The sequence below is a fragment of the Diaphorina citri genome, unplaced genomic scaffold, assembly GCF_000475195.1.
Source record: "Diaphorina citri unplaced genomic scaffold, Diaci psyllid genome assembly version 1.1 scaffold284, whole genome shotgun sequence".
In the NCBI taxonomy this organism is placed as follows: Eukaryota; Metazoa; Arthropoda; class Insecta; order Hemiptera; family Psyllidae; genus Diaphorina; species Diaphorina citri.
The window spans coordinates 192,358-247,255 of record NW_007377720.1 but is presented as its reverse complement, the minus strand read 5'-3'; the positions used below and the strand labels follow the sequence as shown (position 1 = coordinate 247,255).

At 36.2% G+C, this 54,898-nt stretch overlaps 3 protein-coding genes across 3 annotated transcripts; 1 reads left to right on the top strand and 2 right to left on the bottom strand.

Moving 5' to 3' along the window:
* Positions 1–8,095: 8,095 nt before the first annotated feature.
* Positions 8,096–9,687, bottom strand: LOC103507055. The gene is made up of 2 exons (XM_008471495.3): positions 9,501–9,687; positions 8,096–8,925 (listed from the first exon to the last, which is right to left on the bottom strand). Exon 2 carries the CDS (start codon positions 8,917–8,919, stop codon positions 8,149–8,151), a length of 771 nt encoding a protein of 256 aa, XP_008469717.1. The 5' UTR covers positions 8,920–8,925; positions 9,501–9,687; the 3' UTR covers positions 8,096–8,148.
* Positions 9,688–11,716: 2,029 nt separating this feature from the next.
* LOC103507065 lies at positions 11,717–49,783 on the top strand. Its single transcript, XM_008471505.3, has 4 exons — positions 11,717–11,729; positions 15,405–15,538; positions 22,950–23,184; positions 48,707–49,783. Exons 1-4 carry the CDS (start codon positions 11,717–11,719, stop codon positions 48,790–48,792), a joined length of 468 nt encoding a protein of 155 aa, XP_008469727.1. The 3' UTR covers positions 48,793–49,783.
* Positions 17,560–19,653, bottom strand: LOC108252119. The gene is made up of 2 exons (XM_017443159.2): positions 19,321–19,653; positions 17,560–19,140 (listed from the first exon to the last, which is right to left on the bottom strand). Exons 1-2 carry the CDS (start codon positions 19,631–19,633, stop codon positions 17,615–17,617), a joined length of 1,839 nt encoding a protein of 612 aa, XP_017298648.1. The 5' UTR covers positions 19,634–19,653; the 3' UTR covers positions 17,560–17,614.
* Positions 49,784–54,898: the final 5,115 nt, after the last annotated feature.

The following is a 54,898-nucleotide window of genomic DNA, read 5'->3' as shown; positions in this document are numbered from 1 at the left end:
TTTCATGAATACGAATGTCCATAATGTAAAGACAATCATTAGTCATGTAAAATACACATGACGAATTGATCTTTTTTTAAAAATCTTTTCTCAAAAGAATGAAAAACGCTTTTTTAATATTATTGGAGTCTTCTCATCAAAAACCCGGACATTTCCCAAATTTTCAAAAATCCCCCCGGACGCCGGACAAACATGTAAAAACCCGGACATGTCCGGGAAAACCCGGACGTCTGGAAACCCTATGTGGAGGTCTCTTTCTCGGAATGAGCCCACAGTCTTTTTGGTCTCCATTGATTCCTTGGAGGTCCTGTGGAGGTCTCTTTCTCGGAATGAGCCCACAGTCTTTTTGGTCTCCATTGATTCCTTGGAGGTCCTGTGGAGGTCTCTTTCTCGGAATGAGCCCACAGTCTTTTTGGTCTTCATTGATTCCTTGGAGGTCCTGTGGAGGTCTCTTTCTCGGAATGAGCCCACAGTCTTTTTGGTCTCCATTGATTCCTTGGAGGTCCTGTGGAGGTAGGGTTCCAGATCAAATTTTTAAAAAGTAGGACATTTGGTTCCAAAAACCCGGACATTCCATCGAAAACCCGGACATTTCCCAAATTTCAAAATGTATAGTTTGCACCAGTGCCCAGGGTGCAGAGAACACTGCATTTGCCTTACTTAAGTTACACACGATCGTTCTTCTTCACATTCCGATAAAAGCAAACATTTTTACTGGTTTTGTTGATCGCCGTTCCGAGAACGAACATTATCCCATCAGGATAAAATCCGCCCCGGGCGGGAATCGAACCCGCGACCTAGCGCTTACAAGGCAGAGGCACTACCAACTAAGCTAACTAGGCTGGCTTGGAGAAGGGTTTGGATAGGAGAGTATGGAGGAATAAGATACCAAATAAAATTGTTAAAAGGTGCAGGGTGCAGTAAAAGAAATTAATTTGACCATATTTGCCTTCTTTTACGTCTTCTTCTTTTTCGGGATTGTATACTAAAGTAGAATACATGCACTATAACGAAAAAAGAGGCTGTGTGCAGGCAAAAAAGACTGGATGCTTCATGCTTCATACGACTGCCTTTGAAACTTTTTGTAAAACCATATTTTGGATTTATCCGTCACTGATTGATAAGAAATGTAGGTTTATACATAATTATTATTATGTACTCATAGGTAGTACAGCATTTCCCTGTTGAATAATTTAAGCTGTTTTAACGAATATTGAGCACAAATATACAGACATCATGGAGAAGTAGTCAAAGAGAATCAACATGAAAATGTCGAACATGTGCAAGGCTCAAATAAACAGATACCTATATTTAACTACACAAAACTAAAATTTCTAGGTAGTTGTAGTTACTCTTGTTGATTTAATCCTTCAAAAGAATATATCTCTCTGTAGAATTGTATTTGATGCTTCTTGTGGTGCCATTTTCTAAATAAACTTCCTATACAGAATGCTCCAAGAACAGAAACAAAGAAACCTATTAATGACATTGACTAAGAATTCAAAACGTCAATTTGTATTCAAATTTCATAAATTCAATATCTTCGCAGGCACTCATTGTATTTCTTATCTAGTTGTGCGATATAACTTTTTATTGTATTTTCTTTGAATTCCGCACATTTTTCCCTCGTGCTGTGTCTTAGGAATGGAAACACGAACTTTTTCTTCCTCCAGAAGAACATTTTTAAGTGCTTTCTTTCACTCATCCAGTCTCATAATATTTTATGGCATTTAAATAATTTCCAAATAGTTTCTTTCTCTTTGAATATTATCTCCAACACCTTTCGTTTTATTACTTCCATTTAGAATGCCTGCCAGCACAGCGCCCTATCTCGCTCTGCTCCTCCATACTAAACAATACTTTCTGGAGTTCTTTATTTCTTTTCTCCCTCCTTTCTTATCTTTATACATTACCTATCTTTTCTTTTATTCCTGAAACATGGGCATTATATTTTTATCATACTGTATCTTATCTTCTCGTGGAGTTGCTTTCATACTTTTATGCCCTCACGATCAATCACGGAACTACCTTTTTTCAGCTTATTCTGAAATGCTTCTTCATGTGCGACGTGCGTATGGTTTTACTTCTAGTATTCTGGGTCTCCCAGTGTTAAATTTTGCTTACGTATTTCTTCTGGGCGGATTAAAAGTAAAGCGATACTTCTGGGCTTTCAACTTCAAGCAACGAGTGCCCATGATGAAGTAAGTCTAATTTGTTATATGTCTGTACGTACATACGAGTATGTATATGAAAAGCTCACCTTCTACAAAATCTTCAGTGGGGTTCAGCCACGTTACGCTGCACGCGTACCTAGGTTACCTAGAAATCCGCATGCTTGTAAAACCAGAGTACAAATAAGTACAATCTGCCATTTTACCGCGAGAACACCACAAAATTAGTAAAACATTCCTGACTGAAGAACGAAGTTCATTCTAACACGCTTCGTAACTTAAATAATACACGTCATCGGCAATATGCCATCCAATTTAGCAAGAAAACACAACAAGCTGGGAGCCGGGGTATCAGAAGATTACGCGTGTAAGGAAAACTTTCAAGAATGTGATAATAGTTTCTTTAGCAGCTTCAACATGAGTAGTTAAGTCCTCGGATCACGAGGCATACGTGTTTTAAATATTTAATAACTTTGTTCACAAGGGCATGGATAGGGGGTGGATTAAAGTAGGATGAGGCAGGCTCGTAGCCAGGATTTCAGCGAGGAAGGAGGGGCAAGAATTCAAACAATGGGTTATAGGGGAAAAGGAGTTAGAGAGGAGGCCCGGGCCACCTAGGCCCCCTAAATATCGCCCTGGGATGAGGGTAGAGGAGACGAATTGCGGTGTCTTCTTACCCTTGAATTTCCTCTCATCTTTACTTTGGTTTATTTTTAGCTCTTAGCCGATCTTAACTTGTCTAATATACCACATTGTTTGTCCTCACAAGGGAACTATTATTAAAACCCCTATGTTACTTGCACTTCTGCAATTGAAGTGACAATCAAAAGTTCAAGGTAAAGTTTTGGACGTTTAAACTTTACTTTAATGTAATGACACAGCGCGAACGACATGCCCATAAGCATTGTTAAAGCGCTTAAGAGAAAAAAAAGTAATAACAAATGTGACGAAAAAAACTCTGGTTTCAACAATAAATTATTATAGATCAACGATTGTTTCGATACACATATACAACAAAGTTCAAAGACCTATTTGACAAAGCACAAAGAATTATAAGGATAGTCGACTCAGTTACAATCTCGCTGTATCAATTTCCCAGAGGAGAATAACCTCAGAGAGCAAAATAAAATTGACTTCCAACGTCACACCAACTTAGAGGGTACGAGAAATGTTTGCAAAATCAGTAGGTAATTAATTTCGTGCCGAAGAACAAAGGGAAATAATAATAGAAAGCAAAAAGATAAGGGAGAGAAAGAAAATGAAAGAGAAAGTAAAACAAAGAAAGGGGGCGGAAAGTTAAAAGAGGATTAGAAGAAATTGTGAAGAAAAGTAACGAGGTTGGTGAGAGAAAGAGAAGAGAAGAAGGGAGAGCGAGGGAGAAAAAAGTTGAGAGAAGAATGAAAACAAGAATCTAAGTAGGTACTTACTTATTTTTGACCTTGCAGACCGAAGAACTAGAAGAAAAGAGGAGTCTAAAAATCAGGAGAGGAGCATACAACAGGGGAGGAAAATAAAGACTAGAAAAATTGCGGAAATAGAAGAGGAGGAAAATTGATTTTTTTTTTTTTTTTTTTTTTTTTTGAAATTACTAGCACGTAAAATATGATGGAGTTTTCACATTAGTTCACATGTCAATTTGAATAACATGATTTCATACTTACAGTAACAGTCGAGAGTTTACCTAGAGTAGAAGGCTAGGTGTAAAGAGGGGAATGCGTTGGGAGGTGTAAAGAGGGGAATGCGTTTTAATATCTGTCGCCGAAATGCCTGTCATGAGTATACCGGTTGATATCATAACGCTAAAGCATGATAATACTCGTATGTCATACATAGGTAGATACATAATAATATTTACATAAATACCTATGTTATCATACTTTTCAAAAGCTAGTTATTTTGCTAATAAATTAAAAGTGCCTATTATCTACATAATTATTATTTTAAGTGTCAAATAGGGAGAGCTACTTATAAGGGATTGGACATTGACTCTTGGTTTTCAATTTGAAGTTTTCCTAATGGAAGTGACTTATCCACTAAGAAATGACGCGACGCGACGTCTCCATTCAAACTTTTTTTAGTGGATATGGCACAACCTCTTAGTAGACACTTACCGATGTGTCTACCTATACCTTAACATATCCACTTTATCTATTTAGAACGCTATAATAAGGTGAACTCTCCATTTACCTCACTCGTTTTTCCCCATTTCCCTTCGTCTTTAAAGATAAAACCTTCTCAGGGCTGTATTTGGGTTTCGTTTATATCCACATGATTTTAAATAACTTTTTTTTTTAGATAACTTTTGCTGTATTTTTTTTTTCTTTCTCTTTTTTCTTCTTATTTTATTTTATTAATATTGTTTGTATTTTAATGTATGCTTGTTTGTATATGTACTTGACTTGTGCTTAACAGCCCTGTGTTGAAAAGCACCAAATAAATAAATCAATAAATAGCATGAAATTACTGGGTAAATAGAGACTTTGGGAGGGACTCCGAGAAAAAGAGAAAGGATTTCCCTCAATTCAGACAGAATGATGGATAGTTATTAATCTGGGTCATAGTCGACGCCGACAATCGACTCGATCGATGTCAACTGAAACCGTACACTGCCTCGACAACATAGATTCACCTCTTCACCTCGTCGATTGACGGCGTCAACTATGTGTGGACACACCTTCTATTACCAGACAGGAAGATCTTCAGTCCCTCTTGGAGGGATACTCAGAAAACAGGACACAGTTCCCCCACATAAATGGTACCCTGCTCAGTATCCATCTCATATTTATTTTGTTTCTATCCAACTATCTCGTCTATGTTTTTACCTCCCATCGCAATTTAAATGTATAATATCAAAATGGACCTCGGGGAGCTATTTGTATTTACAAGTGAAAAATAAAATATATTAGAAACAAGTAGAACCGTCCCGTCCCATACTTATATTTCCTTGAGTCCCATCCCTTGATCCCTTTCAATATTATTTGTCTAACATGGTGTATTATTGTTATTGAAGAAAGGTGTTCCTGTGTATTTCAGTGGCGTATGCGCGAAGTAGGTACATGGTTTCTCTTTGTCTAATATTATGTATTAGTATTTCATTTATTAATTTTCTGCGATTGTTAATTTGTAATAAATGAACAAAAAGTATTTAAAAAAAATAGCTAACTTTGGAAAAGGACCTGATCTTGATCTTCACAAGATGCCAACGCAGGAGGAGAAGTAACAAACACTTTACATTATACATATATATATAGTCTCATTGAATGGATTTGTTTATTGGAATATAAATTGTTTTTTAAAGTTTTCTTCGATTTGTCAAAGTTATTTGTGAATGGTTCATTCATTGAAGGATGTTGTTTTACTAAATTCCAACATTTTCAAAGTTCTTTTCAGTCGTGGAAGTTCGAAAACAAAAGTTCTGCAGTACTATAACTTGTACCTAATTAATATAAAGTTAGAGATCTTATTTCATGAAGCAGTATTTTTTTTTTCTCTCTCTCGTGGTGTAGGTGTAAGTACCCACTATATTGTACTTTATGTTACCATTGTGTTCTTTGCTCTATTTTTTTTATTTTCCTAGTATTTGCCTTGTATTTTCTCTTCCATTGTCTCAACGGAAAGCATTTTTTCCTTTCTCTCACAGTTTAGAGATTTACAATAGTGTTTTCAAACGTTGTGAAAAGTAATTTATTCTAATAATAAAATCTGAACCTGGGAAAACCAATAATGGAATAAGGAAGAGAAGAGAACTTCAATAAACAATAGGAGCGTAAGAAGAATCAAGTTGTGCTGTGGTAGACTGGCACATCAGGGTGAGGTCGGAAGGGGAAGAAAATAGCATTTTTCACAGATTAAGAAATAACGAAGTTTGAACAATTTTCTTCATTTTTCTCTTTTCCTTGGCGAAATGTAATGTTAATTATTCTGAATGCGTTTTTCTCCTCCTGTAATTGAATTTATGGCGTAGTAAGGTGTCAGGGTGGGGCTGTAAGGTAGACTCTCCTAAGCTAACAATAGGGGGTGTGAATGAGGGGTCCTGGGGGGCTACAACTGTACTGTAGGTCCCTGTGCACCGTTTAAAATATTGCTCTTTCCTACAGAGGAGAGTACGAAAAAAACTTTGAAATCTAATTTCGTTCCATGTAGGGTGCCGTGAGTTATGGGTCTGAGAACTTTCCCTCTGGTGAGGGTACCTGTTAACAGAAATAGAGCAGAAAAAATCTTAGTTCTTAGTAGTGAAATACATAAATATTGGAGTACACATTTAAAAGACAGTTGAGGATCCAGTTACTATGTGTATTGTTTAGTTCAGGTTTCATATAGGTAGCTATTTTTAACAATCGTAGCTATTTTAACAATTTAACACAGGATCGGGACATAAGTAGGTCGATATTTTTTAACTTTAAAAAAAATCTTGTTAATAAAGTTAAAAAAACTCTTGTATAACTTTTCCTTTATCTATCTAGGTTTCCACCGACTTTCCAAAGAGAAATGGGGGAAAATCGTTTGTTCACAAAAGCTCACAGGAATTAGTTCAATCAGATTGAAAATGAATAAAACTTGGTTTATATTAAATTTTCCAAACTACAGAGGTACTTTTTTTTCGACAATGCACGAATAAAATTCAAAGGAAAACGCCATTACGAAGCGAAAATTTTATCCAGGATATAGAAAAAGAGGTCACTAGGGGGGGGGGGATAATAATAAAATATACAGAATATGAGTATAGCTATAGAGAAATCAGAATCAGCTCGCGTTGCTATTTAACCCTTGCTGTCACAAGTCACAGTAGGTTTATACGAGTATATCTACACTGTCAATTGTCACTCTTTACCTGGGTAGAGTTAATTCAGTTAATTTTCTGATGAAACTTTAGCAATAGAGAAAAGAGGGAAGAAAATTGAAATACAAAGAAGAAAGAAGTGTTAGTAGTGACTACCAATTTTATAGAATGGTATAGCTCTCAGATAATATTTTGAACTTTGACATCAATACATTATGTATTGAGGTTTAGACAAGGGGTAACGTCTCCTTATTTCTATAATAATGTTTTCAAATTTTGTTATTTATCTATCTATATTATATTATGAAATAAAGAGATGTAAATGTTAAAAAAAAAATAATAATAATCTTTCTCTTATAAGGCTGTGCTAGTTATCCAAATCTATACATATTTATTTTTGATGTATACCATTAGAGTCTTAATGCCCTTAATCTATTCAATACCGATTATTATTAAGTTCACAAGTGTCACGAGACACTTTTTTCCGCACAACCAGCGGTGATAGGTTAAAACAATATCTCAGTGTTATACGTGTGGAGTTAGAAATAAGAAATCTGAACCGGAGTATTATTCTCAAACATAACCTAGACTTCTAGAAAATAACGAGCATACCTAAAACTTGCGAGTTTCCTCTTGGTGAAGTGAAACTAGAACTGGAGCAATTGAATATTTACAAAACAGTCATACATCTGCAGAATTTTATCAGGAAACAACAGTTGAACAGTCTTCTGCTTTGGTTGAGTTAACTTTAGCTGGTAAATCTCCAGCTCAGACAGTAAACTGTACCCTTTTCCCTCTCCTCCAAGGGAATATTGAACGAATGAAGAGGGGTTTTACAGGTAGGATGTGGGGTGTTATTTAGAGACAATAAGCTGGGCCCGTCCCTCCGGGAATTTTTTAGCCCGTAGTTTATTCGATTGTGGTTAAAGAAAATCAGTACCTATAACTTTCTCGCTTTGAGTTCATAGGTCGTCGCGACAAATTTCAAGATCAGAGCTCATTTGTTTTGTGTGAGAAAGTGTGAAAAAAAAATCCCCCAAAAACTATTTTTTTTTTAAATTTTATTTTATTAATATTATTATTATTATTATTATTATTATTTTTTTTTTTTTGCTTTTTGGTTTTCTGGACAAAATTTGCACTCCCACTTTCGTGTTCCTGGTAAAAAGACCTTTAATTTGATATTGTACAGGTCGATCAAACAAATCCCAAATTAGGAATTCCTGCATCATAGTCACTGTCACTATTCTGCACATCTTCCACATTCTCATTAAACAGGAACTGTAACATGTAAGATGCATTGATTTTGGCTGCGATGTTGGCGAAATAGAATAATTTATTCAACTGCATAGGTTCTATGTGTTCGTTGCTAGATCGAATTCTATTGGACAGTGGTATAGCCATGCTAATATCTACAAATTTGAGGAACTCCTTCTTTTGTAGAATATCTGTCAGCCGGACTGCATCCTTCTTAGATATGAACAGAATATCGAGGTGTAGATATTCAAGGTCAGGGTACATGTTAATGATCTCAATGATACTCCCCATTTCAAAATCGAAACAGATATTTGTTGGTACGTAAGAACAGGTTTTATTCGTAGCAACTGACACTTTCAAAGTATTTGTCTGGAGGAACATACAGGCATGAAATAGAGTGGGGAAGTAATGAAAGTTGCAGGGTGTCTGAAAATTGGCTGTCAGATAGATGTGCAGTGTCTTGCAATGTCTCAGGAGATCCAAGTCATCCCTATCAAGGACATTATTCACTATGAGGTTATTGTGGTTTTCTGGTTGATTACTGCTCTGAGCGTATGCTGAGATAATAGCTGTCACTTTATCCTGTCTCACAGAATCTTGGGCTATGATCCTTCGCCATCTCTCACACACATGTGATGCGGAATTGATGAGATCATTGATGTTGAGTTTATTGAATATAAGTAGCAGGATTTCTGTCGGTAGTTGCTCCATCAATTCCTACAAAAACAAACATGAGTGATGTTATACAGTTGCCAGGAAAGCAACATTGTAATCTTGGGAGCTTCTATTTTGTTGTGTTAAAATTAAAAGCTTTTTATAAAAAGTAATAAAATTGTTGTCATACAAGTTAACTTAGTAGCTGGGTAAACACTTAAAGGTTTTAATGTCATTCGTATATCATGAGCCCTTACACACCCTCTCTCTCCATACGTCTTGGAATACCTCCTTTACCCCTTGCGGCTGCTTTCTCTCTAATGTGAAATAAAATTGTTAATACTTAGGCAACAAGGGAAGGGCGGCCCGGGTACTTTAAGTTCAAAAGATTAAAATTGTTAACGGAATACACACCGCCACGCGCAGCTTTTGTTTGCAAACAACTCTTGTTTAATATAAAATATTTAACACTAAGTTTAAGGGCAGACAACTTGAAAAAAAAAGCTTTTCGTAACTCAACACATGACATTGTGTGCTTTTATTACAAGAGGAAATGTGTATTACAGAACATCTAAGAATTCTAGGAAGATAGGCTTTAATACAGACTCTGTCATGAAAAACATCTTTGTAACACTTACCAGAAGTACATTAGTGGAACACTTTGCAAAGGGAATCCTTCAGCAGTAAATCTTGAAATTTTTGACAATGTGTTTTGTTTCAATGAGATTTATCTCTAGTAACTAAATTTTCAGTTTAGCAAAATTGTTTTATTTACAATAAAATATTGTTTTACAAAATAAAATGTTTATTGTTGAAGTAGGTAGAATAATGAACAAACTTAGCAATGTTAAAAGTGAAATGTAATCAGACTACAATAATTTTAATACTGCAAATACGTAGGTGTAGCGTAGCTACTATGATATCATCTTGATTTCTCACCGTTACCATTGTTATGACGATTTCAGGTTTCTAGTAAAATAATAATAGGTAAAATTGCTTATATTTAGTAGGTATTTAGATCATTATACTGTGAACTATGGGAACAGTAGGTCGGTACCTACCTATATACTCGTACCTTGTATTCAAATCCACATTGTTGAGCTCATATCAAGTTCAAGAAAATAAAATACGGTCGTAAAATAACATAAACTACATATACCTAGCTACATACCTACCTAGGTAATATAACATAATGACTGCGATTATTTCAAGATATAGGGAATAATTATTGATTCATTTTTATCTCATCATTTTATGTACCTTAGCATCATCACACTCTTACTAATCCGATCTTTTCAACCGATCAGATAACAATGCCAGAGTTATTTCAGATTGACCTGGCAAAAAAATCCTCAACTTTTTGGTGTCACAATTCACTCTTTTAACTGACCAAAGGGGACATTCAGTGAACTAGTGTTCCACATTCTACAAGCTAAAAATAAAACACCAATATCGTGCTTGTGAACCAATATAAAATTGTCCACAATATAGTTGAGAATAACAGAGAGGGCAGCACCGCACTGACAGAACGGGGGGTCAGTTTTGGTGAATAGGTGGTTGTGAGTGATTCGGGTGTGTCCGATCCTCAACCGCGTCAGGATGACTTCTTGTAACCTTTTGTTCTGGTTGCTGGTGGCCCAGTGTTCGATCGTTGGTTTGATGGCCTTCAACTTGTTAGTGTTCGGGATGTGGTTCCACTGATTTTGCCACTCTGATTTAATTAGGAAGGAGATAAAAGGCTTCAGGTCCTCAGGAGTACACAGCTTGTAGGGATCAATGCTGGCAGCATTTCTTGCGGCCTCGTCGACTATCTCGTTTCCTCTTATGCCGCAGTGGGACGGGCACCACATGAAGGACACATTTTTGTTGTTCAGCTTGAGGAAGCTCCAGGTTGAATAAACTTTTGATATCAAGGGATTGGTGAATCTAATATTGAAGAGGGCTGTAAGGGAGCTTTTCGAGTCGGATACAATCAGGAAATGGTGATCAGGACTTTCCAGAATAGCCTCCAGGCACAAAAATATGGCCATCAACTCGGCAGAGAAGATGGAATTGACAGGATTGAGAAGAGTTGAATGAACCACATCACCTATACTGAAGGCGCAACTGGTAGAGTCCGGTGTTTTGGAGCCATCCGTAAAACAGATGGTATGGTTGGCATATTTGTTGTTGATGGTCTCACAGAACATCTTTTGATAGGCAACGGGAGCAGTATCAGACTTTTTGTTGTTGCTGAGACTTTGATCCTTTTTTTTTTTTTTTTTTTTTTTTTTTTTTTTTGCGAATTATAACCAGTAAATGAAGTCCAAAGAGATTACATACAAGTTGAATAATAATGCCGATTCCGTATGAAAAAACAGGAAAGTACTCGTGTTACAGGTTGTTGATTATGATATCGAGATTGCGAATATTGTAATTCTCTTTATCCTGTACTCTCACTCGCACATTCCATTTCTGCTTTAGTCATCCAGGAGGAATCTATGGAATAAGAGGAATGCATAATAATTAATAAATGTAATTTCTCTAATCTTCAAACTCCATGCGCTGACTATTGCTTGAATACAAATTGTTTAACCCCTTAGAGTACCATTTAATTTTCGCAAAGTGTCTCCCAAAAGTACCATTTTTTTTTTTCTTTGAATATGTTCTAAATTTCATGCTGATATCAAAACTAACAAAAAAAAATTGTTTCCGATTGCCGAAACCCCTTTTTTTGGCCATTTTCAAAAAAAAATTTGCCCTAATGTCCTATGTTAAAAAATCCTCTGTCTGATATATCAGACACCAATTTTAAAATACTCTCGACTGATATATCAGTCACCCCTTCTTTTTATCTTTCAAAATCACTAAAAACATGGAATTTCAAGGTAACAGGGTAATTAGGACATATATTATGTATTATTTAACTTTTAGTTCAACTATAAAAGCTTTTTACTCTCAAAAAGTAACTCTGATGGATCAAAAAATCACAGCCGGCTAGAAAAAATTCATTCTGAAAATCTGAACTGAGAAATCCTCTGTCTGATATATCAGTCGGTTACTAAAATACCGGTAGCAAAGAGACGGTAAAATAAAATGATAAAAAAATCACGCAGCGCTCTCTATTAGATTGTTGAGCAACTTTTAGAAAAGGTTGCATTATGATTCGACTGATATTTCAGACGGAATTGAACTTAGAATGAGAAAAAACGCCTGACTGATATATCAGTCAGGGGCAACTTTTATGACATTTCGTGGTGTCTGATATATCAGACGAAGTACTTTAAGGGGTTAATTAGTTTATCAATATTGTTAATACCCTTCTGATATTTCCCCTCACTGAGTTTAAAACGTTATATTTAATTTTAGCTTTGTCTGTGTTACTGTTATTAAAAAAGTATTAAAAAAAAAAAAAAAAAAAAAAAAAACTTTTTAAATCGACTTATTTTTGCTTTGTACTTTTTAGATAAAACTGGTGGGATTTTTTATTATTAGCTTTAAAAAAACCCTCCATATGAATATTATTCAATTTATTGTTTACTTTTCACCCGTATTGTGTAGGTTTTTAACCGCATTCATGTTCTAGCTGGGAATATTTTACAGATTACAATCGAATAAATTCTTACCACCCATTCATAGCTATAGCTACATTTTACAAGTTTACATTATTATTTAAAGGAAATGAAGACTTCCATTGTTGTGGATGATGTCAGATCCCATGGTGTAGTGGTCACTGCGCTCGCCTTGCACGCGGGAGACCCGGGTTCGATTCCCGGCGGGGTCAAGAAATTTGTATCATGCAAATGATTGATTTCGTCACTGGCTGTTTGCGGGGCCCACTCAGCCTCAAATGATTGATTCCGTGACTGGCTGTTGCGGGGCCTACTCAGCCTCGTGAGGAAAATGAGTAGCTATGACATATAAATGCGCATAGCGACCGGTGCCAGCATGGTAGGTAAACATTGGATTTTAGGATTATTGATATATTGGGAAAAATCCTACAATGCTGCAGTGAGCACCAAAGTTGTGACATAATAACACAAAGAAACTGCATTTACATTTATTGTGGATGATGATAAAATAAATAATAAGATGAAATGTGAACAAGTAATTTATTTTCTTCACATTATTTGGTAGCGTATTGCATACAGAGTACAATTATTGTACGGCGTCCATACAATGGTCTTGGAAATATTTATAAATTTTATTGTTATTTTATGAAGTAGCCTCCGTGGTCGAGTGAATATCACACTAGGCTTACACTCCGGAGGTCCTGCCTTTGATTTCCGGCGGGGCTGCTTTACCACAAAGATTCATGATTTGATTTTTCTATTTTAAGGTCCCACTCACTCATTCACACTCTGATAAAATCTCTAGAACCGCAACAACACCTAACACCTAGAAAGCTGAAATTTGGTAGGAATATTCCTTAGTTTGTTCTAGAAGTGAAATAATAGAGGATTTGGCCGAAACCTAACCCAATCCCTAGTTATGACCAATTTTCTATGGCAAAGCATGTGCTAGTATACTGATCCAGAGGCTTTTTTAACTAGTACCATTCCTATTCCTAATATTCCTCTCTATTTTATTCGCCACGCCTGAAAAACACAACTGAAAGATGTATCAGTTAAATATCAAAAGTTATTCATACATTACCTTGTAGGTAGCTTTGTTGTAACATGTGTACATAGATAAAAGACAGAACAGTCAGACCTTTGATGTTCAATTTTCTAAAAACCCCCGTGCAAACTTTTTTACATGTCGTTCTGTAACATGAATATTCCATAGAGAAATGCAATTGGCTCTTGTATTTCAATAGACAGGGTGTTTCACGAGGAAGTTCTGAAAATATCTGCAGCATAGCCTTGAGAAGTAAATAACAATATCAGCAATACAGGTGAAATCGTGACAATTAACGAGCAGGTCACATTTTTTCCGACGGTTGACTTATTTCTTCTTGTATATAATAAAACTTGCCAATTCCCATATTAATAACTAGGTAGGTACTCTAGGTTACATCGATCCTTATCGTTAAAAAATCTAAAAATATGAATAAATTAATTTTGGAATCCGTAGTAAATTCATTATCAGGAAAGCATGGAAAGCGCGTTGAAAATAAATTATTGATAGGGACAGATTAATAGAAAAGGAAAAATCGAGAGACAAATCTTCTAATCTCTTTACAGCCAGCAATGTCACACCTAATCCTTTTTCTCTCCTAGTCCTGTTGAAGTATCCTGACGTTTTGTTTCAGGCATGTATCTCCTGGTAGTCAAAAGGTCCTCACAACCAGGAGTTGTTGACATTCAATTTTGAGAAAAATTTCGTGTTTGCTCTCTCCCAACTCCTAATGCTAGAATGAAAGTTCACCTATTGCTCTTTGTTCTCCCTCCTTCTACTCTTTTTCTTCCTCCTCCTTCTCTTCCTCCTCTTCTTCCTTCTTATTTTTGTTCAAGTGTGGATGTGTCCCTGATTGAACTTTCTTGAGAAGTTTACCGTTCCTTCTCATTGGAGATGCCTTTCACTCTTTTGTACCTATCCACTGCCGACCATTAGGCTCAATATTGGGCACTTCCTTTTCCTGTCCGAGAAGGTTCAAATTTGATAATGTCTAATATTAGGTAAGTCATCTGATTTAGTGTAATCGCAGCCTCTCGTTGTTCAATACTGTCCTCAAAAATGTTTCAATAAATACAACATAAGCGGAAAAGTCGTACTTCACTTCAGAATGACTAGGGACCCTTTTTACACAAGAGTGTTGGGTTCAGGAATCGAACGCGGACCTCTTGTTTGCAGAGCCAGTAAAATAACCTCAAGTCTAAAGCTCTTTTTACTTTCTTTCTTTCCTCTGGTACTCTCTAGGAATCGAAAAGCACAATAAATCCTCGCTAAACAAAGTTCAAGTTTGTCGCTCTATTATTATCAAAATCTAAATATGTACGCTATATGCGTTCACTCACCCTATCACAATGGCAGGGAAGGGGTAGGATTTTCCCAAATATAAAATATGGGAACGATAATGATGTTTACCGAAGTTTATCTTCCATTTGAATACAGGAGACGTAAAAATCTTTCAGCTGGGTGCTCCGTAGTTCCTTACATTTGACCTTGTTTGAATGTCTAGCAAATCTTATAGCTGGGTGTTTAGATGTAGGCGCTTTAGGCAGGTATGAAATTAAAACTTGATTGCTCGCTTCTTCTCGATTTCCAATTTTCTATGAATGCCGTGTAACTCTTTGATAAAGCAATGTGCTAAGCTTCAAATATTCCTCTTGCATAACTATGAGGTAAACTGAGTGGAGCAGAGAGCAAAGAGCATACCTAGATCTTTTTGTTCTCGTTTGAATTCGTCACTTCCTTCTACCTGCTCTATACGCTATGCTTCTCCATTCTGCCGTGCTCACTATTATATCAATACCGACATTATACATATCATGTTTACCACAATCCACATACTTAAATCTTCCGATTTCTATGAATCCCGTGTAACTCTTTGAATATGCAATGTGTTAAGCTCCAAAGATTCCTCTTGCATAATTTATTGCTTCTTGTTTTTGTTTCAGTTAACCCGGAAGATAAACCCCAGTTAGTCATGGAGAAGGTTCGCTACTCAATGGGAGATATTTTACGCGGCAATTGTACTTCACCCCCCGCCAGTATTCCTACCAACATGACCTGGCTAGTCAATGGCAAAAGTGTAAGTTATGTTTTATTAATCTTATTATCTAGGCCGTGGGTTCGATTCCTTTCCCGGGGCGGATTTTATACTGGACGAATAATGTTCGTTCTCGGAACGGCTGGTTTTCTTCTATCCTATCTTCCTTCTCTCTTCGATTTCGGGACGACAAGAGCTTAGCAGTTACAGTTCCCTCTATCAAACCCTAAAAAAAAGTTATTATCACCAGTACCATTTCATCCTCTATTGTTGTCCAAGACGGTGAAACTAACCTATTTTGTTCATAGAGTGCTAATAAATAAATAGAATTAGGATTCAGATTCGAGATAAGTCCTTTATGGAAAGACCGATCAAGGTCCTGTTCTTCAAATAAAGAAGACTTTTTTCATTTCAACTGAAGAAATGTCTAAACTTTCATTCCTCTTAGCTCTCAGATGAAATGAATCTAAATTCTAAAATATCAACAGTGCAGAAAATATCTTTGATTCGTAGTACTCCTGAGTGCTTGGACCTGGGCGTGTGTCTTTCATAGAATCGTAAGTGCTCATATTTCTGTCATAATCATACGCTTCATTCCCATTACTTGTTTTTAAATTTTTTGTAGGATATCTTCCATTCTGATTGTCTGTTTGTCCATTGGATCCCGATGGTGGCATGTTATTTCTAGATGATGAAGGAGCATATCTTTGATGTTGTGCGACACAAGGATCATAGCAAGGTACAAAATCTCTCTCTCTCTCTCTCTCTCTCTCTCTCTCTCTCTCTCTCTCTCTCTCTCTCTCTCTTGTTTGTAACATTTTGGTGTGAAAATGCCTACCTCCTTTTTTCATTATCATTAAATTCAGTTTTTGCGCATAAATTACAATCCTGAATTTCCCAAGGTAAAAAAGGTAGATGTGAGTATATTTTACGTCCTTTTCTGTTGAAGCTGAATGCCCAATCCGAAGATAACCTCCCGATCCGAAGTCCACCGCGCTAACCACTACACAACTGAGGTTGGAAATTTTACTGTAATATACTCGTAGAATATACATACATAGGTATCCAATAAAAGGTATTAAATTTAAGGTAAGGTAACCCATTTTCAGTGGCATGTCACAAGGTTCTCAAATTTTAAGCGTCTTTTAATACCCCTGCCCTGGCCAAATCAAAGTACCACACCACATGGCGTGATGTAAGGGGAACTTGTACCGGAAACATAAATTTATTTACTAGACATCCAGATTTCGAGGACATAAAATTCTCCGTTTTTACGAGTGTCGTGGATTCTATAAAAATTAATTACCCAGGCTTTCGGAAAAGGCCATAAAATATCGAAAAAAAGGGAGGAGAGAAGAAGAAGAAGGAGGAGAAGAATAAGAATAAGGAGAGAAGGAGAAGGAGATCATGGAGGGAGTAAGTAGGGGAGTTGTGGAGATTGAAGGGATCAAAAGTCAAAAGGGAAGGAGAAGAATGAAAGAGGGGATAGAATTTCTTTTTGATTTACCTTCACTTTGAGCCGATTTTATTAACCCTTCTTGTCGTCTTTTCAGACGCTTACCTCTGACGAGCATTGAAGAAGATGCTTTCTTATTGTGACTAGGCTGTGATCTATTGTGACAAGTCTCTCTTATCAAGCGTACCGGTAGGCGCACGAACGTCAAGAGTTCGAAGAGCCGCGTGCCGTCCGTTTATCCATACTTACGTACATAAAAGTAATACTAGTCTAATAGATAGAGGATTTTAACAATGCATTACCTTACATTAATTAGAACAAGCGATTTTTTTTTTGATAGGATCGTTAGGTATGGTGGGGGAAGTGTCATACTAAAATGGAGACGTCGAGAGTTGAGGGGAGAACTTGTGGTGGCGGAAAAACCGCCAGAAAACGGCCGAAATTTCGCACTTTATTCAGTTTTTCGCTTATAATTCCTAAAAAGTGTGTTGATGGGAATCAAAATTAAAGTAACTCCCCCCTATATACGTTTTAACCTCATTTTCTAACAACCGACGAGGAACCTGCGTAGGTAAATAAAGCTCAATCTAGATCACCAATGTACACGTTTATAATTTATTATGGGGCTTGATACCTTTATAGCTTGATACCTTTATTATCTTTCAACATTTCTTTGTTTTTTTCTTTTCTTCTCGACATGGAGATGGAGTGGATTCTGAGCTTCGTTTCCTTTCACACATTTTCTTTGCACAGGAATACAAGCACGAGGATATTGCATCATCCTCACAATCACTCTTACTCTTCTTTCTTTTACTTTTCTCAGGACCTTTGAACCAGTCCTGGAGTACCCAAGGTCGACAACTTTTATCCTTGGGTTGTTTCTTAGGAGGCTTGTCATCACCGCTTAAGCTACTTGATATACAGGGCTCACAGGTCTGGGCCAGCTTGGGTTTCTTGGTGTAGTCTGGTTTGGTGCAGTATGGTTTTTCAGCCCGTAAATTCTCCACTGAAGCAGCAGCTCGACTTCCACTAGAACCAGACCGACCTCTCTTAGCAGCTCGACTTTCACTAGAACTAGACCGACCTCTCCTATTATCCATATAGACTTTAGCGTTCCTAATGAAGACGAAGGTGGGGTTGAGAGTTACATTGGTGGTTCTGGTCATATTGGACTTATTGGAGGTACAACTACGACGATCCCCAGATGAACTACTCCTATCACGTGGTTTTTTAGGTTGAATAATGGTAATGGAACGATGTGACATTGGACTTCTCGGAGATGGTGCGCTTGAGGAACTACCTGCCTGAGTGTCATTATCATCACATGGTAGTATAACGTTTAGGATGTTAGACCAAATGTCCGTCAGAAAGCTCAAGTGATTTGGACGTTTCTGTGGCTCTGTATAATCTACATGTCTTGGCTCAGGAGGTATTTTAGGTCTGGTGTGTTTAGACTGAGGTGGTGTTGGTGTATATCTGTTGGAATCACGGTTGCCCCTCATTCTCACATCATTGTCATGATAGTATTTAGATTTCTCAGGACCAGGGTCTTTCGGTTCTCGATCTCTTTTCTTTCTTTCAGTTTCGTAAAAATATTTTCCTCTCTCCTGTGACTTTTCTTTCTTAGGTTTGACAGTCTTTGATTCGTAGTACTCCTGAGTGCTTGGACCTGGGCGTGTGTCTTTCATAGAATCGTAAGTGCTCATATTTCTGTCATAATCATAAGCTTCATTCCTATTACTTGTTTTTAAATTTTTTGTAGGATATCTCCCATTCTGATTGTCTGTTTGTCCATTGGATCCCGATGGTGGCATGTTATTTCTAGATGATGAAGGAGCATATCTTTGATGTTGTGCGACACAAGGATCATAGCAAGGTACAAAATAAGTACCTCTGCGTTGGGAACAATTATTCCCATTGGATTCCGAAAGACAAGGTGACGTATCTCTAGTATCTTGCAACTTCTCTGTATTATTGGTGTTCATACCAATGTTAGCATCCCCTTGATTTCGTAAAGTACAGGGTTCATTGCAAGTACCTCTACGTTGGGAATATCTCCGAGGAGATTCTGGAATATTTGAAGTTTCTCTATTATCTTGGAGTTCTTTTGCATTATTAGCTGTCATACCATTGTTAGCATCTCCTTGAGGTGATGGTCGAGAACTGTAAGTAGAGTTGCTTGTAGTAGATTCAGACTGCCCAGTACAGTTGCTACAGTTACAATAACACCAATGATTTCCACAGCATGAACACCACGGCATTTTTTTGTTGTCTGATATATTTCCTTCACCGGATGGATTTGCTTCAATCCCACTAAACATGGTATTTGCAGAGTCTGAACCTGAAGAACTTCCTCTGCTTGTAGTAGATTCAGACTGCCCAGTACAGTTGCTACAGTTACAATAACACCAATGATTTCCACAGCATGAACACCTCGGCATTTTTTTGTTGTCTGATATATTTCCTTCACCGGATGGATTTGCTTCAATCCCACTAAACATTGTATTTGCAGAGTCTGAACCTGAAGAACTTCCTCCGCTTGTAGTAGATTCAGACTGCCCAGTACAGTTGCTACAGTTACAATAACACCAATGATTTCCACAGCATGAACACCACGGCATTTTTTTGTTGTCTGATATATTTCCTTCACCGGAAGGATTTGCTTCAATCCCACTAAACATGGTATTTGTAGAGTCTGAACCTGAAGAATGATTTTTCAGAACACAACTCTCTCATCAAAAAAAAATAGTTAACAAATGGTATACCCATCCGTAAAAGCCGAAGCTTGTGCCACGGAATAAGTTGTGCTTGTAATGTAGTATTGTACAGCTTTGATAACTGACAGGTAGGTGACTAGCGAAAGAGTGAGTTACTCTCTCCAGACTGTCAGTCAGTTCTGGAGATGTATTTTGTATGAGTTTCAATAGGCACTTTACACTTTACCATTCTATCATCATTTCTTGCACATTCCCCTTTATCTCACAGCGAAATCCACCTATATCTATTACCTTTCCGACCCTCCTGTATCTTCAAAACTTTCCATCATATTTCATTTTACGTTTTTTCTTCTCACCCAATTCAGTTAGTTTGCAGTTGTCCCCTCGAGGGAAATCATGCCTTTCTCAGTTTTAGCTTGAATTTCTGTCCACATACTTTCACTTAATCTTTTCCAACCAGTCTTGATCAAAGTTTGCGTGACAGAGGAAAAGGGAGGGAGGAAAGAAGAAGGGAGCTGAGATACGGGACAAGGCAACGACGAAAATGGGAGATGGAAAAGGGTTTAAGAGAGGAGAAAGGGAAAGAATGAGGGTGAAAAGGAGAAGTAAGAGGGGGAAAATGGTGTGAGAGACGAAAAGGAGGAAGAGAAAAAGTCAAATAGTTTTCTCAAATTGAAAGATGGTCATGAAATTAATCTATTTATTACACTAGGTAGAGGTAGAAAGCAAAGGGACTTTTTGTCTGGGGGGGTTGTTTTACCTCCAAAAGCCTGAAGTTTTTTTTTCACTCGAGGCCTCTGATTTTTTTTCCAACTTTAACAAGTTTCCATTATAATTGTTTGTACTAACCTCATTCGTCTTCATCTTTATTTCCCTTGAGCTTCATCTCTCTTCAGTTTCCTCTATCCATAATCCCACATCAAGAGATATCTCATAATCTCACGTTTCAATCCATGTGTAGCTTTGTACTGGATTTTAACATCTCCTTCATATTTTAATTTCTCTTGCTCTTACTTATACTTTTATTTTCTCATTCTCAATCTGTTTTCTCCTTCTCAACCTATTTATACGCTCATGAAGGCTGTGTTAAGTTACCACATCATTTTCCACACGCCAAGAAAGGACGGGAATGGCCTATCTCAACCCGGTACACAACCACACCCTGAAGCAAAACAAAGGGTTGATGAAGAGAAAAATAGTCAGCAAACTCATCATGCAAAACAAAACGACACACATGTATTCAAAAACAAACAACAAATATAAAAACAAAGTTATTTGAAGACAAAGACAAACGGAGAATAAACAAAAATAAAACAAACAGGAAAAAACTAGCCTTTTAGCAGAGGAGAACTCTTTTTTATCCCACCTACGTATGTACAGATTAGAATGCATGTACATTTCATTCTCAAAGTAGATTATTTCATTTAAAAAATGTCACTTAAATTACTTGAGATAAAAAATATAACTTGAAATTTTTTTCTCCTTTTGAAGACAAAAGTTAATTAGAAGCTTTTTCATTCACATATATTTTCGTCAGAGTTTGTATTCTACATCCTTCCAGCTTCTCTTACTGTTATCTTCAACACAGGCCTGGATTTACCTAATGTCTCTTGGGATAATTACGAAGGTACCCTAGGGTACTACTTAGCTAGCACGTTTCCGGGCCTTGCCAAAATAGAAAAGTGGCATCGCTCTCTCTCTCTTCCTTTCTTTTTCGGTCTGAATTTGAAGGGAAGAATGGAAAAATATATCTACCTAGGTTGAAAACCTCAACATATCAGCTCTATTTTGACAATATCAAAACAACGGCTGTACCTGTAGTTTACTACCTTATGTTGCCAAAAAGTAAGAAAATCTCATAATGGATAGTCTCTGACACCCAAAATGCCTCACTCTGTTTCCCTTGCCCTCATGATTCTATGACAACACACATCTATCTCTCTCTCTCTCTCGCTCTCTCTCTCGCTCTCTCTCTCACTCTCTCCAGATCCCCTCTCTCCCCCCCCCCTCTCCCCCTCTCTCTCTCTCACTCTCTTCCTCTCTCTCTCTCTCTTAAAAAACCCTCTCCTTCCATCTCCCTGCTAACACACTATCAATAAATGTGTGCCATGACGAAAAAGGGAAAAAAACTTCTAAGGACGTAAAACTTTTGAAACCCTATCTCTCCTCTCTGTGAACCTAGGCTTTATGCTGTCTGTTCAAATAAAGAGGCTAATGATGTCCCTAAGACAGCTTGACATTTCTCCGAGGTTCGTAACAATGTTACATACGTCCGTTTTGGAGAGGTGCCCAAAAAAGCAGGTAGAATATGGAGAAGGTTCATGATCCCCATTTCCCAATGATAGAGTCCTGGCTTTGGTTCTGGAATACGTTCAAAACAAGCAGTACAGGAGAGAGGGAAGAATTTGATCCATTTGCTAGACAGAGGGTCAATGGAATATTAGGGTCTCATGTTACCTGGCTTGGATTTGATGGATATCATCTGTACCTAGAACTGACGTTTCGAGTTGCACCGCAATGTCTTTTTTTCTGACAATACCTAAGTCTTAAAGCTTTTTTAATTATATGAGGTCCGACAGTAAGTTGCCGGAATACCCGCATAGCGCTGTACCTAATGCACATAGAACAACCAAATTTTCCAGGAATGAAAACCTTGATGCTTCTTCTTTTAAATGTATGCAATTTCATTCCTTTTTGATAACTATGTAGTTTTCACGTAGTCAGCTGTTATTGAACACCTCATTTTACTTAGGGACATACCTAGGTTTTAAATATGATTCGAGATAAATAAATTGAAGAAAAGCTAATTTGAACGAATTAACCTTAACTTGAGACAAATAATATGAAATAATAGTGCTAATAATAATAATAATAATAGTGCTTATTTATACTGCTCGCATAGGACTGAAAAGTCCCTTTACTCCAGCAGTAGGCTACAGACCTATGTAGGTACCTACATATGTAGGTACCTGCCTATGTAGGTACCTATCTACCTACCTATTGCTTATTTATACTGCTCGCATAGGACTGAAAAGTCCCTTTACTCCAGCAGTAGGCTACTACTATTATTATGGTCAAACTCTCAAATTATATGAGGATAAAATTCCATACCTCGGCTGGGATTGAACCCACGTCCTCCTGTTTACCAGGCGAGCGCCTTGACCACTACACCACCGAGGCAGGTAATATGAACCTATGAACACGGATTACCTAGCTTCTTTTAGACTTTTCTTTGAGAGAGCGAACTCTTTAATATCCGATGTATTTCTGTCCCCTACAGATGAACGCGTCTTACATCCGGTTAGAAAACGTGACCCACGCTCAAACATCGCCAAAGACGCCCATGTACCTGACGGTGGCGGGAATCGAACTGGAGATCACCAGCTTCCAGGTGGGCAAGCTGAAGATCCAATGCCAAGCCGAAGTCTTCCAATATAAATCGGTCAAGAAAATCGTTCTGGATGAGGAGAGGCCTCAGCTGGCTCAAGTCTTAGGCACTCGGACTTCTTCCTCAGGTAAGACGTAGCTTATTCTTGATTGATGTCCCAGTAACTTTGTGAAGGTCCATATTGGTAGAGAGAGGGAAATACATAAGTACCTGTGAATTGTATAAGTTATTTCCCTTTCTTTGCCTCGCTTATTTATAACGTACAAATCATTTTCCATACTTCGGTAGAAAATGGCATAGAGGGTTTTAAGCGCCTCTCAATCCTTTCTTCCTCAGGGAAGAGCCCGCTTATTTATAATGCACAAATAATTTTCAATTCTTTGGTAGAAAATGGCAAAGGGGGGTTTTATACCCCTGTCAATTCCTATCTGATGGACACGGGAAAGTTCCTATTAAGTATAATGTATGTACCTAAGTAAGTATAACTTTTTAGGCGCTTTGGCTCTAGCCGATGGTAGTCGCGCTGCGCGCTCCCGGGGGCTTCGCGGGGTTGTGCATGCGGTCGCGCTGCGCGCTCCCGGGGCTTCGCGGGGTTATGCATAGGGCCGCGCTTCGCGCTCCCTTGTTTACGGACATTCAGTACAAGTACACCTATCATTGAAACTATTTCGATGTTATGTCGATGGCTTCATTTCTAGGTATTGGGGGAAAAATGTTCAAATTTTCCTCTGTTAGTATTTTACTCTATAATAAAAGAATCATTTAACGGACTGTTTTTTTTTTTTTTTTAATTCACTTGTACCTAATATTCTGTCACTAGCATGCAGTGTTTGATTTTCTTATTCTTGTAGTCTGTTAAGCTCTGGTATTTTCAATTGAATGGTATCTACCTAGGTACACACAATTTTATTAATTTTGCCGTTCACTCATAGGTAGTTGATGTTTTGAAATATTTCTCTTTTCAAGAGAGGATAAAAATGTCTGTAGCAAGTGAAGACGAAGGGAATAAGAAAAATAAATAATAAATAAATGTAATAATTTCGAGAGGGAGAGAAAAAAGCTTGAAGATTAAACCCGGATAACAAAAGCTTTTATCGTAGATTAAAAAAAGAAATAATAACAAGAAAACTTGTTTAAAAAAATACATTTTCAGCCAAAAGTTTTAATTAAGAATAAGAAGCGTGGAAACGAGAATGATTTTTGATTTGTTTGAGTTGAAATTTTAAATGCTGGAAAAACAGTGGGGATTTCGGGTCCCGGTTGAAGGTTGGCGTTTCAAGGTTGAAAATACGTAAATATATTGAGAAGACGTAAATAATATATCTACAATGTAGGTCAGCTATTAAGACCTATAGTCGTGTATTACGCTTGTGATGGGCTTATTTAGACACTAATATTGCACAGTTTCATCTACATACATATACCAATACCTACCTAAGGTATATTAATGAATCCCCTACGTCCTACGTTAACAATGTTAACATATATAGGTGCCTACTTATCTTTCTTTTTCGATGCGACGAAATTGGTAAGAAGAAAAAAAAAACAAGGAGAAAAAAGTGTATCTATATCTACACTATCTACCAATAAAAACAATATAGAGAGCTTTATAATTCAGAAATCAAGACACAAAAGATCCAAGAAAGAAGCTCATCTAAGAAGTAAAAATTCATATTGCCACCATTGAGTTAGAAATAAGGAGGGAAAATTTACATTGCTCGGTTTTGTGGTGTTTTGCAGTGGTGCAAAAATGAGGATACCTCCCTTGTCCTCTAATGCAACGGGTTGATTACAAGACGTAACCTTCTTTCTAAGAGATTACTTGTGCTAAGTTGTGTTTTTTCATAAACTAAGTTATACCTCAAAGAAAACATCCTTGATGCAGAATTACCTGCCAAGTTTTTATGAATACGATTTGAGCAATTGGATTAGTAAATAGAGCTTTGTTGGAATCTGAGTAGCCACATTATTTAATTACAAAAAGGTATTATTATTATTATTATTTTTCTATCGCCCGTTGTCCCGTCCATAAGTAGACGTATGTCTGGTACTGGGCACTCATGGTCAAACCGTCTGACGGACAGTGTGAGTAGCGGGCATTGCAGTGTTGCGTGCTGCCAATTTGTTTCTCAATTTCATTTTAAACCTGGCGGTACGGAGAACTACCGAGCTCCTTACTGCAGTAGAAAATGATAAAGTAAAGTGTGAATAACAGGATCGGTTTTAGGATTGTCCTCAGGGCTATCTTGTTAGCCTTAGCCTCTTCGCGCTCAAGCTCAAAAATTGTTTTGTAGTACTAAGCGCCCAATGTCCATTTGAATGGACAATTTCTTTTGTAGCAAATTTCGGCTCAAGCCAAGGAGGTTTCTTAACGATGGAAAAATAAATAAATAAATAAAATAATAAGTGAAGCACTTTTTATTCATCTATAATCGCCATTTTTCTAGACAAGGTCAAATATCCATTCAAATAGACACTGAGCACTTAGTACTACAAAAAATATTTCTAGCCCGGGCACTTACTACTACAAAAATTTTGTCCATTCAAATGGACATTGAGTGCGAAGAGGTTAAGTCGTGGGTTCGATTTCCGCCTGGGGCGGATTTTATCCCAAACAAATAAGGTTCGTTCTCGCTGTCTTTCTCCTATCCGGTCTTTTTCTCTCTTCGATTTTGGGATGATGAGACCTTAGCAGTAACAGTTTCCTCTATCAAACATCTTTAAAGAGAATCAAAAAGAGGACGTAAAAAGAGGAGGAATTAAAAGAGGAGAAATGTTGCAAAGTTGTTTTCAGAAACGTAGAACGTAGACCGGCACAACTTATCAAATCCAGGCCTGATGGGGAGAGAAAGAAAATCAGTTAATATAATAGAACTTTTTATTTATTTCCTTCATTTCCGTACAAAACTTTTACTGGGAGCTTTTCTTCTCTCTGTGTTCTTCAGAACTTTCTTTTCTGCTCCTCATATATTATTTTTTTTTTATTTGCATTATTATTATCTTTATCAGCAAGTTATCTCTATGCTCTCAGCAAAAAGTACCGCCACACCGTTGCCAAGTATTGCTCACCGTATATGCAGGGTTATCACTTGTGAATTTTCCAAGTGAACTCGGAAAATTTTATTCTAGTCACTTTCTAACTTTCTTTCCACTTGTTCAAAGAAAGTGAGAGTACCTAAGTAACAGTTTTAATACACCTGCTGACACAAAGGTAATGATATACCTACCTATAGCCTATAAGTATATTTTGCAAAGGTACTCGTAGGTACACTAAGAAAAAAACTAGGGTGCTGGCAGCCTAATCTGGTGACTGGGTTCCGGTATTGAACTCTATATTGGGAAGCTCGACACTATAATCTATAATATAGCATTCCAACAGCATAAATCAGGGGAAGTAACTCAATAATAGGGTTCTTCCACCCTAAACTTGTGGCATCATTGGCATTTTTTTTTTCTCAGGGCAGGTAGGTTACTTACCTGTAATGAGATGTCTGAAAGGAACTTTTCAATCCTACACTGGCAAATTAAACTGTTATCATCAGTATTATCGAATTCCCTATCGTCTACAGGACTTTCAGTTACCAGAGTAGCTCCATACATAATACGTCTTTTAATGCCTATCATTTTCACTCACTCTCTTCTTCTCTCTCTTCCTCTGTTTTCCTTTTTCTCTCTCCCACTTAGGTACCTAGGTACTATCTTTTTTTTTTCTTCCTTCTTTTTTTTCTCTCTCTCTCTTCGTCTTTCTCATTTTCTGTCTTAGTATCAGTAATGGCAATAAAATTTCCTCTCCTTTGATGAAAAAAATATGTTCATGTAGAAAAATGCCTAGCTTCTTTACCTTCGCCTTAAAACTTACCTATTAAGAACTTCAAAAGGGAGCTCGACTGCAATTTATTCACTTGACAGAATTAATATTTTTTATGCATTTTTGTTTCTTTGTAGCATTGTAAATAGTTATTTTCACCCTAATTGCTTACAGAATCAAACACCCACAAGCATTTTTCAATTAGAAAAGAGATCTATTTTCCTCTCTTTGAGTTTCTGGTTCGGGAAATCATTGCTTCGCCAATCATTGCACATTTCTTTTTCACTTAGGTCCTCATGTTTCTTCAATTCAAAATTTCTACTTTTCACAATTTTATTTTCAAGTGTAAATATTTGAATTCTCATAATTTTCGAGGAAGAGGAGGGAAAAAATTATGTTCCTACGTTTTTATTTTTGTTTACACAAAAGAGGAAAAAATTAATTAAAATATTTCATACACTCAGTTCTTCTTAAACAATAATGCTTTTGAAAGGAAATGTTTTTGTCCAGTACTGGGTGGCCTGGAATCTAATTAGAAATCCCTTGGATAGGTACCTACATAAAATATTATGTAGATGAATGAGTTCTGTGGTAAAGAGGGATTTTCTCCAGAGGGATTTTCTCCAACACCCTCTGCCCTGGGGGAAACAGTTTTTCTACAAACCTTATAACCTCATGTTCTGTATTTTTCCCACACAGGAAGGTATTTTCCAAGAACTTTGAAATACCTTTTTTCCCCCTTTAATTAAATACTAATGTATACCTGTAAGCCTTTACACATCTTGGGTTTCTGGCAAAGATGACACTACTTTGCTAGGAAAAAGAGCAAAAATTGAAATATCAAGGGATAATATAATCTTCGAATCTCTCCTGGTAGGTAAATCTCAGTAAGGTTCTTAAAGGCCTCTTCTTTTATGGTTCCGAAAAGGCCTCTATAACATATTATTCCAATAAAATAAATTTAATATGACAAGTCCAAGCAGGCAGCTCCCATAAAAGTCAAAACAGTCTTTCAAAATTAGGTACATAGGTAGGCACTGAAAATATCAGAAGATAAAAAGCTCGTTACATTAAAAAAAGGTTCCTGTTTTTTGCGTCCCGTAAAAACATTTTTCGAGACCTGAAAACAATAAATAACACTGTTCCTGTTCATTAAACATCCCCACTCCCTGCAACCCTCGTATTAAATGAAGATAATATGAAACCCTGTTATGAGGTGCCCCCACCTTTATTAGGCCTGTACGCTGTATTTCCACGCCATAGGTGGTACAATAGGTGAAAGTATGTACATATACATACCTAGTTGGATACATAGATCTGTTTTGTAAGCAATAAATGAGAAAAATAAAAATAACCTTGACATCTGAGCAAGAAACTTGGAAAGCACTGAAATAGCTAGGTTTAATTAAGAATCAGAATAAAATTAAAAGAAAAAAATCATGAACTTCATGTTAACATTGGACTAATACATACGAGTATATAGGAATTTATACGTACAAATCTACAATACCTACATAAGTACATACATATATTATTGTACCTGACTGCTCGTACTCGTATGTAATTATAGTCCCGGGGTTTGTGTTTAACACCTATGTGTAAACTGATAAGAAGATGGGTAGGTACCTATTTTATTTCAGAGGTTTTTATTAACCTCATTTCGGTTAGGGTTCGTTGTGCTATAAAAAGCATGAAGCCTTCCAGTTTAGGCTTGATTTTGTTAGTCATAAAACCAAAGTATTTTATAGAATTTATACTCTCCAAGTCTCCATAAACACTGATTAGCTACTGATAAGTTAGTGCGTAGTATAAAATTCCAAGATACTCGTATTTTTATAGTGCTCCTCAGGTAGTAAAAATATCTACCACCTATCTATCCATCTACCTACTTACCTAACAACCCTACTTAACTTTACCAAACTAAATATAAATAGCTCTATACACTAACTTACCTCCCTACCTACCCACTTACCTAACCTACCGATCGATCTAATTATATCATTATATTTTGTTGGGTATAATGGAACAATACTGTGGGTATGGATATATACTGTGGGTATAATGGAACAACTTGTTCTAAGCTGACAGTCTAAACAAAGCACTACTTATATTTATATTTAACTATCCAACTTAGGTACCTATTTCTAATTAAATGTAGAGCAAATTCTCCTAAAAATTGTGTGCTGATTTTTCCTCCCAAAGGTTTTTTCCGTGCACTCCCCCCTCCACTCTTACTCTCATGTATGGGTATGTTTTCTTATTTACCTTGCACATAAAATAAACAAAAGCTACTTCTGCACTCCAATCTGCTCTCATTTTATAACTAGAGATGATTTGATTCCCCCTTTTTCTCTCAGTTCCCTCTTTTTTAAACCCTTTCTTGTTTTGATTTCTCCCTCTATCTTATTTTTCGCCCCTCTCTTGATCCATTTTCCCTTTCGATGTCTCCCCCTACCTTCTTTTCGTCCCTCTCGTTCTTTCCCCCTTTCGATTTCTCCCTCTTATGTTCTTTTAGTCCCTCTCTTGTCCCACTTTTCCTATCTGAAAATGTACTAAATAAAAATTGAAGGAAATAGTGCTCGTATTGAGCTCGAGATAAAAACTCGTGACATTCAATATACAGGATGACTACTTAGTCCTGTGACCTCCTTCATGATCCGCATACAGGGTGTCTACTTTGTCCTGTGGCCTGTTCCTTGAATGACCCACCGCTTTCTCCACTTGGTCACTCCACAAGCAAAACGAAGTATTGTTTGTCAATATTCTCTGAGCGAGGAGTGCAGAATTGTTTCGTAGAACAGGCCACTGAAATTCATTTTTACTTTCCTTATCCTGTAGGAAGGAAAGTAATGTAATCGGGTCAAATTTTTAGATCGTTCCTCTGCCCCTGCTATATTTCGATTATTCGGTATAGATCGGTGTAATTCGGTAAGATGGCCGATGGAGAAGAACTACCTAGAGAGGATTTTTTTTACCCAAATTTATTATTAATTATCAGTTTGAAATGTATTATGTTCCTTGGAATAAACAGCCGTTGTTGTGTTATTCGAAACACATTCAAAAGTATTTTGGTGGGTTATTGACCTTCTCCTCTCTCTCTCCCTCTCTCTCTCTTTCTCTCTCTCTCTCTCTCTTTCTCCCTCTCTCTTTCTCTCTCTCCCTCCCTCTCCCGCCCTCCCATCCTTTCCCTTTCTCCTTTGCACGTTCGTATGCTATTTATGATTTATTCTCAATAGTAGGTATACATATTATTATTTTTGCCCTGCTTTCCAGAATACAATCGAAAAAAACGGGACTTTTTTTCCTTATTGTCTTTCTTCTTCCTTCCCATCTTCCTTTTCCCTTTATTAATAGTATCTGGTAGGTATTATTAGGAGGTAGATACATCAGGTATTATTAGGAGGTACCTATGTAGGTACAGAGTCTGTACTACAGACCTACATCCATGCTACCCTGAACAACTCAATTAGGGCAATCCCACCATCTCAACGATAAAGCAGAGGAAGAGAGAGAGGGAGAAACTTAAGTACATATTCATATTTTCCTGTTTTTTTTTTAGAGGGGAAGAGGGAGGGGGAAAAATTAAATTAAATTTTTATTTTTTCCTTTTTTTTTTTTTTTTTTTTTTTTTTTTTTACATGTCACTTAGCTTCCATAATAACATCATCCTAAATTTGCCTTACCCCATCATGAACGTCCTGTGTTCTGCTCCCATCTAGGTACTAGCTAGAAGCATCATTATCCCTCTCCCTCCTTGAACTTCCCTACCTGGTATCAAATTTGATATTTTCCTCTCAAATATCGTCTTTCCAGACTGAGAAAAAAGTGGAGGGAGGAGAACTTCTCTTCTTGAGAATAAATATAACAGCTGAAAAAAAAAGAGTGAAAATTGAGGTAGGTATTTGAAGAGGACCTACTTAGGTATATTACCTATGATATTGATTTTAAGACTGCCTATAATACCTACCTATCTACTGTCTAGGACGTCTAGGTATTTCTGAATCTATGAAAAATTGAAAAATCTGTCATCAAATTTATGAGAGAGAATTTGTATGAACGCCGTGTAATCTCTTTTTAGTTATGCAATGTGCAATGACTTATTAGTGGAGATGTCTTGTGCACTGTGAAGAAAATCAAAGTCCAAACTACGTAGAGGAGGATTTGTGTGAACGCCGTATAACCTCTTGGTTATGCAATCTGCAATGATCTCATTAGTGGAGATGTCTATTGCACTTTGAAGAAACCTAAACTTGAACATTCTACATTTCTATCTATTAGGTATGTACTGAGGTGAAAGTAAATTTCTTGTTTTAGAGGAACAGGAAGAAGTTATATTTAGGAAATCAGATAAAGCTACGCTCAAATTTGAATGGTCATAAAGGCAGTTTGCCATGCTGCGCCCAGTTGTCAAATGTATGATGCTCAGTGTGATGTTTATTATCAAGGTATCAGAACTTCTGATTTAGAAGTCCCAAAAGTCAATTTAAAACAAGTTTTTCAGTACACCAGAAAAAGGGAGTAAGACAGAACAAGACTAGAAAATAAAATTCTGATATAGGTACCTAGCCTTGTTGTGCTTGAGAAGGCAGAAAATGTATTATTTTTCATCTAAGGCAGGTGGCGGCTTTGGCCCTAAAGAGAAAGAAAAGTTAGCTACTTACTTATGTACTTTACTTTTTTTTTTTAGATGAGTTGGGTGATTATGATAAATTTTGAAAGAAACTTTGGCATTGAAGGAGCCGAAGTTTTAATTTTCCAACGGCTTATTCCCGACATACCTACTCGTGTAAATACATAACCTCATGACTACATAATACAAACATAGAAATGAAGTGATGTAGCTGGATAATACTTTTTAAACTTCAGTACATAATGTAATTTTTTTTACAAAGTAATCATCAGTTTCAAATTTCAAGATGTACCACTTTCTTTGAACACGAGCCGGGCATTTTTTAAAAGACACTAAAGCTCATATCGTTGGAGTTTATGTTCTCTAATGTTGACATTTCGTTCTTTATTTTTATCATCTATTTATGACACGACATGCACACAACGATGTAATAGCTAGTCAGTAAACAGGAGAAAAAAAGTAGATTGAAAATTAAAGTTCCTTGCTCCGGGAATCTCGAGAAAACTCCAGGACAAAACTCGTGAATTCCAAAAAGAGCGACATTTCGTTCTTTATTTTTATCATCTATTTATGACACGACATGCACACAACGATGTAATAGCTAGTCAGTAAACAGGAGAAAAAAATTAGATTGAAAATTAAAGTTCCTTGCTCCGGGAATCTCGAGAAAACTCCAGGACAAAACTCGTGAATTCCAAAAAGAGTTGGTGCTGAACTTCTTTTTCCGCCAAACTTATGGAAAGTATTTTTGATGAAACGAGGGAAAAACCTCTAAAGAGACTAGAGAGAGTAATAAATAAAGGAGTTGCGGTAACAGAGCAAGCCGTACTATCACCTCTTCAGAAGATTCCCACATGGAAAGAAAATCCCTCACTACATGGGAATAAAATGTGACACCCTGCTTTATTTTGGGTGTGAAAAGACTCTTCTCACTTCAAATTCCTTCCCTTTATTCCCTCTCCTCCAGTCTAACAGGGTTTTCTATCATAATAATGTGAACACACTTAACACGCGGGTGAGTTTCTATGGCGCCAACCTTTTCCCTAAAAAAAGGAGAAAAACTTAAATTGAATTAAGAAAATAAGAGATAACCTTTTTTCTGAAGTTTTCCTATTTTTTTCCTCTCACCAAATTGTTGTTTTGACTCGACAGAGATAATCCCTGGCCATCAAGAAATCTCTTGTGTCATTCACCGCTTTGTGCTATGACAGGCTAATAACCCTTGCTGTTAGGGAATTAATCGGTTTCTCTGACTAGATATTCAGTCAGAACTATCTGATTGTAGCGAGATCGGCCATCCATTCATTTGTCCCTCATGCTGACCTATTCTTTTTATTGGAACGATTTTATAAGGGTACAAATTGTATGAATTATTCAAGGTGCTAGCCATAAAACACGTGCTTTCGTACAAACGATTTAAATTCTCTAAACTTCTCATCCATTTCCCTCATGTTTTTAGTCCCCAATGAACCAATTTCGAAGTTAATCAATTAGGACAGTAATCTATTTATTGATAGGAATAAAAGAATATCAAGGAAACCGCAGTCCTGAGGGGTTATCATCAAGTTAACCCTGGTTGTCTCTCGATGCAACCGCTTTGAGTAGGTATAATTATGATTATCTACTTTCTTCGTATAAAAAATCGATCAGTATTTTATGTTCAAATTAGGACAGAAAACATACCTACATATGAATAAAGTATAATACAGTTGGTAAAATTTCTTCGAGTATATTAGTACGGTATTTTTCAAGGAAATTTTACCAGACTAGAAGCTTTCAACTTTATGTGATGAGCCTCGCCTTGTGGTGTACCTCAGAAAGGTCTCGGAGAAATTTGGGCACAAATCTGTTCTTTTAAAATAAAATATTGAAATTGAATTAGGGCTAGTGAGTGAAAACACAGGAAGAGAAGGAGAGCAACAAGTAAATGGGAAGGAGGGCCATCCAAAGCATGAACCGCAGCTTGTAAAAGGGTTAAACATTGAAAATACAAATGAACTTGTAGTACTTTCGAGTGTTTTAAAGCTGATAAATATTTTATAAAACTTTCGCAAACTTTAAAGGATTTGATAAAGGTAGAACAAAGGGAGAAGGAGAAGGAGTGACAAAAGGGTAAGAGGGAGATAAAGAGAGAAACTTAATTACTTACTTCACCTTTGTTTATCTTTTGTTATTTTTCAAATAAAAAAATGTTTGAACAGGAAAAATGATACCTAAACTAAACTGAAAGAAGAATTCTTGGAAAATCGTGGACAAAAAGATTAAACGCCCCGAAAGGAAAAAGAAAATCTTAATTTTCCAAATTTTGAGTCCTAAGGTTTTGAATATCTTCAAAATGGATTAGCTACTCAGCAGATACTGACTTTGGGATTTGAGTAAAATTTTTGTATTCAAATTTTGGCTTCACGAGTGGTAAGGAACTATACATTTATACGAGAGTAACTGGTCCTCAACCTTGATCCTGGCATTAAGTTCCATCTATGTATTTCGACCTTGCACATAATCCTATGAGCAAACACATCACCAAACACACCCACAGTCTGCCACCTTCAGGAATCCAATATTTTTCAAACTCACATAGTTCCTAAATGAAATAAACTCGCCAAAATTACATACCTACATAGTAACGCACACCATTTTCCAAAATACAAACATACGTATATATCGCAAAACACATGGTGTCTGTTGTTACACACATTACAAATCTAAAACATGGTCTGATGCTACACAATATTATCAAGCCATATATCACGCCGCGCGATTCTGTCGCGACATTAGGTACTAGCATAGTTATTTATATCATTAGAATACATACTCATAGAATAGATTAGAATAGAATATACCTTGTTTATACTGCCAGCCAGTAGCTCTATTGTTGTTTCTAATATGTTCGCACCTTGTTGGCCAGATGGCTGTAAATAATCTACACTGACCACACGTTAGAACGTACGCCGCTCGCCGTGTGGTGGCTCTAAATAAATGTTTTGTCTGGTTTGTGTAATTAGGAAGAAATGAAATTGAAAATTAGGCAATCTAAATGACCATGGTATTTTGGAGACAAGGCTAATAATTCGTAATTATGAAAAAAAAAATAATCCAAGTGCCAATGGCATTTAATGATTTTGGAGAGAGAGAGAGAGAGAGAGAGAGAGAGAGAGAGAGAGAGAGGGAGGGAGGGAGGGAGGGAGTGAGTGAGAGAAAGAAAGAAACATAAAGAAACAGAAACAGACAGATAGACAAACACACTGAGAGACTAAACAACTAAATAAAGAGGCGGATAAGAGGGTTTCTGATACTTGTTATTCAGAAGAATGATCATTTTCTCCCCCCCCCCCATTTCATCTCAAATAGGATCTTCACTAAGCATTTCATCTTCACTAAGCACATCAATTTCATCTCAAGAGAAGCAAATTCGCACACCAACCCTGAGCCACAACCTGTAATTGCACAATCCTTGCTCCTCATTAACATATAACATAGGTCTCCAAATTATTTTGTCCGAGGTTTAATTTATGCAATCACCCCCTGTATGGGCTTACTTGAAGTCCTACCAGAGGTTGAATTCCCTCGTCTATATATAAGCAGTGAGCTTTAGATCCAGAGGTTCGTGGTTCAAGTTCACTTGAAGTATATCAAACAAGTTAGTACATCAAACAATCAACCTATCAATCGAAGGAACGACATTATTTGTGATCACCGTTTATGCTCAAGATAATTGAAATTCCTTTTTCGTCCAAAATGAATTTGGTGATTTGCAGTTTCCATGAAGACCCTGTACTCGTAAATCATGCACAAACATCAGTAATTGAATTGGATTGCATATTTAATATCCTTCACTCAGATAGACATCAAACTAGAAACGATAAACAACTAAATAAGAGGCGGAGAAGAGGGTTTCTGATACTTGTTATTCAGAAGAATGATCATTTTCTCCCCCCATTTCATCTCAAATAGGATCTTCACTAAGCGCATCAATTTCATCTCAAGAGAAGCAAATTCGCACACCATCCCGGAGCCACAACCTGCAATTGCACAATCCTTGCTCCTCATTAACATATAACATAGCTCTCCAAATTATTTTGTCCGAGGTTTAATTTATGCAATCACCCTTTGTATGGGGTTACTTGAAGTCCTACCAGAGGTTGAATTCCCTCGTCTATATATAAGCAGTGAGCTTTAGATCCAGAGGTTTGTGGTTCAAGTTCACTTGAAGTATATCAAACAAGTTAGCACATCAAACAATCAACCTATCAATCGAAGGAACGACATTATTTGTGATCACCGTTTATGCTCAAGATAATTGAAATTCCTTTTTTGTCCAAAGTGAATTTAGTGATTTGCAGTTTCCATGAAGACCCTGTACTCGTAAATCATGCACAAACATCAGTAATTGAATTGAATTGGATTGCATATTTAATATCCTTCACTATTAATTTGCATGTCGTCTTGTGCCAATACACGGTTTGAGCGGCCAAAATTTGCATGTACAGCCTGTGGGCAAAGTTGTATGAATATCGGCGCGAACGACACGAGAGTATTGAAGTGCCCAAGAGGGGAGGAAAAGGTTCTCTCATGGAATGACATACAAGATGAAACATCGCAGTTTTATCTACCTAGTCCTCTTCCAATCTAAAAGATACCATGACCATGAATTGATCTTGAATTACCTAAACTAAATATACATCTTGAAGTATAGTGATAAAGGCGAGGGGAAAAAAAGGGAATAAATTATAAGAAATAATGATGAAAGAAATGAGACAAAAAGGACGCAAGAAAATGAGGACAAGTTAGAAGAGGAAGAAGAAGAAGAAGAAGAAGAAGAAGAAGAGAAAATCTCAGAGAATTGGAGAGAAATTCTAATCTGTATTTTTGCAATATTGAAACTTGGACTGGAGGTGAGGAAATGTTTCAATTCATGTTTAGCTCCCTCTCCTTCCTCTTTCTATTTTTCCTTCTCTTCCAACTTCTTCCCCTTTCTCCCTCTGTCTTTCTTCCAGTGCTGCTTAGCTCCTTGGTTTATTCCCATCAATGCCCAGGACTTGTTTTTGCATCTTTCCTCACTCTCTCCTTCTCTTCCTTTCTCTATCTAACTTTCTCTCTTTATTTCTCGTCTTATCGAGCTATTGTTGATATTAGCTCAAAGGCTTTGTCAATTTCTGATATAGGATATCAAAGGCTTTGTCAATTTCACCATTAGAGGAGGAGGAAGAAAGGAGGCATAGAGGGATTTAGAAAGAAGAGACATACCTAGACAGTTCAGAGTAAAACATGGCTTCCACCAAGTGCTGTTATTAATTTGATACTGTCATTAATCTATTTTTCTTGCCAAGCCAAGGTTCAAACAGCCCAGTGCATTGACACTAGTTTATTTATTTTTTGGGTAGGCGCTTTAACTTTGTGTTAAAACATGTCCTTCACGCAGGTCCTCGTCTTATATCTTGTCAACGATCTTAAGCAGTTAAAGGACCTTAGGTGGAACATGAGGGAATCGACACCAGGTTTGTCATCGGATAGGGAAGGAAGATTAGGGAGTGAGGATCGTATGGAATCTTGTCAACGATCTTAAGCAGTTAAAGGACCTTAGGTGGAACATGAGGGAATCGACACCAGGTTTGTCATCGGATAGGGAAGGAAGGTTAGGGAGTGAGGATCGTATGGGGGTGTGGGGGTGCAGTTTAATGAGTCTTTACATCGATGAGAGTGTCTGCAATTGCTCAGTCAGACAGAAACAAGATCTGAAGAGTTCAGTGGTAATTATAACTTGCTAGTATAATTTGATAATGCATGAGGCGTAGTCAATAAACACATAAACAGAGCAATGAAACAGTCTCAAGAGAGCACGTGACATGTTTAGAGTAATGTGAATATGTTTAATGTCCATACAATGCCTTGTTATGCAACCTTTGAAATTTGTATGTTTATGGAAAGGGGGTTGAGGGTTACTGCATAACTTATGTAGGACTTTGAATGAGTGAATACTTGAATGGGAAGTTACCAAGTGAAACAGATCATATTTTATGGAATTAATCAAAATGGAAATTGTTTCCAATACAAAATTACCAATATTACGAAACATATTTTCAGTGAGGAATTCCTCATTATTATTTCTGGATTAGGTATATGAGAGCAGTACCTATAAATAGCTAAATACCAAAGGCCTTCAGTAACATTCCAGTCCAGTTCAGTTGGGAAGTTTTAATTTGAAATCTACAAACTCAAAAGTTCACTTTGTCGAACGGGATCATTTTATTTTCAAATCGACCCTAATAATGAAAAGGTTCGACCCTTAGATTACTGGGTCCAAAGGTATACAATACAAAATTACCAATATTACGAAACATATTTTCAGTGAGGAATTCCTCATTATTATTTCTGGATTAGGTATATGAGAGCAGTACCTAGGTAAATAGCTAAATACCAAAGGCCTTCAGTAAAATTCCAGTCCAGTTCAGTTGGGAATTTTCAATTTGAAATCTACAAACTCAAAAGTTCACTTTGTCGAACGGGATCATTTTATTTTCAAGTCGACCCTAAAAATGAAAAGGTTCGACCCTTAGATTACTGGCTCCAAGGTACTCAGATATCCAGGTTGCAACATCTTTGGACTCCCTTGTAATTAGAATAAACAACATATTGAATGAAACCTCGGACGTACCTATTTGTGAAAAGTATACATATGTATGTACATATATTGTGACCACCCTACTTAATCGTAGGGCAGGCTTTTTCAATTGGAAACAAAAATGCCTAAAACTGTAGAAACTAGCTTACTTACGAACAGAATAAATTAAAAGTTTGCAATGTCGACAAAATGCAAAACCCAAACTAGAGGTGACAAACTTAAAGTTTGAGCTTTTCAAATTGGTTAAAAATTCAAACAACCTGTATTGATTGACATCCTTCAAATGGAGAAGATGGGAGAACAAGAAGGAGGAGCAGAAGAATAAGGACAATAAGAAGAAGACCCACGACTAAAAAATAGAGAGAAAACCACGAAGAAAAAAGTAAATAATGGAGGGGACATTTTTTAGTTCCTCTACAAAAAAGTTGCCATTATGTGGTTACAAAACTAATTATACAAAACTTCAGAATGCCCCAAGTGAAATTTATCAAGACGACATTTTGTCTCTGAGGATGTCTTGGTTTTAGAATTTCATCTATGCTGAGATGCTTTAACTTTAGCACATGAAAAATATCTTCTAATCCAGCACCGTTGCTGGCTTGCTAGTAGATTTTGAAGCTTTATAAGATAATGAAAGTGGTTTGTTTTGCCTGTGGTACTTTGTGTTTCTCAAATTTATTTTGGAAATTGGACTTATGTGTATTGGTCAAGAGAGATTGTAGATACCTTAAACTCGTTGTATGTCCTCTGACACCGGCTTCGAATTTTCGAAAACTCGGACTAATAGGGGTTAATATTATGTATATCTTACATATTATATGTAGCTTTTGATAAAGTAAGCGGAAGCATGTACATTTATCAGCTTCCTGTATCAATTCCTTCCTCTTGGTGTCCTCATTTCTGTTCAGCGAAATATGTATATCAGGCAAAAATATCTTCACCTACCTTAGGTAAAGGGTGATCAAACTGTATTGAACTAAAATAAAAATTGTCAGAAAAAATATATTTTGTGATAATGGATTGATGGAGATTTAACTTCACTATAATGTACGAGTATAACGGCTAAGGTTTTTGGTTTTACCCTCCATTTGGCGACAAGCCACATTCTTACCCAGCCTGAGTGATGCTACCTACCTACATACTTCTGTAAAACTACTTAGTTACATACTTCGAAAGAAAAAATACCTAGAGGAAATTTCCCAGAAGCTGCCATTTTTCCGAAATTCTTTAGACACCCAGTTGGAAATTTTTATTTGATCTGACGGAGACGCACATTCAAGAGACACTCTTCTCGTGTCTTCTGTTCTCTTCAATGATAACAAATGGAGGTTCCCATTTTTATCAACTTCTGGGAAGGTGACCTTTTTTTCTCTTTTCTTTTCCTCCTCCTCCTCCTCCTTCTTTTTTTCTTTATTCTCCTTTTCATACATCTCGTGAGTCATGTTTTCTTCAGTTTATTTATCTTTGAAGTTTTCACCTTAGAGTGGTTCTTCAGAAATACATAGATGTGCTGGCAGTCACATGAATATGATGCCCTTTTCTAGAGGGTACCTTGATGTTACGTATCTTTGAACACAAATATAAATATGTATGGACATATTGGACATGGTGTAGAGATGACAAAATGACATAAATAATCTTTCTTACGGAAATACAAAAATAGGTACTTTTGTTTGAGTGGTTGATTGACTCTCACTCAATCAACTACTCAGCCAAAAGGAAATGTAGAATGTAGTCATGAAGAAATTGGAAAAAGTGTAATGCTTTTCGTCATTTCCCGGTATTAATTCCGAGAAGATTTCATTATTTTGCACCAGACCAAAAGATTTTGAAGTTGCTCGTGTAGGTAATTTGATTTTTTTTTTTTTTTACATTTGAAATTTATGATTTGTAATAGTTTCTTGTAAATACATAGTAAATAAAAGCTTTTGAAATCATTTTATGTAGAACATGATGGATATAGGAGGACATTTTGCGTCTTTGAGCCATCTTTAAAACAGCTGAATTGTTCATTGTGGAAGGAAGCTCGTGTTTCTTTAAAGTGCATTAATGCATCAAACTAGAAACAATAATATTCTTATTGTGTGAAAATAAATACGCAATAAATAAAATGCATGAAGGGAGATGTTTTTTCTATTGAGTAGATATTTATTTTGAACAGTGAGTACTATTCAAATATTCAATCAGCTTTGTCATAGAGATTTCCCGTATTACAAAACCAAGAGGATTTGCTTTGTGAAGAAATTGAGAAAAAATTTAAAGAGAGCTTTAAGAAAAAATACATGAGACGTATACGAAGCGTTTGTATTGCGAATTTTCTTCTGGAATAAAGAAAGAAACTGGGAATAATATATTTTAACAAAGCAAATAAATAACACGATAATGTTGCGAGAAAAAAATACAGAAAGAGGAAAGAAAGGAACAGATTTATTCTTGTAAAAAGTAGAGCATGATTTTGTAATAAAAAGAAATACACACACAACAACAACACCCGAACACGAAATACACATAGCAAAACAGCAACAACTGTATAAAAAAGAAAGAAGCACAAAAAAAACGCAAACCTAGAGGAAAAATGAATATCAAACAAGCGGGGCCCGTCCCTCCGGGAATTTTTCGATCTTGGTTAAGGAAAATCAATATTTATGTACCTACCTATTTTATTTAATATTCAGTTTATTATTATTCTTGATTTGATTTTTTGGTTTTACTTTTATGTAATGATTTAAAATCAAGACTAGAGCCCGTTCTCCCTTTATTCCCAATATAATGTTCAAGTCACCCATCCATTTATTGGCCTTGCTCGGCGTAGCTTAACATAGATGACGCTAAAACCGGTCTTAAATGATCGACTGAAGTGTTATCTAAAACTTTCTCGCTTTGAGTTCACAGGTCGTCGCGACAAATTTCGAGATCAGAGCTCATTTATGTAAGAAAATGTGAAAAAATCCTCCAAAAACCAGTTTTTTTGGTTTTTTGGCTTTAAGGTTTTCTGGACAAAATTTGCACCACCATTTTCGTTATACCTTTTTTTTACTATTTTAAAAAAAAAGAAAGGAGGAAAAAAAAAAAAAAAAAAAAAAAAAAAAAAAAAAAAAAAAAACGCAACCTAAAGGAAAAATGAATATATCAATGTGAAGTTGAAACAATATATCTTGTACGTTTTTCACAGTGTATGTACGTAATCGTGCTTTACGGTGCAAAATAACTATGCCCTTAATATCATTATTATACTCTCTTCAGCTTTTTAACTCCTTCATGATATTTGTAATACATAGGTAGGTAAGGCCCAAGGATCAAAATGGTCGGAGATATTCAGATTATAAAGAACAACATGATGAAATCATACATGTCCATTATAATCTGAAACATCAGTGCTGAAACTCCTGATTTTGAAAAATCAAATTAAATATTTTATTATTACTAATTTTATTTTTTCTATAAAAAAAAGAGTTGAGAAAAGAACATAAAGAAGTTAAAATGAAAAGAAAGATGTTTAATTAAGTGTTCTAATTATCAAAATTTCCTTTCATAGTCAGGATCGGTGCTAGAATTTCACTAGGATCCATATTTCTCTCCTCTCCTTTCCCTTTCTTTGTCTTTTGTACCGTTCTTGTGTCTCCATTTGAATTCGGTCCTGAGATTTATACCTAGCTAGGTATTCATTAAACTTTTTCTCACTCAATTTTTTACTTTCTATTATTTGTCCATGAAGATATTCAATTTCAGTTCCTGGCAAAAACTCGAGAACAAAATATGTTTTTAACCCATATATTCGTAGGTCCAAAAAATGTCTTTCATTAGGCGCTAAGTGATTCAATTCTCTCTCAAATTTCAGAAATGTAGGTAATAAATTATCTTTACTTATTCTCTGAATTTTAATTAGGTCATAAATTATTTGGAAAGCTTTGCTTGTTTTATTTGAGACTATTGACATAAAGAAGTTAAAATGAAAAGAAAGATGTTTAATTAAGTGTTCTAATTATCAAAATTTCCTTTCATAGTCAGGATCGGTGCTAGAAATTCACTAGGATCCATATTTCTCTCCTCTCCTTTCCCTTTCTTTGTCTTTGTACCGTTCTTGTGTCTCCATTTGAATTCGGTCCTGAGATTTATACCTAGCTAGGTATTCATTAAACTTTTTTCACTCAATTTTTTCCTTTCTATTATTTGTCCATGAAGATATTCAATTTCAGTTCCTGGCAAAAACTCGAGAACAAAATATGTTTAACCCATATATTCGTAGGTCCAAAAAATGTCTTTCATTAGGCGCTGTGATTCAATTCTGTCTCAAATTTCAGAAATGTAGGTAGTAAATTATCTTTACTTATTCTCTGAATTTTAATTAGGTCATAAATTATTTGGAAAGCTTTGCTTGTTTTATTTGATTCAAGAAGTTGAGACTATTGAGGGGGTTGCCTTGGACAATGTTCAAAAAATACATTTTTGACTCAAGCCTTTAAATTCAGCTCATTTGCAATTTATCTGATATACTTCCTACTTCTTTTCTATAAAAAAATACATTTTTGACTCAAGCCTTTAAATTCAGCTCATTTGCAATTTATCTGATATACTTCCTACTTCTTTTCTATATTTTTTTTTTTGGACAAGAACGAATAAACAGAACTCGATTTTGTTTTTTAGTACAAGTATACAGGCATGATGCTATCGGGTTAAATAATTTAGAACTTTTTCCCCTTTGAAAAAGAAAAATCAGATTCAAAGGTATTGCTAAATACGCGTGAGATCTCTTCAGTCCTGAAGCGAATATTTCCTAGTCAATTGGAGAGAATTTGTATCCTTTGAATAAAAGGTATAAAGGATAATAATATTCACCAATTACACCATATTTTAGTTCTCTCTATATGTACCTATGCTCTTTGGAAACTAATTTCTCTTATCTTGGTTTTCAAACAAAAAGGACATTTTTGTCCTCTTTTGGCTAAAGTGTTCAATTGTGAACAAGAAACTGGGCATTTCAGTCCTAAGAAAAAGCCAAGTGTATACTCCAGCAATGTTGTAGCGGTTAGCCAGCCTAGTTAGCCTAGTTGGTAGTGCGTCTGCCTTGTAAGCTCTAGGCCGCGGGTTCGATTTCCGGCCGGGGCGGTTTGAATTTGGACGAATCATATCGAAATATGGAATTGTAAATACTTTTCCATACTTTGGTGATTTAGGGCACTGGTATCTACATACGTTTCGAGTGTTTTAAAGCTGATAAATATTTTATAAAACTTTCGCAAACTTTAAAGGATTTGATAAAGGTAGAACAAAGGGAGAAGGAGATTTATGTACCTACCTATTTTATTTAATATTCAGTTTATTATTATTCTTGATTTGATTTTTTGGTTTTACTTTTCAAAACGTGTTTTGGCACTAAAATCTGAACATCGAAAATTTGACCCGATTACATTACTTTCCTTCCTATAGGATAAGGAAAGTAAAAAAGTAAATAATGGAGGGGACATTTTTTAGTTCCTCTACAAAAAAGTTGCCATTATGTGGTTACATAACTAATTATACAAAACTTCAGAATGCCCCAAGTGAAATTTATCAAGACGACATTTTGTCTCTCGGGATGTCTTGGTTTTAGAATTTCATCTATGCTGAGATGCTTTAACTTTAGCACATGAAAAATATCTTCTAATCCAGGACCGTTGCTGGCTTGCTAGTAGATTTTGAAGCTTTATAAGATAATGAAAGTGGTTTGTTTTGCCTGTGGTACTTTGTGTTTCTCAAATTTATTTTGGAAATTGGACTTGTGTGTATTGGTCAAGAGAGATTGTAGATACCTTGAACTCGTTGTATGTCCTCTGACACCGGCTTCGAATTTTCGAAAACTCGGACTAATAGGGGTTAATATCATGTATATCTTACATATTATATGTAGCTTTTGATAAAGTAGGCGGAAGCATGTACATTGTACATTTATCAGCTTCCTGTATCAATTCCTTCCTCTTGGTGTCCTCATTTCTGTTCAGCGAAAAACAATTGCTGTGAGAAGAAGAGAAAAATGTCGGCATCTAAACTAAATGAACTCAAAATCGGACTTTTGATTAAAAAATTAGTAGGTAGGTACATAATTTAGTAGTAAACTTGTAGTCACTACTGAAAAAGGCTAAACGTGTAACGATGAAAAAAATATGAAAAAACAGAGCCGTCATTTTAACAAACATCGTTTTTTAGACGATGAGACAATAAACTTAAAAGGTCTAAATTCTAAAATATAGCAATATTAAGTCTTATTACAAGTTTTAATGGTGTCATAATATCAACAGAAATAAATCACTTGCAAAGTTCAAAGCTCACTCATAATGTGCCTACTGAAATATTTTCAAGTACTCTCCAATAAATTACATTATTTATGAAATATTTTATACCGAGGAGGTATCTTTTTTAACATTATTTCGAAACATTTTCACACAAAATGTTTCGAATTTTCACAGTGCTAAGTTAAAAGTTTGAATAAGTGCGGAACTTCTCTCTATTTTTCTCCTCCTCCCCCTCCTTCTCCTTTTCCCCCTCCCTACATTTTTCTCTCCTCAATCTCTTCTTTTTCCGAGAAAGTTTGAATGTGGAAATATTTCATTTCAGACAATATTCCATGAAGAACATAAAAAGCAAGAAGAATGGATTCTCTTGTTCTGTATGTGAGGCATAACTAGAAGTGATAAGTCACTCCTTGTTAGTGCTGGATCCACTAACTCTCAGGTCTACAACAGTCTCCACGTTAAAAAGTACTTTCGCTAACCTAGTTAGCTTGGTTGGTAGCACCGTGTAGCACGTCTACTTTGTGAGCGCCAGGTCGCGGGTTCGATTACAGCCCGGGGCGGATTTTATCCTGAACGGATAATTTTCTTTCTCGGAACGGCTGGCTTTCTCCTATCCTGTCATTCTTCTCTCTTCGATTTTGGGACGATAAGACCGTCGCAGTTACAGGTCCCTCTATCAAACGTCCTAAAAAAATGTCAACATGAGACTGTTGAAAAATACATCTAGGTATTGAGACACTAAAAGTTTTTCGGTCAAAGTGTCACATCCACTAGGAAAAAATCTATACTCACCTTTCTATTTTAAATCCAATATGTACCGAGACTACCGAGCCATTTTCACACTCTCCCACCACACGGAATAGTCAACCTCACGCTCTTCCGTATTGTCCAAAATAGAAAGGTAATAGTCGAAGGGAACTCTGCTGGATTAGACAAAGAGATGGAGAATTAGATAGGGATTGAATTCCGAATGAGGAGAGAGAGAGATAGGAAAGAGGAACAGAGATAATGAGAGGGAGAGAGATAGAGAACAAGAGACAGCAATAGGAGGAAGGAGAAATAGACATAAAGAGAGATAGGAGAAGAGAAACACAAATAGATAAAGAGAAGGAGAGAAATGCAGAAAGAAGAGAGAGCGAATACCATAGAGAATGGAAAATTAAAAAAAAGCTCTAGAATTCGGGTCAGCACGGGGGAAGGGCTGATTTATGTCACTCTGCACCCCTTGTACCCTTCTTGCTGCACCCCCTGCACCTTGGACCCCTACACCCTGGGCCCACCCTGCACCCTGGACCCTGCACCTTGCGCCTTCATCTGGTGCTTTTTCGCCCCAGTGTATATTATTAATTACATTAGCATTTATCAGTCAGTTCAGGTCCGTTTCTAATCCCGAGGAAAACTTTGAAAAGCTTTTTTCTGCCTTGCTGGTGTAGCGCTCGCTTGTTAATCCGTGGTTAATTAAGGTTGGAGGATTTCTCTACCATGTAACCCTTGGAGCTCTATTATTATCTTGTCAAGTTTTCATATAAATGAGGATAAAATTCCATTCCTCCGCTTGGATTGGATCCGCGCTCCCCTACTTACCAGGCTAGCGCCTAAACCACTACGCCACCGAGGCGAGGCTGTATCCACACATAGTCGAGAGTCGAGGCCGTCGATCGATCGACCTCAAACCGTACACTGCCTCGACAACATAGATTCACCTCTTCGATCGACGCCGTCGATTATTTGTGGACACAGCTTTACTGACTACACAACTACTCTCGTTTTCGTCATTAGTAAATACTGACTGATCTTCAAATTGAATTTCTCAATCCGACTCGTTCCCTTCGTGATCACCCCATAAGTTTGAGCCTGTTATAGGATATAGAGTTCTTAGCATTTATCACACGGACACTCCTTCCTCACTCTTCTTTCCCCCTCCACTTCATTCCTCCCTCTCTTACTCCTTCTCCACTTTCCCACTCTTCTCTCTCTCTCTCTCCCCTACTCCTTCTCCTCCTCTCCATCTCTTTCTCTTTCTTTTCCTCTCCCCCCACCGCACTTACCTCCATCCTCTCTTACTCCTTATTCACCTTCCAACTCCACTTCATTTCTCTCACTCTTTCTTCCCCCTCCTCTTCATTCCTCTTCCTCCTCCTTCTCCTCTACTCTTCTTCACTCCTCGCTTCCTCTCCCATCTACTCCCCCTCTCCTCCACCTACTCACTATTCCGGCAGATGTGCTTTTTAATGAGTTTCCTTTCAATGCTTCTCCCTGGTGACATCCTTCAAATGGAGAAGATGGGAGAACAAGAAGGAGGAGCAGAAGAATAAGGACAATAAGAAGAAGACCCACGACTAAAAAATAGAAAGAAAACCACATCCTGTCTTCCTTCTCTCTTCGATTTCGGGACGATAAGACCTTAGCAGTTACAGTTCCCTCTGTCAAACCTCTTAAAAAAAAAAAATGTTGTAGCAGCTAGCAACAAGAAAAACCACTAAGATTTTTTGCACAGAGCATTGGTCGGTAGTGACGGAAGAGGAAAGAAAAAGAAGACAAGGGAAAAATAATTTAAAAAAAGAATGAAATAAATCAATTATTCAATTCACTGATAGAAAAAAAAAGAGAGAGTGAAAAAGAAGGGTGAGAGTATTCGTAAGAAGCATTGTAAAATGGAAGAGAGAGAAAAAAGCGAAAATGTTTCTTTCTCAGCCGGATGACAAGCCAATTGTATTGCAATTTATGTCCCATATTTCTTTATATCTCTCCTTCGTTCCTCTCTCTATTTTCCTTCCTGTCTTTACCTCCTCCCCATAAAGATTCTGGTTTGAAAATTATGAGTCACCAAAGTGTTAAAGTATGCTTATTCAACTAGATAATCTTCTTTTCTTCTTCTTCTTCTTCTTCTTCTTCTTCTTCTTCTTCTTCTTCTTCTTCTTCTTCTTCATGAAGTGATTTTTTTCTCTCTGTGAATGGAAACAACTTTCGTTCTTTAAAAACTGTTAATTGTACCTTCCACTTTCTAAAGTCACTTCAAATTATGCCTCTTGTTGGATTAAGTGGAAAGAAGTGAGTGTTCTTCCCCACAATGGCTACATGGGATATTCAAATCCTGTACAATGCTATATCTTGTGCCATAAATTCCTGATTTCTTTAATTTTGCTGAAAAAGAGCTGCAAATATGTTTTAAAAAAAGTTTTGTTTCGAGAGCTTGGATGAGTGGTGTTGAAAGTACCTCCGCCACTCCATCCTAAATCATAATAATTTGAGCGCAAAAAACTAAAATGAAAAACTTTATTCACACAAAGTTTGGCCAAGTCTAATTTATATGTTTTTTCAAACTTGATAATGGCCCGAGGGGGTAAATTAACAACTGAAGGAAGAGGTGAATTGTTTAGGAAAGGAAGGATATGTAGAGCTTCAGAGGAAAGAGAGAGAGGATAAAACATAAGTTAACAGTTAATGAAGTAAAACAAGAATGGCAAAGAGAACAATTGCTGTGAGAAGAAGAGAAAAATGTCGGCATCTAAACTAAATGAACTCAAAATCGGACTTTTGATTAAAAAATTAGTAGGTACATAATTTAGTAGTAAAATTGTAAGTCACTACTGAAAAAGGCTAAACGTGTAACGATGAAAAAATATGAAGGGGGGCGGTTTTTTTTTTTTTTTTTTTTTTTTTTTTTTATACAACTTCTTGGTTGATTTCGACGGTCCCTCTCTAGAACAGCTAGGTATAATTGTCTATTGTGCAGAAATTTACGAATTTTATCACCGTTCGGCAGGACAGTAAATGAACTTGAAAGAGGAGTACCCCCCAAAGGTAGAGTATTGGAAATTGGAATATTACGCTAGAAAAGAATTAAAAATGCTAAGCACATTGTGAGAGATCGCAAATCGAACTTTCACTTACATAAACAAGAGTAATTGATATAAATAGTAGAAAGTAAAAAACTCATAGTGGACAGAAATAGGGCGAACAGTAATTCACTGTTTCATTTAAATTAGATGGAAGGTACATGAGAATAGATGATGAGACTCATGAGAGCGACATGTTATAAACATGCCTGACGTCAAAACTATCATGAGATCTCGTCCCAAATATTCATTTAGAATGCACCCCCATCACACATCACATATTATCACATACCAGACACACATTACATCTGGCACGAAGTAGAAACACACTCAACATTCTAATGAACCCAATATCCAATCATGTCTCTTGCCAAATGTGTTTCTAATAAACAATGAAACGATGAAACCCCTTTATAATGAATGACTGTTGTTCTCGTAATAGAACACCCATTTATAATTACTTTTGTCTTTTATGTTTCAGCAAATATCGTGTTGAACATGGAACCCATGACTTTGCTCCTGTGGTCAGCTCTACAGATCCTGCTGATATGTTGGTCAACCAGATAACAACTAAGGACCACATGCTGAATGCTGAACATAGCCAGCCGCTGATGTGTTATTCCTAAACAATAAATTGGTTAAATTTTGATATCCAATCCCTGTGTGTATGTGTACTGGGATATGCCTTTTCAATCCCAGAGTTCTCCGAGGTCATCTAAAATTCCCAGTAATCCCAGTATGCTTAAGGTGATGTATCTGTAGTAGGTAGTAAAGTCAGGATTCGTCAAAGTATTTACAACCGAGGCATTCCAAATATTTCAATTATGTCCATTAGTAGTGAAGGCTAAAGGACCTTTATCCTAATTTGAGAGAGAGAGAGAGAGAGAGAGAGAGAGAGAGAGAGAGAGGGAGAATGAGAGGAGGAAAGAGAGGGAATGAGGGAGATAGAATATTCTGGGTTTGAAAAGAGTACCTATTATTTTCCTTCCTTGTTATGATTGTAACATACGAGTATAACACGAATTATGCAATGAAAGTCCTGTAGGCATTGATAAAGATACCTGGAATTGTTTTGTTAAGGTTTTGATGTGTTACAGGGTTTTGGGGAAGGGTCATTCCGTTTTTAGACTGAGCAGAATCCAAACATTAGATTTAATAGATTTTCCATTTGTCGAAGTTTTAACTGGGTGCAATAGTCCTACATACTGGACTCCGCACACGGGAATTTCGTCAGAAAAGACCCGCATTTCAATGTAACGTAAAGTTTTAACTAACCCAGCATTTTTTGTTAAACTTTCCTAATTTCGAATTTGTTGAATGCCTGAGCATAATCATTGATCTCTGCTTGCTGAATTGCTGGTTCTGCTTAGGTAAGTTCATTTCAATCTGGGAATCTCCATTTAAACCACATTATGACCAGGACCACCAACAGAGTTTAAACTCGGTTTAAGTTTAACTCTTGGATTAAGTAACCTGATTATTTGTTGAGGTCAAAATTTTCAGCCAATCAGATTGCTTAATCCGAGCGTTGAATGGAGCAGTTGCAAATGGGTAAAAATTATTAATAAATGGTTGATTCCTATGTAAAAAGTTGTGAAAAATCCGAATCTGAGGTCAAAACTTTGAAAAAATAACTGTAAAAGGTCGAAAATTCAATTCTTATTTTCCGTTCTAATGAAAAAGTTCAAAGATGTGTGACGTCAGGCAGTTGTCTTTTTCGTCCGCTAGGTAGCGCCAGTATGCAAGCACGCTTGCGGAGGAGCAGAAAGAAATGCGCTGAAACGTATGCGCACAAACACATTAATGTGTTCCTTGCGAGGGAGTTTTGCTCGGGACATTTGATGTGACGCCATCGCGTACGGGAGCGTATGCGGTGACGTCAGAGTTCAAGATTTACCGGTATTTTTTAAATCGATTTATCTCGGGATCTAGAAGTCGTAGAAGAAAAAGGAAAATTCCATTGTTTCTCGTTTTTCTGCTCTTTGACTTAGAAACTTCATCCAAGTAAGCGCAACTGTTCCATTTGAACCGAGTTTAAACTCTTATTCTGGCCCCGGTCATCGGTGGTCAACTGTTATCCTCTCATCACAAAACGAGAAATATAATGACATTTTTTATTTTATTTATTTATAAAGAGCAATAGATGAGTAAAAAAGTCGTCAAGTGCAACTTGAGATGTTTTTAGTGTTCAAAAACATCAGTCTAGATTCTTTCAAACACGTGACCTGGACAGGCCAAGAAATAAGAGGGGGTACAGGCTCAGGATGGCAAATTCCAGGAATTTCATGCCTCTTTTTGTACTGCGTAGACAATACCTTCATGTCATTTCATTATTTATTTTATCAGCAGTAGAATAGTGAAGCATTGATCCGAGAAGTTACCTTCTACTCCTGATACTAGGACCTCCTTGTAGATGTAGGTATAAGAGAAAAGACTTTAATCTCATTATTATTTTTATTATCTAGAAGGAAATATTACAACATCTACTTGGGCTTATACGTATTTTTAATTGCCTAAATTACAAAATTATAATAATAATGTTAAAATCAGGGCAGAAAATAACTAGGACTGACACCAGTGATAACCCTTCACATCAAATCGTTTGCCCCTGACCCCAAACAGATACTTCTCATTTGAAATACTATTCGAATCATTAGGATAATGAAACCGTTCCCCCGGTATATCAATGAAAAGGCGCTTTGTACTTGAGAACTGAGAGTAATCAGAAGCAATGAAGAAATGGAAAGAAAAAAATGTTGAACTTTATACCTACTCCCAGATATTTTTCATCTTGAAAGCAATACTTGAAGAATTTTGTTATTTAGAAGTGGCAGGGACAGACAACATAGGTGCGGTGTTCCCCCAAAAAAATTCAACTTCTGTTTGCCAAGGTATCACATTGGACTTGCATGCTGGAGGTCCCTGGTTCAATTTCCGGCAGAGTCAATTTTATTGAGTATCTAAGCTGCTTCAAACCACTAACAACTGATCCACCGGCCTATATCTAATCCATGTTCTCTAATTCTCTTTACAATAGAGATCATTCACACATCCTTCAAAAAAGAAAGCTAGGTACCTACCCAAAAAAGTTATTTCGGGTACATTCGAAAAAAGATACATTCTACATAGGTATTACCTACCTTCTATTTTTGACATTTTTTTACATGTCTTCTTTATTTTGTTCTACCAATGGGAAAAAGTAAAACCTTACTTTTTGCCCAAGTTTTAATGCAAGTTGTTCGTTTTTACATTTCTGTATAATAAAACATTATAAAATGTATACTAAAGCATGGTGTTAAATTGCATTAATGTGATAATGTATTATAATAATACCGTGCAAAAGTAAAAGGGAAGGGGGAACTTCCATAGTTTTCCACATTTTTTATGCTTTTTATATGCTTTAAACTTTGGAGATCGTATTTTTTTTCTTTCCCAACCTTTTCATTTTCCCTCGTAAAAATTCCTGGTAACTCGATTGCAACTTTCGCCGTTCTGTGCATTGTAGCAAATGGATTTTCAACTTGGATGTATTTTTACTTGACTCGAGTTTATGAGTTGGATTCTTTGCTCTAGATTTTAATTTCTAAAACTGCGTTAACCTATGACGCTTGATATCAGGTTTAGAATGAATTTGTCTTTCTGTAGTTCTGACGCTTCCACTAATAAAAAACTGTAGTTTTGGTATCCCCCCTTGCTTTCTAGTTTTCTGCCTCCCTCTTCTCTCTATTTCAAAAGTTCCCATCATTTCTGTCCCATCCCAATTTCTTCCCCTAGATATTTATACGTGACCCTTTCAATTATTTCAAAGCTCCAAGCTGTTTTATTTCGCTCTGATCACGATTTTTTTTTTTTAGTATCTCTGCTATCAGACCTATCTTTGGTAGATAATTAGCTAGGCAATTTGAAGGGCGAAGCCAAATAAATGGCTATTATGAGTTAAAAAGCCAAAAATTATTGATTCCCCGTATTCAGTAATAACCCAACTCTTTTATTGATCCCTCTGTATTAATTATTGTTATGTACTATTTTATTTAGACAATCCATACAAAACATTTCTAGTTGAGCCTTAGGCTCTCATATGGTTCTGCTCATTTTGCGTTGGTCTTTAATTTAAGATTACTATTTCTAATCCCCTGAAAGTATACTGAACGCATGATACCATTACATTTACCTCTAGACTTAAATTCTGTACATACTTTTATACCTAAACTCTAATACAATTTAGTTGAATACAATTTTAATCAAATTTATACCAAATACTAAATTATAAATAATGTATAGGTATTGTTAGTGTTATTTGTACTGTACAGGTTTACTAATTGAGGGCAGTTGCGACAAAAGTGAAGGCCTTTTTTTTATGTAAGTTGAAAGTTAAAATTATTATTTTTGTTAAAATAAACGCAAACAGACAAATGAAAAAGTGCAAGGAAAAATGTTCGTCACATGGTCATTTTTAAGACTAATCTGGAGATCAAGAAATGGAGAGAGAAATAAATGGGCAAAATATTAGAAATAATCAATTAGAACTGATGATTTTGGAACTATGAGGAAGAAAAAGAAGGAAGAGTTCAATTAAATACATTTAATTATGTACCTACTCGTTTCTAGTTCAGAATTAAAACAAACAAAATACCTGTAGTAACGCTGATATAAAATACCTGTGGTAACTTAGGGAAGAATACCATGATTTTTTTTTTTTTTTTACTTGCTGAAATTTTCCCCTCAGCCCAAACAGTTGTGGCAGTCACTGGTATAATGGTAAAAGTATTTAGTTCCAGTTGGGATTACCTAATTAATTGCCTCTCGTGTTCGCAATAATTATTACGTTCCCTGTTGAAGAGGTTAAATGTTAAACCTAACCTAATTATTTCATTTCCCCTGCTCCATTGACAACAGTGTAAACATAACAAATATTAATGTAGACACTTTTATAATTATTATAATCCTAAATAAACAAATAAATTACCGTGTTATTACGTCAAATCTGTGTTCTGTTTTCGGAATTCCCAGGCCCGGATTTACATAGACCCAGTATTAAGATCGCCATAACTAGGAACTAGCGTCTCTTGGGGTGCGGCACCTGTTGTTGATTTATCCGCATTATAACTAGGAACTAGGAGGATGGTTCCTGTGTGTAGGTACATCTTTGTCAAAAGGTTGACCTAGGCTCAAAACCTTTAAATCCAGGCCTCGGTATCTCCCTGCTAATATCTTCATAATATAGTGTATAGCTACGCGTTACAGGTATGACTATACCCACCTACATAATAAATTTTATTTCATGTATGACATGTCTATTGACTTTGTCCTCTTTTGGTGATGGTTTCGCAACTAGAAAAAAAGGAAATTATTCATCAAAAAAGCTAGTTAGATATTTTTTATACTAAAAAATAATAATAATAATATAATAATAATAATAATAATAATTAATTAATATTAAATAATAATAATAATAATAATAATAATAATAATAATAATAATAATCAAAGCAATTTATCAGAGAGTACGGTTATACATGTTTAATAACCTAGAGTAAACCACTGGTCATTGGGGAGAGTCAGAGTTCTAATCTAGTTACATAGCTCACAAGCATTTTGAACATTTTTACGTGTGGTGGAAAAAATGATGAATTGTGCTTGCTATTATTTTATTTCAAAAGTTTTTTTTTCTCTTTCGAACTTTCGTCTGCTTCCCGATTTCTCCCATTGTTCGCCTAGATGTAACTTTTATTGATTATCATATATGGCACCTTTCCTTTTCATTTGGATATCATTGTGCTCTCCAGAGGCTATCAAGTTTCTAGTCTACAACTGGCTGTACTTTTGTCGAAGGTGATCAGTTACCAGAGCAGGTAATAAATGGTGGACCAGATTAATCTCAGCATAGCAATCATTCTTACCAAGCTGTAAATGTTCATATGTCTTGTGGTGTTAACGTAGATTTAGTGCACTAACGAACACCTGTGTCATTTTTACTCTAGTTTATTTCATGTTATATGTACTCTATGATGAATGTTGTATGATATTATAATGTCAATTTATTATAAGATACGTGGAAATTTTGTTTATCATGATGTATTCATTATTATTATTTCACATACTACTATGGAGTATAAAATATCTATACTAGCTTTTGTGATACTTTGTCCTTTAATGTAATTGCTCAATCTTTTGTACATGCATGTAACATGTACTATTATTTGTAGGTGTGATAATATTTCTATGTGTAGGTAGCACTTAATTTTATGTGATTATTTAGTTAAGATCCGGTGTGTTATGCGTTATCGATCATGAGATCAATTACTTCACTCGGAATACGTTAGCTGAGATTTTTGTGTTTCCTTATTTACGTAGTTCTATTAATTCATGAACAGTTGTGCCGTTTGTTCCGCGAAGAGACGTCTGTCTTGAGTTTGGCGTTGATTCAATTGTGATGTACTTGTGTGTGTAAATGGGGCCTGTTGATTTCGAAAACATTGAAATGTGTGTATCGTTATTTATTTTGTTTTTTAGGATTTATAATATATAATAAGTGTCTACATTTAATTATTTGTTTTGTTTTTACCACTGGTTGTCAATGGTATGCAGGGGAATGAATTTAATTGGTTTGTTAATTTGTTTAAGTAATTTTAATTATTGGAACAGTGTGTGTGTTAATCCATGTGGTGTTTTTT

Bases quoted from the DNA above. Each gene is read 5' to 3' on its own strand.
- LOC103507055 (XM_008471495.3), bottom strand. From the start codon at position 8,919: ATGGAGCAACTACCGACAGAAATCCTGCTACTTATATTCAATAAACTC.
- LOC103507065 (XM_008471505.3), top strand. The intron at 15,539-22,949 runs GTAAGTTATGTT...TGTCCCCTACAG, and splicing joins GGCTAGTCAATGGCAAAAGT to ATGAACGCGTCTTACATCCG. The intron at 23,185-48,706 runs GTAAGACGTAGC...TTTATGTTTCAG, and splicing joins CACTCGGACTTCTTCCTCAG to CAAATATCGTGTTGAACATG.
- LOC108252119 (XM_017443159.2), bottom strand. From the start codon at position 19,633: ATGTTTAGTGGGATTGAAGCAAATCCTTCCGGTGAAGGAAATATATCA. The intron at 19,141-19,320 runs CTACTACAAGCA...GGCAGTCTGAAT, and splicing joins CTGTACTGGGCAGTCTGAAT to CTACTACAAGCAACTCTACT.